This window comes from Mizuhopecten yessoensis, unplaced genomic scaffold (genome assembly GCF_002113885.1).
Source record: "Mizuhopecten yessoensis strain PY_sf001 unplaced genomic scaffold, ASM211388v2 scaffold8213, whole genome shotgun sequence".
Lineage (NCBI taxonomy): Eukaryota > Metazoa > Mollusca > Bivalvia > Pectinida > Pectinidae > Mizuhopecten > Mizuhopecten yessoensis.
Genome location: NW_018407435.1, coordinates 1,409,542 through 1,481,630, shown reverse-complemented (window position 1 = coordinate 1,481,630; position 72,089 = coordinate 1,409,542). Strand labels below are relative to the sequence as shown.

At 36.8% G+C, this 72,089-nt stretch overlaps 8 protein-coding genes across 9 annotated transcripts; 3 read left to right on the top strand and 5 right to left on the bottom strand.

The window, feature by feature from the left end:
* Window positions 1-4,977: 4,977 nt before the first annotated feature.
* LOC110455439 (fibroblast growth factor receptor 1-like) lies at window positions 4,978-13,783 on the bottom strand. Of its 2 annotated transcripts, none has more exons than XM_021505577.1 (7): window positions 13,685-13,783; window positions 12,051-12,280; window positions 11,528-11,678; window positions 9,627-9,754; window positions 8,869-9,050; window positions 7,750-7,891; window positions 4,978-7,523 (listed from the first exon to the last, which is right to left on the bottom strand). In XM_021505577.1, exons 2-7 carry the CDS (start codon window positions 12,145-12,147, stop codon window positions 7,318-7,320), a joined length of 906 nt encoding a protein of 301 aa, XP_021361252.1. In that variant the 5' UTR covers window positions 12,148-12,280; window positions 13,685-13,783; the 3' UTR covers window positions 4,978-7,317. The 2 variants fall into 2 exon arrangements, with proteins under 2 accessions (XP_021361252.1, XP_021361253.1); XM_021505578.1 differs by lacking the exon at window positions 13,685-13,783 and adding an exon at window positions 13,478-13,648.
* A 3,546-nt stretch (window positions 13,784-17,329) lies between these two features.
* On the bottom strand, window positions 17,330-21,139 carry LOC110455444. Its single transcript, XM_021505585.1, has 5 exons — window positions 21,024-21,139; window positions 18,780-19,265; window positions 18,442-18,545; window positions 18,087-18,129; window positions 17,330-17,588 (listed from the first exon to the last, which is right to left on the bottom strand). The coding sequence occupies exons 2-5, from the start codon at window positions 19,255-19,257 to the stop codon at window positions 17,446-17,448; spliced, it is 768 nt and encodes a 255-aa protein (XP_021361260.1). The 5' UTR covers window positions 19,258-19,265; window positions 21,024-21,139; the 3' UTR covers window positions 17,330-17,445.
* A 12,650-nt stretch (window positions 21,140-33,789) lies between these two features.
* LOC110455425 (E3 ubiquitin-protein ligase TRIM71-like) lies at window positions 33,790-37,730 on the top strand. Its single transcript, XM_021505556.1, has 2 exons — window positions 33,790-33,879; window positions 34,909-37,730. Exon 2 carries the CDS (start codon window positions 35,029-35,031, stop codon window positions 36,583-36,585), a length of 1,557 nt encoding a protein of 518 aa, XP_021361231.1. The 5' UTR covers window positions 33,790-33,879; window positions 34,909-35,028; the 3' UTR covers window positions 36,586-37,730.
* A 2,714-nt stretch (window positions 37,731-40,444) lies between these two features.
* Window positions 40,445-43,388, top strand: LOC110455427. Its single transcript, XM_021505558.1, has 2 exons — window positions 40,445-40,473; window positions 41,117-43,388. The coding sequence occupies exon 2, from the start codon at window positions 41,139-41,141 to the stop codon at window positions 42,702-42,704; it is 1,566 nt and encodes a 521-aa protein (XP_021361233.1). The 5' UTR covers window positions 40,445-40,473; window positions 41,117-41,138; the 3' UTR covers window positions 42,705-43,388.
* A 3,166-nt stretch (window positions 43,389-46,554) lies between these two features.
* On the bottom strand, window positions 46,555-48,054 carry LOC110455376 (zinc finger MYM-type protein 2-like). The gene has a single exon (XM_021505475.1). The coding sequence runs from the start codon at window positions 48,052-48,054 to the stop codon at window positions 46,555-46,557; it is 1,500 nt and encodes a 499-aa protein (XP_021361150.1).
* Window positions 48,055-49,929: 1,875 nt separating this feature from the next.
* On the top strand, window positions 49,930-51,489 carry LOC110455375. Its single transcript, XM_021505474.1, has one exon. The coding sequence runs from the start codon at window positions 49,930-49,932 to the stop codon at window positions 51,487-51,489; it is 1,560 nt and encodes a 519-aa protein (XP_021361149.1).
* Window positions 51,490-53,662: 2,173 nt separating this feature from the next.
* LOC110455395 (myeloperoxidase-like) lies at window positions 53,663-63,435 on the bottom strand. The gene is made up of 14 exons (XM_021505508.1): window positions 63,110-63,435; window positions 62,401-62,586; window positions 61,782-61,911; window positions 61,171-61,391; window positions 60,681-60,860; window positions 60,183-60,228; window positions 59,906-60,012; window positions 59,167-59,268; window positions 58,146-58,238; window positions 57,300-57,792; window positions 56,598-56,819; window positions 56,034-56,203; window positions 55,563-55,665; window positions 53,663-55,377 (listed from the first exon to the last, which is right to left on the bottom strand). Exons 2-14 carry the CDS (start codon window positions 62,564-62,566, stop codon window positions 55,275-55,277), a joined length of 2,136 nt encoding a protein of 711 aa, XP_021361183.1. The 5' UTR covers window positions 62,567-62,586; window positions 63,110-63,435; the 3' UTR covers window positions 53,663-55,274.
* Window positions 63,436-68,838: 5,403 nt separating this feature from the next.
* On the bottom strand, window positions 68,839-70,525 carry LOC110455433. The gene has a single exon (XM_021505567.1). The coding sequence runs from the start codon at window positions 70,495-70,497 to the stop codon at window positions 68,929-68,931; it is 1,569 nt and encodes a 522-aa protein (XP_021361242.1). The 5' UTR covers window positions 70,498-70,525; the 3' UTR covers window positions 68,839-68,928.
* Between the last annotated feature and the right edge of the window lie 1,564 nt (window positions 70,526-72,089).

The window sequence follows — 72,089 nt, the reverse complement described above, 5'->3', positions numbered from 1 at the left end:
CAGATCTTACACGAAATAAAAACAAAACAAAATACAAGGTGTTAACAAAATCTTCATTTATTTTGGCCTTCCAATAATACAGCATAAAAACAAAAACCACACACAAAAATTGTTCCAAAGAATATTTTGCGAATAAAGTCATGACATTTTCTTATCTCAGACCCTTGAGATACTTTATAACCCTGAGTTTCGTGTCTTGTAAATCTTCATGTTACTCAGTTCACATTTCGGTTATGTAAATTCATGTCATATCAATATCAATTTTACAATCGTAATTTTTACTGTACTATTTTGTAAGAAATTTACAGCACAATATGAATTGTAACACATTAGTTGGTCTAAAATTGTGTCTGCTGAAAGTATATTCTCACAACTCAATTTCTTTGTAAAAGGTTTTGTCAAAAATATTTTGTCATGTACGAGGGATTTATATTCATCTTCGATATCCAGGGGTTATGCTCACTTTTGCTCTGTACACCCCCGGAATATGTCATAGCAAAACTGAAGGCACGCGGCTAGCTATTTGATTGGTGTCAGGTAAAAACAACCTGACCAATCACTAGGCTGATACCTGTTTTTGAAGATTATAGAGGAGCAACGCCCGACTTAAAAGCCAGGAATATTTACTGTTACACGACCGGGAGATTCTTTTGATGTACATCAAAGGATCAAACTAGTCTTCTCGTCTCATCCACAAAGTGTCGCACACTGAGCCTTCGATTTTGCCATGACATGTTCCTGGGGTGTACAGAGCAAATGTGAGCATAACCCTGGACATCGAGGATGGAAGATTTTCAAAACCTGTAAAACAACTTCTGGATAGTAACAAAAGTTCATAGTACATGTAGCATCAGTAACAGAATGTACATTAGGATCAACATTAATGGTTAATTTCACACCATCGGCAGTGTATACAGTGTGTATGTGTGCATTGTACAGCTCACACCATCGGCAGTGTATACAGTGTGTATGTGTGCATTGTACAGCTCACACCATCGGCAGTGTATACAGTGTGTATGTGTGCATTGTACAGCTCACACCATCGGCAGTGTATACAGTGTGTATGCATGCATTGTACAGCTTACACCATCGGCAGTGTATACAGTGTGTATGTATGCATTGTACAGCTTACACCATCGGCAGTGTATAGAGTGTGGATGTGTGCATTGTACAGCTCACACCATCGGCAGAGTATACAGTGTGTATGCATGCATTGTACAGCTCGCACCATCGGCAGTGTATACAGTGTGTATGTATGCATTGTACAGCTTACACCATCGGCAGTGTATACAGAGTGTATGTGTGCATTGTACAGCTCACACCATCGGAAGTGAATACAGTGTGTATGCATGCATTGTACAGCTTACACCATCGGCAGTGTATAGAGTGTGGATGTGTGCATTGTACAGCTCACACCATCGGCAGAGTATACAGTGTGTATGCATGCATTGTACAGCTCGCACCATCGGCAGTGTATACAGTGTGTATGTATGCATTGTACAGCTTACACCATCGGCAGTGTATAGAGTGTGGATGTGTGCATTGTACAGCTCACACCATCGGAAGTGAATACAGTGTGTATGCATGCATTGTACAGCTCGCACCATCGGCAGTGTATACAGTGTGTATGTGTGCGTCGTACAGCTCACACCATCGGCAGTGTATACAGTGTGTATGTGTTCGTTGTACAGCTCACACCATCGGCAGTGTAAACAGTGTGTATGTGTGCGTTGTACAGCTGTCTGTATCACTCGCCATAAAGGAATATACAAGCCTAATAATATAACTGTACACAATAAATATAACAGGACACTCCGACAGATGATCCAACGCACAGAAAAGAACACTATAAAACCAGTAAAACGCTACAATTGAGCAAATCATCTATACATGCCTCAGTAAATAAAACATGCAGTATGGACAGCTACCTCAGAAGTTCTATCGTTCGACAAAGGAATGATCAAAATATCTGAAAATATTAACTAAAAAAATAACAAAACTTTCAAGTAATATACACAACTGAGTTAATAACTTTTCTATTCCATTTTGTCTGGAAAATAAATACAGATCTGTCTTTTTTAACAAAGTTGAAAATTCATATACCGGTAAAATGATTACTTGATTATTAAAAACTTTCAAAAATAACATAATTTAAACATATATTCATTCTGGGTTTAGTTGCCTATAGAGCCGGAGTTGTACCCTACTTCCGCAACATAAAGCGAGTTGAGGTCTTCCGACCGACCCAGAGAGGATCCGCATCATAAAGCGAGTTGAGGTCTTCCGACCGACCCGGAGAAGACACCAGTTTCTACCGGATTAATTTTCAGCAACATGAAAATTAAGGAAATATATGTAGTAACAACGGAGGATGTAGTAATAAATAGCAGAAGAAAAAAAAATGATTATACGGAGCGTTTTCCCCTGGCTACTTATCAGAAAAATCCTACATGTCATTGGAAAGAACTTTTACACACAATTTGCTCTGTGAAGTATATGACTTTCTTCACAGCAGGAATAATATGGACCGATTCCATCATGGCTATGTTAAGACATTCTTGGTAAAGAAAGAAAATAACAAAATTGAGCTTCTGACTTGACCTCACTACAACAATGCTAGAGGATTAATGTGGCATAATACTCTTGACAGTTGCTGTGTAACAGTCGGCAAAATCATATCGGATAGAAAAAAATCTGACCAGTGGCCTCCTATATTATAGGAGTAACCTTGACCTTCAACGTCTGACAAAAATGTAGCAAGCATTGTGATACTCCAATGATTGCTTTAACTGAAATTGGTGTCAAAACAAAAACTGAACCAATTTTTTATAAAATCAAGTGACTGATCTTTGACATTCACTGTCCCGAGTCTTATTTATGAGCTGGGTGAACATCTCTAAATTCATTCTTGACTAGAGACATTTTGAAAGAAACATATATATAGTCTATCTATTCTACTTATATTTATAATGGATTTGACAGCCAGGATCATAGATACATGAATTTGATATGTTAATAAGTTATACACAAGTAACGACTAACCTCTAGTCGTACCTCCCCCAACTGTAGCCTCAAATCTAACACACTCTTAAGCGTAAAACTATCGGGGATATATTCTATCGCAGCTTAAATAACATTACACATACAGAGTAAATCAGTAAACCAAATCACCATACAAAATCCACACTGAACCAGTCGTTCAAAGTCAATCACCAGCTTAGAAGATAAATTATTTAACACAACATAATCACAAATCAGGAATAAATCTATATGCATTACTAGGTAATTAAGCTCTGTATATGTGATCAACTGTCTGTCAGGCAGACAGTAACACTTAAAACTTGTTGACAAATTTGATCTGTCTACACAAACAAAACCCTACACACACCGATACACGATACGTTATTATTTGATATGTACTACACACAGGTACATGTATCACACACATACCTACAGGTACATGTACCACACACATACTTACAGGTACATGTACCACACACATACCTACAGATACATGTACCACACACATACCTACAGGAACATGTACCACACACATACCTTCAGGTACATGTACCACACACATACCTACATGTACATGTACAACACACATACCTACATGTACCACACACATCCATCTACCACACACACACACCTACAGGTACATGTACCACACGCATACCTACAGGTACGTGTACAACACACATACCTACATGTACCACACACATCCATCTACCACACACACACACCTACAGGTACATGTACCACACGCATACCTACAGGTACGTGTACAACACACATACCTACATGTACCACACACATCCATCTACCACACACACACACCTACAGGTACATGTACCACACGCATACCTACAGGTACGTGTACAACACACATACCTACATGTACCACACACATCCATCTACCACACACACACACCTACAGGTACATGTACCACACATATACCTACAGGTACATGTACCACACACATACTTACAGGTACATGTACCACACACATACCTACAGATACATGTACCACACACATACCTACAGGAACATGTACCACACACATACCTTCTGGTACGTGTACCACACACATACCTTCTGGTACATGTACAACACACATACCTTCTGGTACATGTACCAGAAGGTATGTGTGTGGTAGATGTATGTGTGTGGTACATGTAGGTATGTGTGTTGTACATGTACCTGTAGGTATGTGTGTGGCACATGTCCCTGTAGGTATGTGTGTGGTACATGTACCACACACATACCTTCTGGTACATGTACCAGAAGGTATGTGTGTTGTACATGTACCAGAAGGTATGTGTGTGGTACACGTACCAGAAGGTATGTGTGTGGTACATGTACCACACACATACCTACAGGTACATGTACCACACACATACCTACAGGTACATAGACTAAATAAATACTATGGTATATACTATGTAATGTTTACTCAAATGAACAAACATTATGACACGAGTACCAGACAACAATCACAACAAGTTTCTAAAATTCATGAAGTTTAAAAAAACAACTTGAATCACCCTTTTTTTTGTACACTTGAATCACCCTTTTTTTCTATATCCAACTGAGATCATTATGGTATCTCAAATCAACTGCTCTTTCTCCAGTTTTTTTGTACTGGTTCTCGTTGTTGAGATACACAATAACGTCTTCTTCAAGATGCGTTTACTGCATATAATTACTGTACACATACTGATTTTAGCACATTTAAATTTTAACTGATTATCACATTGATGGATTTCCACACCACAATATTTACATTTGCTCTTCATCCTTCTATTGCAATGCATTGAGAAGACAACTGTTGTTGTGAGACTATAACAACATTTGCTATTGAAACATCATTTATTTCTATTGTGACATCATCAATTTCATTGTTGTCAACACTTGATTTGCTGTTCAAAGTGTAACTACTCTATCAAAATGTAAATATAGATAATGAATATTTAAGCAAATATTGTTATGGTCCTATAACGCACATTTCTATTGCTGACAAACTTACATAAAGCTCTCAGGCTTTATTAAGCTGTCATCAATAGCAATGTGTGTTATAGGACCATAACAACATTTGCTAAAACATTATTTCTTAAATATATGCAATGCAAAACAATATACAGAAAATTAAATTCGTCCAATCATATTTGATTGTGGTAATTTGATTGTGATAATTTGAGTGTTTATTCCATACACTTTGATTCAAGTAAATATACCTGGGACTTTTTTAGACATATTACTGAAACAGGGATAATTATGAGTGATTTAAATATTTATGTGTGATTTAAATATTCATGCTTCATTTACTAGTGAATATATAAATATTCATGTATTTTATTTATGAGTAATTTAAACATTTATGTTTGCTTAATGAGTGATTAAGATATTATTGTTTCATTCACATGTTTTTTAAAAATTCACATTTAATGTGCTCTAATCTGTATTTTCATCCATTAAAGGAGGCTGAAATTGTTCTAATCTAGATTTTCTCTTTAACAATTGGTAATATTTTGCAACCTAAAGATGTAATGTAATGTTTGGAGTACTAACACACAGGGCAATATGTTTCATGGTCTTTTAAATCCTTGTTTGTAGGTTACCCATATGAAGATGGTGTCCACAGATATTGGGTCACTCAAGGGTAATTTCTAAGTGTCAGATCACTGAAATGTTGTAACCGGGACTTGGTAACATGACACTCAGCCGAATCACAATATACTGACAATGGGCCAGTCCTTACCACCAAGAGTTTGAAGCTGAACATCAGGCAAAGGGCAGTAAATAGTGACAAATTCAGTTTGTCTCGGTCTGGGGACAGAACCTATAACCTTGCTTGGCTGAGCTCCTTGCTTGTTAAGGCTCGTCACCAAGGCCAAAAACAAGGTGTATTAGGAAAAATAGTCTGTAAACTACTGAAATAAACCTTCCGTAACCCACTGTATGTTGTAAGGGGGCGCTAATGTGGGAACCCCCTGTAATTTTTTTTATTTTTTTTGGTGCCCTCTACTTGGGGACACGAAAGCAACCAAGATAAATCTGCTGCACCCAATGCAAAATCTAGGATCTTTTTATTTACATTGTACTCTTCCTTCTTAATCAAACTTTTGGTGCCCTCTACTTGGGTACACGAAAGCAACCAAGCAACCATAGTTTGATCAAGAAGGAAGAAAACAATGTAATTTAGAGTATGAAATGGAATGTTCAGTTTGAATACACAAGTGTGTGTTGTGAAATACATATGTGTACGACATGAGATACAAACGTAATATATGATGTTGGATACACACATTATGAAGGGAGATACATGTGTGTATGATATGATTTTCAAATACATTATGACTTGAGATACACAAGTCTGGGGTGTGAGATTCACAAGTCTGGGGTGTGAGATACACAAGTCTGTGATGTGAGATACACAAGTCTGGGGTGTGAGATTCACAAGTCTGTGATGTGAGATTCACAAGTCTGTGATGTGAGATTCACAAGTCTGTAATGTGAGATTCACAAGTCTAGGATATGAGATTCACAAGTTTATCTGGTACATGGTTATTTCCAAAATAACAGCTGATGACAAGTACTTATAAATTCAGTATTGAAAGAGTTTGTTCATTTGAAGAATTTTGAATCATATAATTAATTGTTGTACAACTTTACATAATATAAGAAACATGAGTCATTTTTTAGTTTTGGTACTCAAACTTCAAAATTAATAGTTTGCTCTTGACCTTCCTAGCAGCAAAAAATATCCTCATGGAAATTAATTTACCAGTTTTATTGTTATCATTAAAACACATTGATGTATTACCCTGTCGGGCTAGAATAAGCCAGTCTAAGATGTTTTACAAATTACAATATGCAAGAATTGTCTTAATAGGAGCTAACATCTAGCCTTATGGCACACGGCTAAATACATCCATGCATGTGTGTTTTAGGCATGCAAGTGTTCATCTTCACTGAAAGTGTGAATCACTTGGCTTGACCTGCCAACAACACATCTATTTTGCCTAAGCTATAGAACCTTTTAAAAATCATTTAGAAAACTGCTCTTTAAGGTTTTCTCTTTTGAATTGTACATGTATAGTACTAAAGGCATTTACTTGTTATATAACTTTACTTAACTATATAACATATTTTGTATTATTTTATATTTGAAAGGTTTTTTTGGTCATGTACATAGGGTTTTGAAATAGAAACTTCCGGTAAAACAGGTTAAGAAAAGTTAGATTTTGTAGGTGGGACAGTTGACGGCAATCATTAATTTCAAAACTTTTCATTTAAGCCAAACAGACAGAGCACTACGTCACCAAATCATGTGTACTATCGGATGATTTCTCCACGGTAAAGTATGTCACGCCCTGATGGGATAGTCTTGTTGATTTCCATTTGCAATAAATAAGAATTCCGGCAGCCACAATGCCGACAAGTGTCACTACAGGTATGACGACATACACAGCCAGCATGGTGTTCTTTTGAAGTCCTGGATATATTATAGATGTCTCCACTGCAACAGAAAGTGACGTTTTTTTAACGTGACGCAATTTTTCTTTTAAAGCAACTCAAGTAAAACAAAGGTAACAGTTTATCTGACGTGAAGTTCAATTTTTCACAATTCCATCGTCTCACAGTAAAGGGAATATAAGACGATAGCAAATATACCTGATTGTGACTGTTGTAAACTTACCTGGTTCAGGTGTGTCCACCACTAAGTGTGACAGTCAAAAACTTACCTGGCTCAGATGTAACCCACAGCCAGGTGTGACAGTGTTCCACTCCCACGCTAATTATGATACAGGTGTATAAGCCTTCATTCTCTTTAGTAAGGTTTGACAGGTGCAGGACAGGTGATTCATCAGTGTTCGACACACTCGTCTACAAGATAGCGAGATAATATCGTGGAAACAGAATGACGGTTATTACATGTCAGTATCGACTTAAGTGACCTAGTTCACAGTTACCTGTTCATTTCTTGTAGGATTTACACTTCGTCAAAAAAATACATGGATAATTTGCCATTATTTTTACGCATGCAAGGGCGAGTCTAGTAACAATAAGCAGTACAGATTCCGTACCATAATTAGGATACAGAAAGAGTTAATGTGGGAGGAAATCAAAGTACCCAGAGAAAACCCACATGGTCTGGCAGGTGATCCCATACCTCTTCAGGTCTGATCAGGGAATCAAACCCTGTCCACCTTGATGGAAGGCCAGTGCCTTATCTCCTGCGCAACCCGACCACCCATCCTCGATATTCAGGGGTTACGCTCACTTTCGCTCTCTACACCCCTGGAATATGTCATAGCAAAATCGAAGGTTCAATATGTGCAGCAATATGTGGATGAGACAAGAATACCAGTTTGGTCCTTTGATGTACATCAAAAGAATCTCACGGTCTCGTAACGGTAAAAAATGACAGGTTTTGAAGTCGGGCGTCGCTCCTTTGTAATCTTCAAAGAACAAGTATCAGCCTAGTGATTGGTCAGTTGTTTTTACCCGATACCAATCAAATAGCTAGCCACGTGCCTTCATTTTCGCTATGACATATTACAGGGGTGTAGAGAGCAAAAGTAAGCGATACCCCTGGATATCGAGGATGCCAGACAACCCTGCTTGACCTGTGGAGTTTTCTCTGGGTACTGTGGTTTCCTCCCATATTGAGACACCCTCTTCACTCTCTTATGGGCAGCAAGAATGATTAGTATAATTTTATGATAACTTGCTTCATAGCTGTCAAATAAAGAAAGTTGAATAAATATTATGGGACAAAAGAAACACTTTCAGTTGCCCCAAAAGACGTACCAAAATACAGACAGAAGGACAATACGATTTCCAGTGTCATCAGTACTTACCTGTATAATGGTGTCGTTGGTGACAGATTGATTGAGAGAGTCACGCTTGACCCACGAAACATGCTCTGGAGTGTCCTGGTCAAGTATGAGGCTACATTCCAGTCTGACGGACTGTCCCAGTGTGGCGGACATGTTGGAGGGGACAATGGTCATTTGCTGATCTGCCTTTCGTGCTTTGTCCTCTATAATACAGAGTTGAGTGAGAAATACTTAGAATGGAAATTTTAGAAGGCAAAACCTATAATCCTTGTGCAGTTCTTTCCAATTTTTTGTTTGTGTACCTTTTTACACAATTCTTGAATATTAAAAACTTTCCAGATATAAAAAAATTCAGTAGATTAAAATTACAGATACATGCAAAATTACACGCTTTTATCCTTGTATATTGACCGAATTATCAGAGGTTGAAAAATGTCATTAAACAGCAGTGATACAGCCTAACACCTTGAAACAACTGGCCTGAAGAGTTTTCTAAATGAGACAAGAACAGTCTCCTAATAAATAAGGTAAGAAGAGAACATGGTTTTCTGGTATCCCAAGATTTACAACTGAATGTTAGTGTCAAACTACCCGTAAAAGTATTTTAGTTGCTTTTGTGGGTATTTTTGATCCACAAGTTAATGTACTCATGAAATGGTGCATTTTTTGTGATAACCACAGAATTTGAGGCCCACAAAGATATCTGATTTTACAGTACATTGTACTTGGTATAGAACATTCAGAGTATAAATATAACTTCTACTGTAAAATGAACTTACTTGGTCGAACATTCAGCGTAAATATAACTTCTTTGCTGCCGTACTGGTTTATGCCGCGACAGGAGTACTCGCCGGAGTCGTTCAAGTGTAGCTGAGATATGACCAGCATTGTACGTGTGATGTTATACCTGGAATCAAAGGTATGCATTAGTGTGTGGAATCAGAACATGTTTGCACGTGAAATAGAAGAGGAAAAACGCAAGGCCAGACCAGACTTTGAGCTCAGGACCCTCCAAACTCTAGATGGACGCTCTACCAATTGAGTTACTTGGTCGCTGATGATCAACCCAGTCTAGTTCCGCTACATTCTTCCCTCCTTTTTCTAAGCCTTCGCCCCCAAACACACACAACTATTTACAACCCAGGTTCGGGTATCCCCTTGCTGCTCTCAATCGCCTCCAACTGCATTTCAAGATTTAGCTGGCACATTTTTCGAATTCTTATATTCAACTGAGCCGATTTTAACCAAACTAAGTACAAATATTCCACTCATGGCCGTAAACATGTGGTGATGTGTTTTGGTAAGACTGAAAGTACTAGGTTTGCAATATCTCAGCAGAGGAGATTGTCTGTCTTACCAAACATACCCCGATACAGATTTTGGTGTAAATGATGTTAATAAACTAACCAATGTTTGGCAAGCCAGCTACACAGTAAGTGGGAATACTCTACAACTGTAAATAACTGGCAGAACGGCAACACACCTTTTACAACTTGATTTCTTTCTATACTGAACTTTCATTTATTTTACTATCTTCAAACAAGTTTTGTCATCTTGTAAAAATCACTTTTATTGGTCCCAATTTGACATGATATGGGATGGGGTTACCTGCCCAGCCACAAGGTTTTTCTCCAGGTACTCCAGTTTCCTTCCATACCATGTCTGAGGTATCATAAGGGAACAACTGATTTGTGAGAAGAATATTCACAGTGGGTTTGGCACACCATGCATAGAGTAAACAGTTTCTGGATAAAATTGTAGCGGAACTAGACTGTGTGCTTTTTTCCTCTCATGTTACAGTGGTACCTGTGACCAACACTTGTTTCAAGCACTGGGTGTATGCTTGGCAAGGGGATACTCGAACAAGGGTTGTAAATACGGTGATGTCTGCGGGGGTGAAGACTAAGACAAGAGGCACAGAGGGCCTGTATCGCTCACCTGAATATTAAGCAGTCATAGCAAAATATTCTCATTAAATATTATATTGCACTACAAATATTTCCCTCGCAAACTTTGTCAGCTTCATCTGTTGAAACTGCCAGCCAAATATAATTATAAGATTTTATGCTTTTTGATTCTTCTTCAGAAGTTGCTGGACATATTTTTTTTCCTGTTAGCTCTTTCCCAAAAAGCTACCAGCCAAATCTTATGAATCCATTCCTTTTGGTTCTTCATTCCTTTTGGTTCTTAAGAACAAATCCTTTAAAATGTTGTTGATCTCTGTGACCTTTAAAGTAGGTTGAGGTCATTTTCATTCGCAAACTTTGATGAGCTCTTTCCCAGGAAGCCACCAGCCAAATATTATAACTTTATGCCTTTTGATTATTCAGAAGAAGTGGTTTGATGTTTTTGACATATTTGACACCTGTGACATTGAAAGTAGGTCAAAGTAATTTTCATTCTCAAACTTTGTCAGGCTCTATCTCAGAAAGCCAACAGTCAAATATGAAGATTCTATACCCTTTAGTTCTTTGGATAAAGCCTTCGGACTGGTGAGCTAAAAAAGGGAGAGAGGAATATAGCGGAACTAGACTGGGTCGATCGTCGGTGACCAGGTAGCTCAATTGGTAGATTGTCAATCCAGATTTCGGAGGGTCTTGGGTTCAAACTTCAGTCTGGCCGTGCATTTTTCCATCTCCGTTTACAAAACATTTGTAGGGGTCAACCACTGTATCCTTACCTTGGATTGTGATGTGGCCACATTTGGCGTCCACTTTTGTACCAATACTGTATGGGGCGGGGCCTCGAAGTCATGTCACAGCTAATCTTCATTGTCTCCCCCTCCTTGTAGTCAAGGTCAGTGATGGGCATATTGATCAGCCTCGGTGGGCCTGTTGACATGACAAACATGATACATTATTACTCGGCATAAGTTACTAGATTTACATTGGCAAGTTCAACACTAGGCGAAAATTACACTTGGTAGTTGACTAAATCTTTAAAAGTTCATATAGAATGTTATATATACATTAATACATTTACTAAGCAACTAAACTCACACTTGAATTTAGTAACAATGAAATCTTGGATATATACAATAAAGTCAAATGCAGATCAAGCATGCTAATTGTAAGTCATTTCAGTAAATAGACTTTTATGTTATGTTTCCCAGGTGTTCAGTCCCTAGGGGTGGGGCTAGACCTCAGGATCAATTCAACTATTATAAATAAGTTATTCTCTTCCCCCAGGTACGCTAATTATACCTTTGGGTTCCAACGATGCACCTGCAGGAACGACTAATACATAGTTCATGAACTTCACCAGAATGAACAGCACTGTGCCATAGCTCACAGGTTTCATCCTCTTCAGGGTCAAAGGTTGTCCAAGGGACCGATCTGGTTTTTTCTTCTTCTTTTTCCTTTTTCTTTTCCGTCTTTTCCTTAGGTTAAATTTCCTTGCCAAGTTCTTATATGATGTCCATCATATCATTCATCTGTAGAGATTAAGACAAAATCCTGTTAATGATAAAATAAACAAGATCCCAGAGGGATATCTTGGCAGCCCGCATTGAAACATCAATGGAATGTTAAAATTGCTGGTATGTTCTTTATTTCTCCGTTATCTTCTCGAACAAGCACATGTATAGGTACCAAGAGGATCATGCAAAATAAAATATAATCTTATAAAATGAAAATTAAATTTGTTGCAAAGAAGTGAGTGCATGAGAATGCCATGAAGCAGAATTGGAATCGGTCAATCGCTGGCGATTATAGGTTAAGCTCAGTTCTAAATGAGTGACCAAGGAGGTTTTTGCATGCCTATAGCAATTCGCTCAAAGACTTTATAAACATTTCTAAATGATGACCGAGTCCAGTTCCGCTGCAGATGCACAGATTTCTTTTTGTTGAGATTTAGCTGCCAGTCATTAAAATGTAATTTCTAATACAGAAACCAGGACTTTTAACATGGCGAGGTACTTTTGACAAGCGCCAAGTAAACTATCAACACAGTCGTGTTAAAAAAGCAACCGACCAGCGGCCTCTGATGTTATAGGAATTCTCTACATTGGACTCAAAATTGAACAATTGTACAAATCATATTTAGATGATTATTTGATCATTGATTGTCACCTATCATCAAATCAATTCAATTTTATTTGGTAAAATGTACAACAAGTTATAACAATTTATCTATCACAATATATAATTATTGTATTGTAATCAGGTATAAAATAAATTTGCATAAAAAATAAATGAGTGCAGTAACAGTGATTGCAGAAATTGTGATAGATATAACCGATCTCTCTGACGCCTCTAAATAATGTTCAGTATATTGAACGTTTTAGAGTATCCTGTAGTTGAATAAAACAATAAAGTAAGTATATCCCATTCACATATTTAATAAATTATCATATTTTGTTTTTTAAGAGTATCGCTTAGTGATCAGGTGATAACAACTATTTAAAACAACTGGAGTATGTTGTCTTCAGCGAAAAAAACATTTTCGACCTAGCATCATTTGTGGATTCACAACCGGATCCATAATTAATAACGTTTTTTTGACCTTGAAAATATGATCACTGACATCGAATATTCACCAATAAGATCGATTGATTGGTCCAAGTTAAGCTCTGAATATGACTTTATGACAAATCCGTGTAATTTTGAGAAATATATTCTTACACTCTTACCGGGTAACCATCAGTTAAAATTACACAAGGTAGATCTAAACGGAATTCTCAGCAAAATACACGTGGACTCGTAGCATTGTTTTATCAAGACACTGGACTTCAAGATGCATTATCAGCGTAAATATCTATTGATATAATTGGTCTCGTGCTATGACTTTTCTTACTTTTCCCGTAAAATGCTAATATATTACACTACCCTCCATTTACCTTATTATCACGCGTGTTGTCGCCGGTTCGGTTAGTTCGGTTGTCGATAGTCTCGTTCAATCAGACTCTTGTTGTGTGATCGTCGAACATAGAATTACAAGTGATTAAGCGTCTTGTTGACCGAGACTAGGTTGTCGGCGGTACTTCTAATTACAGCCCGAGAACGCCCAGCCCGATAAAACCCAGAACAGTCCGGTAGTGATCATGATATATTGACCACCCGGGCGTCTATCTCAAATATACCCAATAGCAACTATATATTTTGTATAGACTGTAACAATTTAAATGCAATTGTAACAGAGGTCATTACTTTTTCAATGCCTCCACTAGGATGCTATAAGGACAGCTAAGAATATGCCTGCACTACCAGGAGTCTTCAATTCTTCATTATCGCAAAGAAAACACAAAACAAAAATGTAATTGGATATATGCGATACGGGCACATTCCAAGTAGTGAAATCTGTTCCCGATTGTAATCCCATGATGCAACACATCTCGTCCCTCAGTGTAGACACCTTTCTATCCACGGGCACTGGTCGCCAATTCTCACTTATCAAGCGCCATATATCCTTCCATCACCTATAATATAGCCAATATACATATAAATACGATAGTTCTGTTTTTTTAAGTTTTATTTTGTTTAACGTCCAATCAACATCTAAGGTCATTTAAGAACTAGCCTCCGTGTGTGTGATGTAACGTGTGCATGTGTGTATGTGTGTTGGAGACAGAGTATGTTGGGGTATTTTGCCCCTTTGTGATAGCGCGGATCTAATGCTGACTTTATAGTGCTATCTCGCTGAGATACTACCATGCCGAAGGCACCCAGCATATCATTTCTCCCGGACACATTGTACTGACAACGGATGAACCAGCTGTTGCCATTCCCTTAAATGCCGTACTATACGTCAAGCAGGGAACAATAACGTCCCGACCAGGAGACGAACCCACCGACCTGCCTTAACACTGAAGCAAAAAGTGAGGTATTGCCAAGCAAGGCGCTAGGAAATGAAAGGTAGTTAGAAGTAGAGAGAAATATAAATATCTCAAACATTGCAATGGGTACAGCAGATTTATGTTGATCGCTTTTGTGTATATATAAACTTTATTTATTTTACAACAATTATGAAACAAGTTATTTCAACTTATATTAATCACTCTTGTTGGCCCTCATTGTGGAAAGAAACCGGAGTACCCGGAGAATACCCACATGGTCGGGCAGGTGACCCCATACCTTTTCATGTCCGATCGGGGAATCGAACCCCGGCAGCCTTGGTGAAAGGCAAGTGCGCTATCAACTGCACCACCCGACCACCCCCAAGTAGAGGGCACAGAAGCAAATCCTAAATTCTGCAGTAGGTTCCCACATGTTATCGCTCTAACGATACATGCAGTGGGTAACAGCAGGTGTATTCTTTTATCGATCCCAGATACCAGATGTCCTACCAGATACGTTACTTAAAGAAACACCCATCATACATCCATTTATAATCGGTTACTACAAGGTTAAACTATCCTTGTAGACATACGTATTGATTAAAGCATATAAAGCCATATACATTAATTCCGTAAGCATGTAACAAGTATCCTGTATTCATATGACACTCGATATTCGTAGTTTTCCGTTAAAATTTCAACAGATACGTGATCTGTATCTGTCTGATAAAACTCTACTCGTTGCTATGAGATTTTTTTTATAGTTTACGCGATAAAACTGAAACATAACGTTGTTGTACAATGTGTAAATTTAAAATGAATACTGAGCGAATTAAATTTTGCTGACGTAAACAGTTCTCTCAACCAGATACGTTATTAGTTCTAAAATCTTATTTTCTATCCTGATCTAGATCTGATATTAGTTACTCAGCTACAATATGCGGACGTTGATATCACGTGATTAGTGTAACTAAAAGTATCTGATAGGTTAGTTATGGTCATTTAATTTGATTTAATATATTTTCAAATATTTTTTTGGATATGTAAAATGAATCATTTGAAGTTATCCAGTACATCAACCACTTAATGTCTAAAATATATACATCATCAGAAATTTCTACACAACTATTCAGATGTGTTTTTCTTTGTTCCAATTCTGATGTCTGTCCGTCTGTTTCTTAATCAGAGTGTCTATCAGTGTGTCTGTCTGTCTGTCTTTTATATTGCGCTCATCCTAGAGTCTCATGGCAACGCGATTCCCGTTTAAATTTCCTTTATCTTAAATAATATACATCTGCTTAAACAACAGCAAGTTACATATAAACCTGATTGATTTTATTTTATTTCAAATTATTATTAATCACTACAGTACCAGTCGAACAATGATAAGATAACCCATCAAAAGTTAGCATAATAATTATAGAAATATAGAAAAATAAATGTACAATGAAATAGAAAATAAGATTTGTCGTTTATTGTGGTTGGGTTGCCTTGAAGATCAGGGCACAGAAGATCGACGAGACCCCACACCTCCTGGAGTCTCAGTGTGTACCAGTTATCTGGAGGATCGGTAGTAATCCACGCTGGTACAGTCGATCAATACCTTCCAAGACCATCTTGATTTCCAATCTGATCTGAAAGCACTAGAGAAGTGGGCCGAGCACTGGGGCATTTCCTTCAACACCAAGAAATGCTACATACTCAGAATGGCCAGAAGTAGAACACCAAGTACCTACAGATAACAACTCAAAAACACCGTACTGGAAGAAGTGACAGAAAACCAATACCTAGGAGTAATCATGAGCAGCTCGCTCAGATTGGACTCCCATATCAACAGAACTATTGGGAAAGCAAACTCCACACTAGAATTCCTAAGAAGAAATTTGAGGAAATGTCCATCAACCTTCAAGTTAACAGCATACCGATCTCCAATAAGACTACTCCTGGAGTACAGTGCCACAATTTGGAACCCATACCAAAAGAAACACACAACCTCACTGGAAAAGACCCAACGCAGAGCTGCGAGATTTATCTGTGCCGACTATAAAAGAGACAGCAGTGTTACATCTATGCTGAATGAACTGTGAATCACACCACTCGAGGAACGCAGACGTGAGCAGAGACTAGTTCTCTTTTATAAGATCATTGAGGGGCTAGTGGCTATACCTGTGGACCAACATCTACATCCAAACACAAATACACGAATGCGCACTAAAAACAGTCTGAACTTTAAACAGCAAGCTACCAACACAGAACTATATAGGAACTCATTCTTTCCACGAACAACCAGATACTGGAATTCCCTACCCAACAACACTGTGTGCGCTGAAACCCTGGAATCTTTTAAACAAAGACTAAATCCCAATAGACTATAAATGCACTCCTTCAACATAGAAGTTTAAACTCAAGATGATACAGACCAAATAAGTTTAAACACTTAAAAGCTGTACGTTATAACAGCAAACATACTGGCAATGGTGCAAACAAAAGTTCAGAAAAGAAATGACCTCGACCTATATTCCAGGTCACAGGGTTGAAGTATGTTAAAACACTGGTGAAGTAAAATACACAAAGTTATAATATGCAGCTTGCATGCATTAAATACTAAATGACATAAAGGCAAATGCTGTGGTTGACCCCACATTGACCTCTCAAATTTAAATAAAAAATCACAGATATCAACATCATTCAACTTTTATTCTATTTGTTTATATAAATATTACTTAATCATATTGAAGTCACATCATGTTCCGACTTTCCGGCCCATTGTTTAAAAAGGATCTTTCTTTCTTTATAATGTTCATGACTTGTTTTTCTTGATGTATTCAGTCAAATAGGCCTAATGGCTCAACTTTGGCTGTTTGTCTGACGAAGCAGCACAGGAGATTTCTACGTATCCAGTCTCTCTTGTTGTGGGCCTTGCAAGGACTCTTCTTCTTTCCACCGACTGAGCTGTTGGTGCTGCCACCTATTGGACAATTAAAATGAGTCACATTATATAACCACTATGATAAGATGTTTTATAAAAGAAGTGAGAACAAAAATGACTGATTGATCTGATATTTTTTTTTATAAAGTTTAATTCCGTACAGTAACATTAGACTAGGAATGTTGAAGCAACGTAATCGCATAACCACAAGAGCCTTTCCTACAATCAGAGAGAATGCTGAAAAACAGTCAAAAGGCACCGGGAAAAAGGTTCGGTCCGGAGCCTGATTTGCCTCAAACAACTTCTTTTTTTCTTTTTCCTAGCGGCTAAACTCAATTGCTTGGAAAACCACTCGGGCCTTTCCCCAGTGTTCCTCTTTTTGTTCCTTTCGGAACACTTCTAGTGGTTTGACCATTGACTTTAATGAAGCGGAATGGCTTGAGTATTTTTCTGATTCATTTTGATTGTGGTTTTTTTTGTATTATCTACTGAAAGACCAGATCTGAACGAATTTTTCCGAATGAATACTATTCTCACCAGCTGTAGCAGCATTAAATTCCTTGGCCTCTTTCTTGTCTCTCTAAAATAAAACGTTACATAAATTATATCAAACTAGTACGTACTTTCCATGGTGTATTGATATTCTGTATTACTTCAATTGATTTTAAAGTAATTATTATATCAACCAGGCATTGACAACATCGTTCAAAGTCACTTATTTCTCGTGTAATTGAACAACCCTTTCTATGAAATTACATGTAGTGGTGATATTGTTTGATGTTTATTCAGAAATCATATACATTTTAGTTTTGAGTTTTTGTTAGAATGGTAAGACATTGATCAATAATCTAATAAAAAATGTTCATCGATAGAAGTCGGACAGTAACCTTACCTTGATTATTCTGTCCAACAATCGTCCCAGTACATTCTTCTTGTGAGAGCCCTGTCTCATCTGCGCATGCGTTGTAGTCGCACTGAGTCCTGTCGGCTTGTCGTCTTTAAGAATTAGGACCGAAAAGAAAACCAATTCGAACATTTAATATTTGATTAAAACTTAAAAGGCAATACTATGTTTATAATGGTATGAACAAACTCGATTTAAACGATTTCTAAATAACATTAATAATAAATGAAATACAGTTTTTTGACAACGTCTTTGAAAGAACATGACATGTCATTCCTTCGCACTTTATGAAATATTTAAGTACTTAAAGCTAAAGAGGTAAATACCTTTGACGGGGTTAGAGGTGAAAATATGAGGCTGGTTATCGTTTCCTCCAGCACTTTGTTTGATTCGCTCGTCTTTAATCTCAAGAGGCTTGCTTCCTGTTGTGCTAGATGTTACTTCCGGTGTTGCAGTAACCAAGGTTTTGTTAAGTCCAAACATTCCCTCCATCTTATTGTCAGTTGGTGAACTTTGCCCTTCGCGTATTGCAGTGATTGACCGTCCAATGGTCAGTCCTACAATGCTGTCTACTGCATTATCCAATTGTCCACCCAATCCCTCCATCCTATCATCAGTTGGTGAACTTTGACCTTCGCGGATGGCGTTGATTGACCGTCCAATGGTCAGCCCTACAATGTCATCTACCCCCTGGTCAAGACCTTCATCCATTTCCATTTTTTCGGTTTTTATTTTATCAACAGCTTTCTCTATTACATCTTTCAACAAAAGCTGTGCAATCTCTCGCAGTTGTTCATCTTCCATTGTAAATTCTGAAACATTTGTGAGTGTGATTAAAAATATTTCAGGTGTATTATTGATACAATAGCCTCTAAAAAGATGCATAGGTGTATCTGAACGTAAGGATAATTGAGATAGCTATTAAAGAAATAAACAATAATAATATTTATTCGAGTTTCCTATATACCGCTTTATCACAACCTAGTTCGTAGGTCGTCTCAAGGCGGTTCACAAATTGTTATCCGTGGTTATAGGGCCTTTACAACCAGTCAATATCTTTCTCAACTCCCTGGGGAGCATGTAGCCGGAGCTGCCATTTCGGCGCTAACAGTTTGCATTCAACATTTCTAGCACTGCTCAACTACATACTCATTTACAGCTGAGTAGAATGAAACAAGCTCAAATATACAATACGGTGCCGTGACGTGACTCGGACCCGCGGTAGCGACTGCGTTTAGTCACCTAGCTCTCCCTCGGCAGGTAATAAGGGGACGTAACCGCGTATTTCAGGTCAGAAAGCTAGATATGCTTATAGTCCTTATCATATGGGATGTATCAGTTACAGATATCTTTATTACAATTACTGTAGAGATGTTTTCAATTGGTTCAAAGATATTTTTTATATTTTTTATTAGAGATATATCACTATCAATGAAATATATATGTTACGTCTATCTTAATTAAAGATAAATATGAAATGCTTTTGCGAATTATGGTGTTACATGTTAAGTTGTCCTGACCTGCAATATGTTCACAATGTAACCTTGTTACGTCGATGGATAAACAGGAAATATATCGGAACATTAGAGACGTTCCGAGTGTTTGGAAATAAACAACAGTTACATAAACAACGGCTTTGATTGTTTGCTATCTGTCTGAGATCGTGATTAGAAAGGCCGGGTCCCGTATTCATTCTCAAGCATGGATATTGTACCAAGCTGACTGTTTTGTGAATTGCGTAAATCTTGTAACACGGTTACACGTTAACTGTTAACATTAGAAACAGCATTCGGATTTTCGTCCTCCTAACATTTTTTACAAATTATCAACAGAATCTTAAATGCTTGTACTTTTACATGTCATTCAGGGCGTTAGACTTCCAATTTCGGTGAGTAATTTAATTTATTTCTTATTGCATTGATTTTTTATAAATTAGTCACAGAAACAAGAAATTTTATTTCGGCACAGAATCCGAGTTTGAGCATGAGAACGGTTTCATGGATACAGGGCCTGTCAAAGATCCGACAATGAGATGAAGTTTTTTTGTTTTTGTTTTTGTAATTTAATGATAACCCAATATGGAACATCCATCCACTCCAAATAAATCAGTGGATAGATGAAATGGATTACAAACTAAACATGAAATAATCCCAATGGTGTATTTTGTTAAGTTCAATCCTCTTTTTCCAGACTGACGAATTATTTTGCAATATTATCACAATATGTTAAAAGATTCCAGAAACAAGTAAACCGTTTTTGTCAAACCTGATGGTGTGATTCAAGGAGTTCATCTCACTCCTGTGGTATTATGTAGCAATGCGGCAGGGGCCATTAAGTCCAATTATGTTGTGAACAATTTTAACAATTTCTATCTAACGTGCGAGCTTTGAAAAAACCCCAATGGAACGTGAAGTCAATTTTCATTATCTCCACTTTATACATGCATGATTGATGAGTTAAACAGTAACTCCGCTTTAGACAGGTATGATTAATGAGTACTCATATGCTTTCCTTTGAATCAAAACAACTATATTCATGTAGAAAAATGAAAATACTGAAATCGTACGTACCTTAAATAATGTTCTGGACCTGATTTGAATGCTATCTGAATAATAACCTTCTTCGCACGTCTAGTTATAAACTGTAGCTTCCTTCGTCGCTAGCAACAGTGACAATGACGACAGGAAATCTCGCGTGACGATATCGCCTATTGTGACGTCATAGAAAGAAGTATTAATAGCGCGCGATCAACAGTTTCTTTACGCGGAAACTTGTAACAGTATATTTTACTGGGAAAAGTGAAGCAGCTGATGTAGCTTTTTTTTGGAAAAATGGTTTCCAACTTCATACTGGCCTGCTGTAGGCAGCATGCCAATGTGTGCGCGAAAGAGGGATGATATCCCTTCCGACAAGAAGGGGAAAGGGAGAAGGGTCCGTGAACCAGGGACCGTGACGTAGCAAATCATTTTTAGGAGTCTATGCTTACAGAGGGTCGAGCGTCCGAGGCGCGTAGCGCTGCAGGAGGGGAGGGTATGGGAGGGACTATAGCTGGGAAACAAATACTACCAGGCCCTAGAAGCAACCTCCCGCGTTCTGGGAACTCATTTTAGTCATATTATTAACAAGTAATAAAAATCCGATTATTTATATGAATATTAATCAACCTTGTACTTCACGCAGTAGTTTTGATTTATATAAACCTTGAGATTTGTCCATTTGTATTGACATAGCATAACAACACTATTTCATCAGACTAAAATTTTCAAGAATATTGTTTTTATTTCATTCCTTTTTATGATTGATACGGACTGTCCATATAAATCATTAAAAAAGAAATCAATAAAAACATATGTTTAAGAAAAAAAATCTTGCAAATTTCAGTGTATGCTTTAGCATACAATCATCATACATGTATGCTTCCCCACTGGTTGCGCTCAATGAAGAATACCAGCGCTTCAAAATATCTTCTGTTGAATTTCGCTTTGCTGTGTGCTGTTGGCGCCAATATTTTTAATAAGGCGTCTTCGCAGGGTTTTTTCAATGTGTCTAGAACACAGGACGCGTGTTGACGTTGGGAACTTATGGCGAACTGCTTTCAGTATAGATTTTTCCTCATCTGACCTTATTACAAGAGAGTCTCCACTAATCTCCGTTTCGTTAACATCAGTGTCAAGCAGCGACCTTATATGAGCGACAAATCTGAAATATGACAGTAAGGAGCCGTTCCAGTGTAAAAATATGGGGTCCTAACATGATTGGTTGTGTTTGTGTTCCTATATACTAATATAGTTACATAGCACGCTGAAAGGTTGAGGGTCCTGTCGATCCCGAGTTTTTAATTCTACACCTGTTTCAGGTTATGCGGGACATCTCCAGAATCTTCTAAAACCACATCTTGATACACCGATCGAGATGTCGGAGTCTTAATGGCTCACTGCATCGATGTTCTCTTGCTCCGTCACATTTACATTCTCGTATTGTGAAACCTCTTCCGTCACCAATGTATTCCACTAAACAAACAGGTCCTGATTCTAACCACGAAATGCTCTTCTTATAATCACTCGACCTCTTTAGCTGTGTATGATATCTCTTTAACCTTTTCAAGCATATTTCGTTTGTCTGCATCTGTAGAATTTCACAGGTTTTTACAAACGTGTTTTTGGTATAGTTGGTAACAATATGAATGAAATGATCAAGAAATGGTGTAAAAATCTTAAATGTTAGCGAGTTATCACTATTTGAAATGAACGATATCGCAACAAAGCAATGGAGAAGATTTTTTTTTTAATTTGTATTACAAATACCGCTCGGGCTGTTGAACAAAAGCAAGTTATCCAAATAACGTTGATTATGAAGAATACAAAACTAAAGGGCGTAATAGCGGACGTAAAAACGTCAAAATCAAATCTTCAAATAAGTGGTTAGAATCATTGTATTGCGAAGATATTTCTCCTACTCTGTGTGTGCCAAGCTTACTTTATTGATGGGGTATGATGGGTATTGTTCCTTTGTAGTTTACCAATATGCATGTGTTTGTGTGGGTGTAATTGTAATAGCCATTGACATATCCTCTTCTTGCTCGGCGATTTTAAATATTGCGATGTCTTTAATTTGATGTCATCTGCAATCAGGAACATAGTTAGACGAGTTTACCATGCCCAGAAGATCGTTTTCAAAGATTATAAACAGTATTGGTCCAAGAACTGATCCTTGTTGAATTCCTGAAGATACTTGATTCCGGTCAGACTGCTCCCCGTTAGCTACACTGTACCACTCTAGTGTTCTGTTTTGCAATAATCTGTTGATTCAAAGTAACATATGATTTTTTATTAATTCTGTCAAGAGAACGAAATGACGGACCCACTTCCGTTCGGGGTGCGTGCGCATATTTCAGTTTTGCATGCTTCCGCTATATAATGTCGTTATTGTAAATAGAAAGTAGAATCTCTTGACACTCACCTGTGGGTTACATAAAGTCTTCTGATACTCTTCTCCAAATAACAATCCATACTTTAAATAGTTGCTGAAAACAAAATGTTAATCTACGGTGCATTCTACGAGTGTTGTGGTGGTGAAATTCGTGCACTAAGTTTGAGCGTTTTAGCAACTCGGATTGAGGTCTGATGAGGAGTGTTACGCGTCACGTGTGAAACACATGATTTGAGAAAGCACATGTGAAGACTGTCAAGCATTGACGCTATCTGTAGAAAGAAGAAGTAAATATATATACCTATAAACCGTATGAGTGATAAAGTTTAACCTCTATTTTGATGTTTCAAACGGGAACGTAATATGACATATCGTGCTTTGGTTGATAACGGTAATGAGACGAGACGATATGTGAACTGCGTATGCTTATCAAACAATTCTGTAACACAGCATGATATTTCTGGTGTATTTATTGATGAAAATGTAACAATTTAAGAACATGACACAACTGCCGCTGCTGTTTGACAAGAATTCGCGCCGTGTCAAAATAGTATCCAATCCGGTGTAAGGGAAATAACTATTACGTTGGTAAAGTCGCATTGAGAAATATAGTTCAAATATATTCCAAGAACATTTTGTGAGATTTTGTATATTCAATGACAGTAAATAAAGTCACTACAAATATTAATAATAATTATTATTATGAATAAAAAATAAATAAAGTAAAGGAGTACACTGTCTCTTTTCTCCATGCATCAATTAATTATCCTTCATTTCACAAGCACACAATGCACCTATTCTTTATTACCCATTCACCGATTGCCTTTCTGCACGTAAATGCTCATGTCACATCATTGGAGAATGCTAATTAATGAAAATAGCAACAAAGCATCACACTTAAAGAGGGTGAAGAAAGAGAAGAGGGAGAAATGTTATTAAGGCATCATACCAAAGGCAACATCATCACTTGACCTGATTTTCAATTAGCAGAATACAGAACACATATCTGAGTTATTATTGTAGATATTGATGGTCAGTGTGTTACTGAAGCATTTTTTTAAGTGGTGAGCATCTTTAATGTCACACTGACATAATTCTAGTTCAGAATTTGTATGATTAACAGCATTTTTTTGTCAAATGCCTTTTTATAATCTAAATATATACAGTCCGTCGATAAACCCACATGCAGCGCTTTTGTCCATTTACCAACCATTTCCAACGTCTATAGTGTTGTAATCTCCCAGAGAGGAAACCAAATTGTCTTGGTGTTAACCTGTTGTTCATTCTCATACAAATGCAATTAACAATATGGTCCCTTACAGGTGTCTCCATTGTTTTAAAAAAAGACTAATGTTGGACTCACCTGCCTTCAGTTACTTGCCTCTTATTTGTCTCCCTTTTCGTATATGGCAGTTATCTGAGCTTTCATCCAATCATCAACGATTTCTCAGCTCCTTGAGATTTGTCTTTCTTTAACTCATGGTAACCTGCGATTTAGTTATTTCCAAGTAAGTTATATCAAGTATAAATCGTTTTCTTCCATTGTTGGGATATCACCTTCTTCTTCTTTTATACTTTCAAAGGATTTATTAAAAATATTCGCCTTTTCATTACCGTTGCTTGTTTTGGGGGATGTTTTGATTATTTGATCATTATGAAGATCTCAAACACATACCTCCGTTTTTGATTTTGGTTTTATACAGCTCGAAATCGCATTCGGGTTTTCTTTAGCTTTTATGGAGTGTTCCCTTTCAAAGTTCTTAGCTTCCGTGTGGCCCTCTTTTATTTGGTTCCTTACCCTTTTATATTCTTTTGGAGTTTCAGGTTTCTTACTAGGGTTATTTCCCCTTTTTTGCAAGTGAGTGTTTCTTTTTTAATGAGTTCCAGAGTTGTCATCCCTACTGCTTTCCTGTAGGCATTGATGATTTTTGTAGGTATGTGACTTGCCTGTATATCATATTCAACGCTGCAGGTCGGGGATTGGGAATAGAATGCACTTATTGTTGTTACCCACTACATGTGTATCGTAAGTGGCGACCTATGTAGAAACCCCTGCAGAATGGGGATTTGCTAAAAGACCAAAATAAATCTGCTGCACTCATTGCAATATTTGGGATTTTCATATTTCTTTCTATTTTTAACTACTTTTCCGAGCGCCTTGCTTGGCAACACCTCGCTTTTGGCTTTGATGTTGAACGTTCGCCCAGGTGAGGAAGACAATGGGTTCTGTCCTAAGGACGGGGCATTATGGCAAGCCAAGTTGTCATTTATTTATGGAGCAATGTTGATCCAGTACTTAACCAAATTATATAAGATATCTCATATATTATATAAGATATCTTATAAAAGATATAAGATATCTCATAAACTTTTCTTTATAAGATATCTTATATCTTTTATAAGATATCTTATATAATATATAAGATATCTTATATCTTTTATAAGATATCTTATATACTATATAAGATATCTTATATCTTTTATAAGATATCTCAATTAATTTTCTTTATAAGATATCTTATATATTATATAAGATATCTCATAAAAGATATAAGATATCTTATAAAGAAAAGTTTATGAGATATCTTATAAAGAACGAGACTCTCGCGAGACCGACAAAGAAGAAATGTTTGAAAATGACTGCTCCCGTTGTACTTAGATCACGAGTCCGATAAACGGGAGCTGTGTAAAACTAGCTTATTTTTCAACAGGAAGTATAACTAACACCAATATAGAATTTTAGTTGATATATTCAAATATTAATTATTATATTTACGCATACATTTTAAAATATTAGTGTTAGGAATCACACATTAATATATTCTAAAATGGCTGGAATAATCCAGAGTTATAAACTTTTCCGAAAGAAACTCGAGTGTTCTAAAGAGCCATTGAGAACTTAGAAAATGTCTGTGAAGTTGCTACATGTTTATTTATTCAAATGACAATTTAGTTTCGTTGGCCTAAAATCCAAAGGTTTAGATATAGTTCTTATTAGTGAGAATCACTGTCATTTATTAATCTGTTGTACGTCATTTTCAACCAGAATGAGACAAATGAAAGTAGTTTGCTGAGGATTTATATTGTGAAGGTGTAATGATGCCAAACTCGGTAAGAGCGCAGAAATATTGTCATAATCAGTCACCACATACTCAAATATAAAGTGAGATTTTAAAATTCATCTTGATTTATGTTATTTTTCGTACACAGCCTCGTTGAAGAATTCTAGTTTGGTTTGATTTGGGGAGGGGGGAGGGGTTTGGTTTATATTATTAATGAGGTCTTGTCTTATAGTTGATGTCAGAAAGCTAAGCTGAGTTAGTTGATTCAACATTTATCATTCACATCACTTGTCTTCTTTGTTGTAAGCAAAATTTATTGATTTCTGCTGATTTTCCTGTGTTATAAATTCATGGTTTAAAGTTTGTGTTCATGTATTTTGTGAGTTAACAGGTAAAGGACATGTACATCTGTTCAGTGTTCTTCCAAACCAATCAAATTAGTTAACCTACCCTCAGTGAGTCGCCCACCCCAAGTAGCTTGTTTAGATTTTGTCCCATTTTTCAAAGACTGTCCTATATGTTAATTTAGACCTGGTGGTATAGAATCTTGCAATCTACCAGATATAAGCAAATCTAAAATACACGAAGAATATTTATAATGAAATACAATTTATTATACCCAGGACATTAACTGCTTATTTTTACATTTGATCTAACTTGACCTCTCTAGGTTAATTTTAAGTCCAAGAAAAAATTCATAATAAAATATATTTATACTATATATGTGTACATATCACTATAGCAAGGTTATTTTATTATATTAAATTAATCTCATCATCTTTATTTATGAAAAGTGACTGGCACTAGATCATAAACTTAGGGAACTTAGATATAATTTCAAAAATGAAGAATGTCTTGTATTTCAGTTCCTTTTCCAAATTAATTTTATCACTCAGGGGAGCATATGGTACAAATAGGACTTTTCCCCCAAAGTTTGAAGCAGATTCCAAGAGAAATATTCAGTTTACTGATACATGTGCTTAACATTTGGGTTCAAGACTCAAAAACTTGTGGATAAGTATTGTATAACTCTTTTTAATAATAACATCTAGGATAGATATTTCAGCCCAAAAACATTTTTTTTTTTGATACAGAACAAATTCTGTTTGAGAATCAACTGTTTTGAACAGTTTTTTTTTTAAATATATAGCACCGACACTCAATCCATATTGATATGAAATATTTGAAATTTGAATATTTCTATAGTGCATAATTCCATAACCTTAAGTCTATAGGGACATGTCAAATACTACCAGGTACTCGTTTATATATACAATGGAAGATATTATATATAATGAATGGGCATCACAGTATATATATATATTTTGCAGCACACTTAATAAGCATGTGACATGTCCCTGTAACCCACATCTAATTATAGGTAAGTAGTGGGATTATTAGTGGAAGCCAATATCAACACATCCAACTAATACAGTACTTTAAAACAAGAGCCCCATGGGCCTAACAGGTCACCTGAGTTGTAATGCAATTGTTATTTGTTGTTGTGATATGTCAAAAATAAAAATTACATATATATATATGTATAGCAGGGAATTTTGCCCCTCACCAGGGAGGAATTAGTACCCAAGGGGTTGTGAAATTCACATTTTGATTAAGCACATCAGGATATTTCCATCCATGAGAAGGTTTTTTAACATATCTGGATCTGGAAGTAGACAATTATTGTTTGAGCTATTTTGGCCCCTTTTGGCTCCGCCCCTCAGGCCCTTAGCGTCCACATGATCACATCATGTAAATGTATCCCCTCCCCAAGAGTAAAAGGGCGACAATTGAAAAAAAAAACCTTAAGATATACACCTCATATACATCAGATATACACCTTCTAAACATCAGGTATATACCTTCTATACATCATGTATACACCTCCTATAGGTCAGGTATACACCTTCCATGCATCAGGTATATATACCTTCTATACATCATGTATACACCTCCTATAGGTCAGGTATACACCTTCCATGCATCAGGTATATATACCTTCTATACATCAGGTATACACCTCCTATAGGTCAGGTATATATATACACCTTCCATGCATCAGGTATATATATACCTTCTATACATCAGATTACACCTATACATCAAGTACATCTTGTATGCATGCACATATACATGAGGTATATGTAAGGTCCATATTCTCTGTAGGTAAGGTACCTCATCTTTATAATAGTTGTCTGATATTGGTTCATATTGATTGCATGCACAGGAAATATAACATGTTTGCTTGTGCTGGAGTTTCCCATTTATGTTCCCTTATTGTGGCCTCTCAAGAACAAGAAGCACAGGCACATTATTAATAGCTCACCTGGAATAATATTTTTCATTAAAAGTTGTTGATTACCTCTTACCATACAGGAAATATCAGCTTGGGGATCTCAACAATTTCCATGTTATGACTGAAGGAGTAAGTCCTCAGGGATGGGGTGGGCTCCATTAGGGACTATCTTGGTATCATGAGTGTTTTTCCTCTGCATGCCCAGCAGCATTTGGATGGGATCTTTACTGATTTCATGTAAAATTTGGGGACTATAAGCCCCTTGTGGCAGGGCAGGACCCTGGCGCCAATCATGTAAGCATGGATGTATTCAGATGGTTACATGGTGGGGGATCTTAATTATCTTTACACCCAAACTTCCTCTATTGGCACCCAAATGCTCTGGCCCAGTGACTGATTTGCCTCTGTTTTTTTCAGACCTGAGATATGCTACAATTACAGGTTTTTGAAGATGAAATGTCTTATTTTCCTCTTTACCGGAAATATACCATGTATATACTTTGTATCATGTACATTGTATCTTCTGGAAAATGAGTCAATACACTATATATAATAGAGATGATAAATACAGGTACCTTATGCAATGAGGCTGTATTATAGAGGATACCCTTACTAAATAAATAAGGACTTTTTATGTACCCTGTATACCACTCTCTATATACCATTCTTTATATACTCTGTAAACCACTTCTTATTTACCCTGTTTACTAGTTTGTATAATCTGTATACAAATCATTATATAACCTTCTCAATATTTCTTTATAAAGATATCTTTGTTGTGTTTTATAATAAACAAGAGGCACTGAGTTAGGACAAGTCTTTCTAACAAAAGTGTATCCAAGTTTTGATGCTCAGCAATATATTATATATATATATATTACTACATCCAGGTATAACACATGTAGTTACTACTACTGACAGGTATTACACATGTATATATTATCACAGATAGGTATTACACATGTAGTTACTACTACAGACAGGTATTACACATGTATATATTATCACAGATAGGTATTACACATGTAATTACAACTACAGACAGGTACTACACATGCATATACTATCACAGATAGGTATTACACATAAATACTACTACAGACAGGTATTAAACATGTACTACTACATACATGTATTACACATGAATATACTATCACAGACAGGTATTGCACATGTATTTACTACCACAGACAGATCATACACATGCATTTACTATCACAGACAGGTATTACACATGTATATACTATCACAGACAGGTAATACACATGTAATTACTACTATAGACAGTTATTACACATGCATATATTATCACAGACAGGTATTACACATGTATATACTATCACAGACAGGTATTACACATGTAATTACTACTACAGACATGCTGTAAGTGTTACCATGTATCTGGCTTGTGTGAAATGCCTTTTAGGTCACAAAATACAATTGTATCTCTACAAAATATATCTTATAAGTGATCAATATCTCAAAGACTTTAAAGAACATGCACCTGATGATGAAATATCACTTATCTGTATACATATGTATCAAATAATGAAATATTACTTCTTGTCTGTAATAGTATAAGTAAATACAAGTTTATAACCAGTTTGAAACAATGAATTAATGTTCCTTACATTACAGTATATTGATAGAACATAGAATTACAAATACATAAGTATGTTCTTTAATGTCTGTGATAGTTAAAACAATTTTATCTGAAACAATATAATTAAAGATACATAGCCTGTCTGTGATAATAAATACAGGTGTATGACCAGTCTGAAACAGTAAATAAAAAAAAATGTCCCCATGTCTATCTATATGTTATACTCCACAGAGACCAAAATGGCTTTAATGCGGTCTGTGATAAGCAGCCGAAACAATTAATAAATGTTCCTAATATGTTTAATGTCAATTACCTGTCTGTGAATTTGTACGGGTAATATTACAATTTTATCAAATTTCTTTAAAAACATTTAGAGGAAATCCGTGAAGAAAATCAAGATAAAACATTTTAATGAATAAATTGTAAGTAATACATGCAGTAGGATCGTTTTCCTTCAGTTATGAAATACATAGGAACATCCATTTCTCCACCACTTACCCCCCATCTACTTTATAAAGCTTAACCTTTTAAAATAATGTTAATACCGCTATAACCAGACCTATTTGGTGGCATTAAACTCCTACTTTCACTTTCACATACTTCATTTCCGGTTAAGAGATACGTACGAAACTAAGGCTTTCGATTTAATGCTTTACCGAGCGCTGTGGAGGAGGGTTTATTATCTCAAATTCAAATCTCGTTCTTTATAAGATATCTTATAACCGAATTATATAAGATATCTCATTTAATTTTGTTTATAAGATATCTTATATATTATATAAGATATCTTCTAAAAGATATAAGATATCTCATTTAATTTTCTTTATAAGATATCTTATATCTTTTATGAGATATCTTATATAATATATAAGATATCTTATATCTTTTATGAGATATCTTATAAAGAAAGGTATATAAGATATCTTATAAAATATATAAGATATCTCATTTATTATATAAGATATCTTATAAAGTATATAAGATATCTTATAAAGTATATAAGATATCTCATAAAGTATATAAGATATCTTATATAATTAAATAAGATATCTTATATAATTTGGTTATGTACTGGATCAACATTGCTCCATGCATAAATGACAACTTGGCTTGCCATAGGGCATACAAAATTTCTGAAAAATTGTAGTTATTCCCTGCTGAACGTTCAGCATTTAATCGCATACGGGAAAATGGGTCTCCCATCTCTAAGACAACAAATCCGGATTTTTTGACCGACATGTGCAGTCCGATGTAAACAAGATGGCGATGACCAACAGGAGTCAGGTCGCTGGTACACGCACAAAATTGAAGTAAAAGAAGATGCAATCACATTTTCTCATTTTTGTTGATTAGTTTAGTTTTTTTAACATAAAATATGACAAAAGGTGATTTGATAAGGTCTTAAAATACTAAAAGGGATGAGAATAATAGCTGTCGCACGACCGTATGGCTCGGGGTGCATGCTTCTGGGAGAGACTTGGCACATTTCAAATTCTTCTCGCAGAAAAAAAAGCTGCTGCATACAGGAAAACAATATTGAATCAACAGTAAATATTGACATTGGGACTTCCTGAAAGTGAAATATCGCAGATTTTACAAACGAGGATTTTTGACCACTTTTTTAAATGTGGTATCAATTTGGGTACGGTATCGATTTGGGTATCGATTTGGGTACGGTATCGATTTGGGTACACTGACGTTAGGGTAAAAGCAACAACTTGGTCACCCGTTGTCAGTATAATGCGACCGGGCGGAATGTTGTGATGGGTGCCTTCGGCATAGTTATCCGTAGGAAAAAGCCCATTTATAAAGTCGGCATCAGATCCACGCTATCACAAGGAGGTAAATGCACCAACTTACCCTGTCTCCAGCTACATACACACATGTACGCATACACAACAAGTGGAGGCACAGCCTTAAAATAAACTTTCTTTATTTTACAACAATTATGAAACAAGTAATTTCAACTTACATTATTCACTCTTGTTGGCCCGGATGTTAGCGCGCGGGTTTTTTTTTATTATGGGAACCGGAGTACCCGGAGAAAACCCACGTAGTCGGGCAGGTGACCCAATACCTTTTCACGTCCGATCGGGGAATCGAACCCCGGTCGCCTTGGTGAAAGGCAGGTGCGCTATCCACTGCACCACCCTACCACTACGTCGTTAAATGACCTTAGCTAATGATAGGACGTTAAACCCTATACGACCAACCTACACACAACTTACACTCCTCTGACGGCCACGTAAGGTGCTTTCGACCACCAATACCTTTACTTAATCTTAAGAATATACTTCGGTGACCCCTAACGTCTTACTGTATGTAAATGTCAAAATTGTGATGCTAAATATTTTGTGGTATCTTAATATTTAAGTCTGTGAGTAAAATGAGACTTTCCTACATATATGTTTTCAAAGATGTGGCCAGATTGTAGATACCATGATCTTTGGAGAAAGTGAAGCAAGACTCGGCTATCTTAGTATAGTCTTTATAAACACATGGTTGTAAGGAGTTGAGGGATGGCGAAACGAAACCCAATTACTAACTGGTTAGTGGGACACTTAACAGCTCCACTTCCTTTGGTTTCGTTTTCTATTTATTTATCATGTACTTGTTATTACGACCCATACCGTTGTACAAGCTACAAATGTCACTTTCGGCCGGTGTGGTCTTTTGTGGCTTTCTTTCTTTAAGCCAATTTATTTTTTCTCTCTTAAGTTCCGTGATGTTATAATGTTACCGTTGCATGGCGACGGAATGGTCAGTCTAACAATGCAGTCGTGTTATGTTCGCTAATCAATGATATATATTGATCTCTTTGGCCGGACTAGATTGTGCAAACACTTCTATAAAATGGAATATTGCATCATGTAGAAGTTCTGTGATTGGCATGAGATTAATATGTTAATAACCTACATAAATCCCCTTTATGAAACGCAGACGATCGATTTTGATTAAAACGGTCACGAATGAAAATGCCACATTTGCACATAATATGCAATTGGTATTCGCTATTTAACTATACATGGAAACAAACATGATATGCATGTATTGTTACGACTGCATCTTACCGAATATAGCGTCATACCTATCGATCCTACGCGACTAGATCACGTGACACTATACCTAAATATAGAATACGATTTAAGAGGTAAATTAAACGGCAGATGGTCGTATTAATGAGATAAATATACAACAGTTCACTTTTAATTATAGGTTAGATTAAGAAGTCATTTTAACCCATTATTTAAATTACTAAAGCATGTTGCGAAACAAAATAAATTGCCGACACGTGTCCGGTGTCGAAATACCAGGGAAGCATGATTATCAATGGGATTTGTAGTAGTCAGCGCTCTACCCGTGCAAAGACAGGTTGCAAGTGGACACGTTGATTGGACGGTATCGTTGTCTGTTTCACAGGAAGCTGACGTCATCAGAAGCCATATGTTACAACGGCCTCCATGCTGGTGCTTCTCTGGGTAGCTCACATAAGTTGCTTTTGTACCGCAACATATTTTCGGGATATACCTCGACAGGTAATGTTTCTTTTGCATGACGGCTTTATTATCATTTTTGAGTGTAGACATCGGTTTTTGTATCAGAATGTCTTCCGTCTACGTGTATCTGAATTTGAATGATAGGGCGAATTATGTTTTTACATTGTCAGCATAACCAGCATGTCGGGCCGATCAATACAGCAATACAGACACGAACATAAAGCTATGGGTATTGTTTGAAGGTTGTTGTGTAATCATCTGCGTTATAAGTGAAAGGTACATCAGACGGAATATTTATATATATATTTACATCAGGGGCTGACTTTACTTTCCCCTTCAATGTCTTACAAAATTGAAACTGAAATTAAACATGAACCATATCTCGCTGATGCTCTCCCATTTCCACCCCAGTTATACAAATGTTTTGTAGAAAATGTGATCATTACTGTTTTAAAATCATTGCTATTGTTATAATTCGAACTTGTATGTATTCGGAAGGGGAAGTTGCTTAGTTAAAAACAAGTCCCATCAATTCTTTTTATGATATGCAATAAACACGATTTAAACATTACATTAAGATTGCTATTTAAGAAATATCTATCTATCGAAAGATATTCATGTTATCAGGTTACACAGTATTGAACTCTGTTTACTTTGCCGTTTAAGCGGGTTATACATTGATCAATATGTACCCCAATGAATGAATGAATACGTGCTTATAGGAGGAAGCATTTCTGTTGAATAGGGCTACGTCATTGAGGCAGACAGACTGGTCAGTCTTCTTTTAAACAAAGCGGTTGAGAGGTAAAGCTTTAGGGACCTGCAACTGGTTGCATGTATGGACAGTCTTTGTCAAGGCTAACATGAACAACATGATTCTCGACACACATGAACCTTGTATTATAAATAGTTCTTAGACGGCCAAGTCTGTTGTCGTTTTATCGATATAGACAAACAAGTGAGCTACGTGCAATGATACAGTTCGGTGATTATTATCTTTCCAGCAGTTTATGTCTGCGTGAAATATTCAGGTTAAAAAGGTCAAAATATTGTTTGTTTCTTTTTCAGAGTTTTGTCCTGTACGAGTGTTGGAATTCAGGAACTAAACGGAATATGTATAGACAGTCGGTAAGAACAGGTCGCATTTCTTAAATAAAAAATAGTGTTAAAGGAATTGAGCAAGGCATCATGGCTGCTGCAGTTCAATCAGCCGTTCGCAAAAAAGGACAAAGTTCGTGCGTTCATCATAATGGGAAGACTGTAGAATTCTTATGTGAAAAGTGCAATGAACTCGCGTGTAAAAAATGTGTTGCTTCTTGCCACAGAGGCCATGAGTTAACTGAGCTGGATGATATAGCCGAACAGCAGAAAATAATAATGATCAGTTTTATTGACGAAGTTGAAAATAACAAACTGCCAAATATCAAAGAAAACATTTGTTCGGTAGATAAACAAATAGAGAGTACCTCTGAGTACTTCGATACGCTTGGAGCAAAGGTTCAAGAACAAGGGGTCAAAATGAAGCACGAAATTGACGTTATGATCGCCGAATCTTTGTCTCTCTATCAAAAACTGAAGGAAGACAACATCCGGCTACTCACCGACTACAAGCAATGTCTTGAAGACGGTCACGAAGGACTCAAAGAACAGCTACACGAATGCAAGACACAGCTTCAAGACGCGTCTGTTATTGAACTTCATGACGCCGGACATGCATTCCGAACCATAGCTTTGAACTTACCCGATATCCCTAATTTACATACCGCAGTCTTTGAAGCACCGACACACTATCGCTGTTACCTAGAACAAGCGTTAGGGACCATCACAACGAATGCCCTGTCGGAATGTCAAAGAGAGTCAATCCCGCAGCTACCGTCACCGAAGAGAGAGTCAACAACTGCAACGCCAGTGTCGGGGGCGACAGCTTTAAATAGACCGGCCGTGACGTACACGTTCCTACCCCAAACCAGTATCATGGGGAAATTTCAGACGAATCGAATAGGCAATAAGATATGTCCCACCGGCAGTGACGAAATTTGGATTTCCTACTCTGACGTTCTCGAGCTGTTAAACAAGAAAGGTGTGATGAGGAGGCAGTTCAAGTTCACCGTGAGAATCACAGATATCAGCATATCACCCAGAACAAGGAACATTTGGGTGTGCTCTGACGCCGATTCAAGCATCATGGAGTGTACACAGGGGGCACCCAGTCTGCGTTTCCACTGCAAGAACAAGCCCATATGCCTGTGTGTTACCATAGGGAATCAAATATTGGTGGGGATGTCGCAAAGGGTGACCAAATTCTCCCAGCAAGGAAAATCTCTCCTCCGCACACAAACGCAGTCGTCGGGACGATCATTGGTTCGTTTGCCACAGAAAATAGCAGAATGTCGGCTGACACAGAACGTGGCTGTGGTTGAAAGGCAGAGCTATGACGCGAATTGTAAATCGCAAGTTCTTGTCATGGACAAAGAGTTTGGAGAGTTGTTCCGGTACAGAGGAGATGGTCAACAAGCAGCAGGGGCTGTATTTGACCCCTGGGATGTGACCTTTGACAATGCTGGAAATCTTCTCATTGCTGACTGTAACAATCACAGTGTCCTTCTCGTCAGTTCTGTTGGGGAGTTCATCAGGACGGTGTTCACGGACGAGCGGAGTACACAGGCAATCTGTCTGAACAAAAACCATGTCCTATGGGCGGTGTTTGGTGACGTAGTCAAACGTCTACAGTACTATAGTGCGTGATTGTGATTCGCATATTGCCTCTCCGACAATTGTTCAGGTGTTTGGTCTGCATAGTTATACTGTTATACAAAATGAAAAGAACTAACTATATGTGCGCTGTTTAACTTAAAAGTCATTCTGTAGTTTTAGTAACGGGTATCGCAGGTACCGATTGCCAAAAAACCGCTGTAAACGTTTTAGATTCAGTTCCATCTTTATATGACTAAAGATGTTGCGCAGACGTTAAACTGCGTACGAACAAAAACAAATATGAATTTTGTTTCAAAAACAAACAAAAAGGACATAACTTGTAGGACACACCACGTGTGGCATGTCAATAAAGAATATGTGGAACAGAGGTAAGATATATTAATAGAGCAGTAAGGAAAAGGTTCTTAACGTTGCAATATAGAGCATCTTTAAGATATCTGTCGTACTTGTGGTATTTCATTTTTTTTCGGACAACTAGTCCTTTATTTTCACCCAATTGTTTGGTTAAGTTTACCACAATCTTTGAAGACTCTGAGCATTCTTATAAATAGCGAAATCATAAAACTTCATTTTTGCTCTATCATCTCAAATTAGTTCGAACATCATCAGAAAAACCCCACTTCATGGAGTTATGCTAATCTATGACTTCCAGTTGCCATATCACAAATTTTCGAATTCATTCCTATGTTCATTGTTTGGAATTTGACGTGTAACGTTTCATGGGTCATATTGTTCTGAGTGTACATATACATTGATAGGGAGTATTGGACAAGGAAAACAGTATGAATCCACGAAGCGTAATCATACAACTTCTGTTGATCCATGTTCGGACAATTTTTATAACGATTTGATCATTTTTTATTCAATTTTTACAACGATTTGATCATTGCTGTAATTTTTAACTTAAAGAACGTGAATACTCTTCGATTATGTCATACCTTATATATCTATGCTGTTTAAGACCGATATAAAATGTGTCGGATGTTTGGTGTTACCTACCTACCAATTCTAAAATGAATTATTTTCCTGTCAGCATATAGTTATAAGCTGCTTCCAATTTTGGTGCAAAAGCTTAACGCTGAATATGTTTACTCTGTTTAGCAACATGTAGTCATAACTGTGTTTATTTGAGTTTTTTGTTATGTGAATAATAACAAATTGTAATTAAAAACTTCATAATCTGTTTTAATGTATGGATTGATACATATTTTGTAATCATGTATATATATATATATATATATTATCTTATCTCACATGTCAAATTTAAGCCATGTATGTTTTAGCAAATGTTGTTTGACCCTATAACACACATTGCTATTGATGACAAACTTAATAAAGCCCGGGTCTAAAATAGGACTTTAACATTATTTCCTAAAATATTCATTATTTATATTTACTTTATGATACAATAGTTACGCTTTATTCAGTTGTTTCGAACTGTTCTTTAAACAGCAAATTAAGTCTTGACAACAATGAAATTGATGACGTCACAATAGAGATTGATGACGTTAGAAGAGCAAATGCTGTTAAAGTCTCATAATAACAGTTGCCTTCTCAATGCATTGCAATGGAAGGATGAAGAGCAAATGTAAATATAATGAAATGTAATCATTATAGTGACAATATCCTGAACAGATAACTTTTACAACGACCGATATCTATATTGGTGTTGATACCAGGACGGGGTCAAAGTGACATGCGCCATGGGTCGATCATTTGCATTGCCTCCACTTCCAGTGAACAGCCCACTGTACAGAACCGAGTCATCTAATCATTCTATAGCATGTCAAACATAAATGATATATCCCTGTAAAGCAATGTCTGATGTGATAGCTTCAAGCTGAATGTGCTTTTTTTCCCCACAAATTTTAACGTATATTAAATTATCAAAGAAATCATTTGGTTATTTATGTTTTTATTGCGGTATCTGAAGGAGTTTATTTTCTAATGATCTTTACAATTAATCAACGCCTAGAAGAACACAAATAATTTCAGGGAATGAAACATGCATATTAGATCTCTGATATATATTTCGCATACATTTCTGACTAAGAAGTCGATAGCAACGTCAGTGACGTTGGCTTATTGTACATTGAATATAAACAGACGTGAACATGATATACTACTGACAAAGAAGCAGTAAAGATGCCTTAAGAAGAAACGCTTGATACCACCATTGTGGTTGTTCGTATCTACAATAGCTTGTCTTCCCCTTCCTTCCGTTTTGGATATATAACAGTAGCGCAATTGGGCAAGGGCACATCTGTTGACCAATTATCTGAATCTGACAGTATGACTATTTTGGGTCCAACCCCAATCTAGTCACGCCACGCTGAAGTTTTATTCTCAGAACACTGTTTTTGTTTCGTTTCATCTCTGCTGTTTTGTTCATAAAATCCCGCAATGTATCGTTTTAGAAGTGATTTTCCAAAGCCATAGTCAGCCCAGAAAAATCAGTTTCCGATGCATAGTTACTGTTTTTGGCAGTGGTAAGGGGTCCTTAATATCAACCCCCGGTGAAGCCCTTAAAAGTAGTGTTATATTCGTTACCGATGGACCTTCCGCCTGTATATAGCTGACATGTCCTTGAACATTTCCAAAGACACGAAACAGTATTCCAATGTCGCTGTGCTATTTGACGCCACGTTTTCATTTATCACTATAAGTTTTTAATTTACTTGTTACAGGTTGTTACAGCGTGTATACCTAGCATACATCAACCAATCACATTCTCTGTATGAGTGATGCGTCAGATTTAATGACAATAAGCGTTTCAAAATCTTTTTATAAATTCAACCTGTACATGGCTTGCTGTCCGAAAAGCATGTGCGTAGATGTTGACACTTGTACCAGAACCGATTCAAAGTTAGGGTTGCCGAAACTGATATTTCAGGATACATGCGAATATTGGGCCGACACTCGCCGATGTTAGGTGAGGTCCCGATCAGGCCCAAGACAAGATCATCAGATCACAAAAGAACGCTTTATAATCAGCATACGATGTTAAGAAGAAACGAAGAATTATATCCGTTCCAGTTTTACATGCTGTATACCGAGATATTTTCGCCCAGTAAAACTTTCGCCCTTCGCCCATGAAACCAATTTTCACCCAGTGTTAATTCCTCCCTTCATATTGAGTTACTATGTTGCTAACTTAAATTCACAGTATTAATAAATTCGCCATCAATACGGAGGGCGGAAAGGCAACAGATAATTTACATCGACAATTTCCCGGTATGCAGTAATGCAGTTTAGCTCCGAATATCGCGATTTCCATGATATTTATAGATTTCTGACATCTGCAATGTTTTTATCGCGATTATTTGGTAAGGTATTCTCGTACAAGCAGGGTTATTCCTTTTTGCACGCAGGTCATATTGGCCAATTGGTCTTTATATTACCGGACCAGCCTATCTGGCACTTTTCATTTTGAATAGCAATATAAAATATTACTGTCGGGTATCAATATTTTCCAATCACATAGATATCTGTTTGTTGTATGAGCATTTGATGCATATATCAATATCATTTACAAAAAAAAAAAAAATCTTGAAGAAATCGTGTTCCGGATGGCTCGTCGAAGTAGAATGTGGTCGAAGCGTGGTGGATCGGCCCATCCAGTCCCACCCAGGGTTGCCGGGATAAAATATACTGTAATACAAGTTTGCATTCTATGTTGTATTTAGAGCAATTTGATAAACAATAAAGATATAGTAATAACATCATTATAGGATGCGAGGCATAGACTATCCTACATAGTACACGTGGCTGGGGTCCATCCTTATAATAAAGGCTTTATTTATATGTACTTGTTGTAACCTGACAAAGGGATTGGTCGAGAACGTTTAGGTTCTTAACGGAAGTAAGCGTTGTACAAAGTCACGTGATATAGCAGTAAAGAAGCAAGAACTTCACCTGGTAAGTCGTGTTTCTTTCGCATCATATTCTACCGGAAATGTATTGGGACAGCTAATGTTCTTTTGAGAATCTAATTTTCATTTGTAGGTCAAGAACGTTCTTTGTTTAACTGTATATCTTCTCTTTATATATAGCTGAATACCTGAGGTTGAATTTCCTCGATGAAAAACCCACAATCAATGTTTTATGTAATATACATATCAGGTCAATCTGCCCTTTAAATGACTTTGACAATAGCAAGGACGTAAAACACTATGTAAACAAACAATGCTCGTATGGGTATGATCTGTTTACTCTGTCAACAACGTTATCTTGTCCGAAGCATATCTGCACTCATATGATGTAACAACAGTCATTTTATAGCGTTATCTTTGTTTTTCAATCGTTTGTGTTGAAACCAAATGAAGTCTATAAATATATGTTTTATCATATGCAAGGGGTGTCCATGAACAAAATGCGTTAATATTCTTATGGTTTGTGAACTAATTCAGATGATTGGAATGAGAAAAAAAAAGTGTTTTACCCAATTCGAAAACCTCTTGAGTTGAATGTCCTTATCCTACAACCCGGGGCATGAAATAATCTGATAATCTTATTCGAATTGGCTGTGCAGTTACCAAAATATTGTTGTTGTTTTTTTCAGCGGAAATCTTTTCAAATCGATCATGGCTACTGCAGGTCAAACTGCTGCTCGCAAGAAAGGACAGATCACGTGCATGTATCATACAGGCAATAACTTAGAATTCGTTTGTGAAAATTGCAGCGAACTCGCCTGTATGAAATGTGTTGCTACTCGACATAGGGCGCATGCGTTGACCGAACTTGGTGATATCGTAAACCAAAAGAAATCAAAAATGGTCAAGTTTATCGACGAACTTGAAAATAATAAACTGCAAAACATTACAGAAAAGATAGGGGCAATTGAACAGCAAATAGAGAATACTTCGGAGTACTTTGATAAGCTAGGAACAACAGTTCAAGAACATGGGGAGGAACTAAAACAGGAAATTGACGGTATGATCGCCGAATCTGTGTCACATTGTCAAAAACGGAGAGAGGATAACATCCGGCTACTCACCGACTACAAGCAATGTCTGAAAGACAGCCACAAAGGACTCGATAAAGAGATACACGAATGCAAGACACAGCTTCAAGAGGCGTCTGATATTGAACTATATGACGCTGAGCATGTGTTCGAAAGTTTCCCTCTGGAATTACCCGATTACCCAAATTTGAATACCACTTCATTTGAACCACCTTCACACTATCGCTGTTACCTGGAGCAAGCATTAGGAACGTTGGTCACAAATGACCGATCTGATGGTCAGACAGAGTCGACAGTACAGCTTCAGCCATCTACCCAGGCGTCAACATCGGAACGATCGATGTCAAAAGCGAGAACTACCAGAAGATCGGTCGTGAAGTACAAGCTTCTGCCCCAAACCGTCACTCTTGGTAAACTTTATACAAAAAGAATTGGCAATAGGATATGTCCAGTTGACAATGACGAAATTTGGATTTCATACTGGGACGTTCTCGAGCTGTTGAACAAAAAAGGTACGGTTCGGAGGCAGTTCAAGTTCACCGTGAGAATCACAGATATCAGCATATCACCCAGAACAAGGAACATTTGGGTGTGCTCTGACGCCGATTCAAGCATCATGGAGTGTACACAGTGGGCGCCAAGTGTCAGCTTCTACTGCAATAGCAAGCCTCTATGTCTGTGTGTTACCATAGAGAATCATATCTTGGTGGGGATGTCAGAAAAAGTGGTCAGATTCTCACAACATGGTAAACCGCTCATGAGCACGAAAACGTCAAAGCCTCGGCAATCATTGGTTCGTTTGCCACAGAAAATAGCAGAATGTCGGCTGACACAGAACGTTGCTGTGGTTGAAAGGCAGAGCCATGAAGAGAATATAGAAATGCAAGTTATTGTCATTGACAAAAACTTCGAAGAGTTGTTCCGATTTAAAGGAGACATGCTGGAATACCAACCGGAATCAAAAGCTGAATTTGATCCTTGGGATGTGACCTTTGACAATGTTGGGAACCTTCTCATTGCTGACTGTAACAATCACAGTGTCCTTCTCGTCAGTTCTGTTGGGGAGTTCATCAGGACGGTGTTCACGGACGAGCGGAATACCCAGGCAATCTGTCTGAACAAAAACCATGTCTTATGGGCGGTGTTCGGTGACGTAGTCAAACGTCTACAGTACCTTAGTGCGTGATTTGAACAGGCTATTCTTCGATATGTTGTAAAATAGACGTTTGAGTTTTACCAAAATAAATAAAAAGAATTTAAAAAAGGCCAGTCCGGAGCCTGATTGGCATCTATACACTGTAGTATCATAGAGGACGATTAGGTTTCGGACAGGTCCTTTTTTTATTTTATTTTTATATATGTCATGACTAAACTCTAGTGCATGTAAGTGTAATAAACAATAAGGACGAATGTAGAATCCGAGATGGAGGCGTTCGGTTAGAATACTTACAGACACCTCGTGCAGTCTCCAAATTACAATAAACACTGATGATTTTTGTGGAGTTTATAAAGTTGAACGTTTTTTAAATTAAGATGATTAAATTGCTCTTGTGGTTATAATTGAAGTGTTTATAAGATACGAACATATGTATTAGAATAAGATACGAACATGTGTTTTAAGAACATTGCATTTAACATGCATTTAAAATAGGATAGGTGTTGTGTATTAGAAATTGTAAGAGGATGTGATCAAAAATGCAGTTTTGTTTATCCGGATGTTTAACAGTTACGATTGTATGTATTAAAATGAGACACGAAAATGTGAACCTTATTTTTGCGATCTCCAATTTTCGCAGTTATCCTGAATAGGGATGTTCTCTGAGTGCCAACATATTAACCAACAATAGGCAGGTGTTGTTTATAAGACAATCGGAAGTTTTTTTTTATTTTTTATTTTTTTATTATATTTTCAAAGTTTTATGACATAAACATATATATAAATATACATACAATGTACATGGGCGTCTATAATCGCCTTTAAATAATGTACATACTGTTCAAATTTTCTATCAATTATCAGTATTCGTCTTACATATATATTAACAAATAAGTATAAATTCACATTTTGATATACAAAAATAAACTTCCGGATATTCTTGTCCGTACTCTATACTAATTAAAATTGTATTATAATCCAGGGTCTGATTTCCGGTTAGAGTCACGATGGTGAACAGACAATCGGAAGTTAATTATATACTGTTTCATAAAACCTGCGTTTCACCTGTGAATACCTGATATTTACCTGTGTTTCACTTTCTCAGACTTTACTATATTTTACTGCTGTTACTGTCCCACAGCATCTAGCGGATTTCGGGTCCTGGTACAAAGTCCAATGGTAAGAATGGGTTAGTTCACTAGCAATACTTGAGTTGTAATTTTCGCGAGAAAAGTATTACCGCGAACGCCACGAAAATTCGACCTGGCGAGAATGATTACATTTACAGCACTATATATCAAAAGAGTTTTGAGATTATGAGTTCTGATTTTCTCATTTAAGGATACATGTCAGAAATTCTCATAAAATGAAAAATGATAAAAGTTCCTTTCATATTCGACTACCCAGAATGCATGTATGTGTTCGTGAAAAAGTATTTTCTGGTCATTGCGAAGTTTGCAAATTCGCTATTTTGACTTATGACTTTTTTTTAATATTTTGTCTTTTAACAACACAACGGAATGTTATGAAGTCAAATGGTTACGTCACAATGTATGTTTTTGCATGAGGTAATACTCTAAACATATTACACGAAATTTATCACATACCTGTTGAATCTTGTTATAGTAATACATGCAATTTTCAGACTATGAAATTCAACGTTCTGTATTGCACATGTGCAATACGGAATGTTGTATTTACCTACTAGCCGGAACTACCTTTTTATGGGAATTCCCTTGTCATGGCAAACTAAAAAGTTCCTGGTATTTGCAAAAAAATATCAAAGTTTATAAAATCTTTGTATCGATCTCTACCAAATACGGAAGGTATGTGATAAAAGCAAGACTACACACTTGTGTTTTTCTAACGAATCAGAAAGCACTCATTTATTGCGCGGACGTATCCGTGCACTCGTGAATATATTCGTTCGCGCAATAAACTCGTGCTTTCTGATTCGCTAGAAAAAACACATGTGTGTGGTCTTGCATATGTATTTTATGTATGACATTGTAGGCACGTGATAGAATTTTAATTGCTTTTTTACCTAAAAGTTTTTTTTAATTACTTCGGTTTGGAAAATATGTCATAAATGCGCAAACATCTCAACTTCTTATAATATTAATTAATATCAATCAACTACAGACATTTTTATAAAGTGAATTGAATCAATTTACATAATAAACAACAGATGATTTCCGATGGGCAAAATGATAAAAATATAATAAATGTCGCCCTAGTTCCGAATATTTCGACATCCTGGCCTTCTTCAATGGCAAAAGTAAACTACAGTAATAACATAAAAATAATAAGAATGATAAGAAGGAGAATTCTAGAGAAGTTAAACAAAGATTAAACCACGTGTCTCCGTTAGGGCTATGTTACCACCCCGCTTCCGTATGCCCGTTGTTAGCAGTTCCGAGAATCGATAGCATGTATTATGTCATTATCAACAGTCGTGCAGGGGCGTATCAGTCGAGAAGGGGCGTATCAGTCGTTGTTTACACCGTAGCAGTATGACAAAGTCCAGGGTCAAAGTCACGCTTGTATGTATACTCAGCTCTGTTTCTTGAAAAGGAATACTTAATGCTATCAGGTAAGATTTGATTGATCGTGTTCACATTCAACAAATATACTGACTGAATTACACACTTCATGTCAGACATCTTTGTGTGTGTTATGTATGTACATATATATGATAATGCTTTCAGGTATTTAGCATACCAATGTATTCTGAAATATTTTGAAATTACATGAAATGTTAGTACATGTAGCTATCATAGATAGATGTATGACTGGGATATTATGTGTGTAAGAGAAATTGGTGTTTATTTCAGCATAAAAACTGATTTTTCTGCACATAATCATACGTTGTGGTATGTTAACTTAAAACGAAAGTAGAACGGCTAATCTATCTCATATTTATAACGAAGACATGAAACTGGCAAAAACATTATATTATCATTTCGTAGCGAAAATGACTACGTGAAATCTAGTAGTCATCTTCTGAAAGATATTATTAGGGCAATTACAAATGTGGATTTCCCTCGAAATGAAAATAGCAGTAATAATATGAAATTAGAAAGTAGAGAAATCCTACTTCGTGTTTAGTGGAAATCCCCAATTAGGTTTTCTTGCATTACATTATATATATTGTTAATTGATGATTTTGTAACCTGCTTTATTGCATATACCTGGACTAGAAAAATAATGCTTACATCTTCGTCTTTATTCAGGATTTAACTTACTAAAATTAAAATGAATAGATTATCAGCCTATTAAACGTGAACATTATTCATTTAGACACCAAAAAACGGTCTAGATTTCTACTGTAAAGGTATGTCATATAACTGCTAATTCCGGTGTTTAGGTAAAATATATAGAGGATCTAGCACTCGTGTTCATGTTATATTGAATTTATTGAACGAGTATATTAATTTCATATGAAACGAGCCTTTGGCGAGTTTCATATGAAATTAATATACGAGTTCAATAAATTCAATATAACATGAACACGAGTGTTAGATTCTATTTATTATATAATTCGAGAAACCTACCTACATAAGTGGTTTCAATACTAACGTCTCTATATGCAATGACGACGAGAAAGGACGCATCACATATACTAATTTGAGAGCATGTTCCGCTAACAAAAGTAGTCCGCAGAATTTTATCAGAATAATAAATGGCCAACAGTTTTACTTTTAACGATCATTTTAATTGTGATAACAATTGAAATAATAAAAGTTTACAAAATATGACTTCTTTTTTTTCGCTTCGGAAAAAAACTGTTTTTTTTCATCGGTGACGTCATGAACAGTGTAAGAGCGCGCGCACTGTGAAGGTCGTCGGAAACCGAAAACACATGTGTTGGATATTAGGCCTACTGAGAATCACTGTCACTTTCTATAACACGGGCGCGTTTTTTCAGAGGAGGTCCTTGGTAAACATGAACTTGTATGTTTCCTCCTGTGACAGCACCTGAAAAGATACTTTGGAAACCGCCCTGGACCCTGACAACAGAGGAAGTTGACTGGTTACACGCCATTGATTGTTGTGTCAGTGATGTTGTGTTGCATCCGGTCTCAGGTGCTGTTGGATTTCCGTGCAGTATTTTGGAGATTTCTTTGTGTTGATTCGTGTTGATGTGTGAATAATTATTAATAGAAGAAATGTTTCGGTGACCAGAAATTTGCATTATATGGTTAGCGGGGATGTTATTATCGTTCAATTTCTGGACAAGATATTTCCTCGCACTGTGATTTGACAAGTGTTTGTCAGTTTGGATTCCTGCTCCCTTTATGGCACGTTGCATCATGGATTTTAGCTTGTTGATACCAACGGGTTGGCGCTTGAACCAAGTCTCATGACTTCCAGGTGAGCTTTTTGTTGTAGTAGCTATATAAAATGGATCTGATCCTTTACAGTAAGTCGTAGGTCTCATATCTGCATAGCATTTGTAAACATGAACAGGACACCTTTCGGGATTTTCAGTGTTTGCCCACAATTTTGGTTTTACTTTGCGTACATCACGGGTGTTCTCCCCTGTCCTGGTTTTTGTTTGTCTTTCCGTAAACTCTAGATATTCATGTCCGTCAGTGTGGTTTTGTAGTGTAACGTCCCCCCAGCACATATCGCGATGCTCCGCTGATCCCCGTAAACCAAAATGTACTGTATTGAAAAACCAAAGTGTCTGTAAAATAGCGTCAGGGTTTTGAGTTCCAAATTGACCTTTTCTCCACAAAACGTCGATCTCCTCGTCGCTGATAGCATCACTACGGTTGTCAAGGTTACCTTTTCCATCGCGTTTTAACTGTTTTTGTTTACTTTTCAACACTTCTCTAACCTGGGCAAACAGGGGACTAGTAATAATAGCATGACCATAATTAAATCGGCGTAGCTGGCGATCAAAGCTTGACATCATAGATCTGAGACTGTTTGGTTCATATTCAGAACCGTCCACTTTTCGGACACTCATGAAAAATTGGGAAAGCAACGGAGATAATTCGGGAGGGGGTATGTTTTGAATACTTCGGGATTCGTTGATTTCTGGAGTTTCGAAAAAGGCTTTCAATACTTTCATGTCATTCCACGTTTTCAGTAGAGTGTTCTTATTTGATTGTTGTTCAATGAATGACCCAATTTCCGTTTGTTGGACCGGAACAAACCTTTGAGTTTGGTTGGGTGTCGTCTGCTTTTGTGGTAGCGAGGACGACTGAGTCATAGTCTGGGGTATTGGCTCTAACCGATCACCTGGCAAGTCAATCTCAATATCACTTCCCTCGATTAAAACTGTTGCAAATCCCATTGGAACAAGTTCTTGTACTGTGCCCCTACCTTTGCCGCCAATTCGAACAGAATCCCCAATGTTTACGTCAGCCATGTTGTAGTAAGCCTATACTATAGTAGTAGTAGTAGTAGTAGTAGTAGTGCGTAGGAATACGACCTAGTTCCCGAGGTGTCGCGCGCTCATTTGCATCTTTATTGCACACGTTCAATATCAATTTTATTGCACCCCTTTATTGCACTGCAGAAGCCTTATATTATATAATAAAAAATTATAAACACAACATAAAATCTCGCGAAAAGGATTTAGAAATAATGAAGTCAGTTTTTTTTAAATATATATATGTTTTTCCATGTTAAATATCCTTGGACTTCTATATTAACTATCTTACATATTTACAATAAGTCAACATAACCTCGAAGCTCGTTATTTTTCACTTGTATTTGTACAGCGGCTTATTTCTCATTAAATACTGCTTAAAATAAGTCACGTAGGTCAAATAAGATCTTATCAGTATCTTAACCAAAAAGCAGTGATGTATAAAAAGGTTTCATTATCATGAATTCAAGTATTCACGAACAAGATATCAAGGATAGATCTGTTCTTGAAAAGAAATACACGTTAAGAAATTCACCAGCAGTTCATCCAACTTTTGACGTCATAACGTCTCTGAGAAATACAAAGTAGGAAGCAGCTATTGGACCAATCAGAAAGCCGAACAAACCAAACATTTAATGCGCCAAAGAGACATTTTGTCCAATAGAAACCAATCACCAGTAATAACGATCAAAATAATGAAAATTAATGTTTAACGTGTTCCCAAACATCTGTAGGATACAGTGCAACGCGCAACGTTCCTATGACATCCTTTATACCTTTACAAACATAAAGATAATATATAGATTAACTAGTATTTTATGAAATGAGTGCTAGAATAGGTTTCAGCTACGTGGCTACCATCAACTGAATCAGCCCAACTTGTTGCATATATGGACACTAGAAATACGGGAAAAGAGGCACCTTTTTTGAAAACGTTGTTTGCATCATTTGGCAATTTTGTCAATATCGGACTTTTCAATGGTACTTAAAATTAAGGTTAAAAAATGAAAATAAAAAACAACAATGTCTAAAGTGTTCCAAAACATATGCAGAATGAAGGAAAAAATGAAATATGCTTTTAACTATGACGTAACATTTAAACATCGCCAATACATTTAATTGAAGGGAAATCGCAAAATATTCATTCTGACGGCTTAATATTTATGAAAATGGGCTAAAAATGGCGGTGTGATAAAATACATAACCATTTCAACTGAGTGAGTCTTTTCGTATTTTGAGTACCCCCCACCCCCCTTGATATAGCTATGGGTATAACTGAAGCGCAGTTTGGCCAGGACCGTTCCCTTGATCAGGTAGCACAGTCGGTTAGAGCGATAGCATAATAAGGCCGGGGTTCGAGTCCCGCCTAGCCCCGCTGAATATTTTGTCATTTCGTCTTTATTACTTTTCATAAAAGTCCCCCGAGGTACGTTTTTTTTTCGAAATGTTTTTTCAAAACTATACTATTAGTCATGCCGAAAAACCCCTCACTTTTCAATGTTAAATTACATTTTTTGGCCGTGGTACGGAGCCCATCTAGATGTAAAATTGGGAGAGGGTGATTTCCAATGTTTTGGTCTTTAGCATCACCGATGAGTCTAAAAGGACGAAACAGCTGTATGATGCAGTGTCATTCATTTTTGGCTTACAGTAACTATTACCAAATTTTAAATGCTCAATCACATATGTGTGTATACGTTCATCTTTCAGATTTGATTTTGGCATGGTTTTCTTTTCCTTTATTTTCAGAAGTTTGCCATGAACAACAGTTGAACATTCAGGAACAAACCGAATGACAATGAACGCAAACAGGAGCTAAACAAATTAACTTTCTACAATTGTCCAAAACGAAAGAACATTTACAAAACCATTATGGCCGCTTCAGTTCAAGTACCTGTTCGCAAGAAAGGACAGAGCACGTGCATTCATCATAAAGGGAAAATCGTAGAGTTCTTGTGTGATAATTGCAGTGAACTTGCGTGTATGAAATGTGTTGCTACTCGTCACAAGGGACACGAGTTGACTGAGGTAAATGATATAGCCGAAAAGCAGAAATTAGAAATGATCGAATTTATCGATGAAGTTGAAAATACCAAACTGCCCAATATCAAAGAAGAAATTTGCTCAATAGAAAAACAAATGGCGGAAACTTCGACGTACTTTGACACGCTCAAGACAAAGGTTCAAGAACAAGGGATCAAGCTGAAGCAGGAAGTTGACGTTTTGATCGCTGAATCTTTGTCGCAGTATCGAAATATAAAGGAAGACAACATCCGCCTAATGACAGACTACAAGAAACGTCTAGAAGACAGTCACGAGGGACTCATTAAACAACTTCACGACTGCAAAACACAGCTTCAAGACACATCTGTACTTGCATTATATGACACTGGACAGACATTCCGAAGCCTCGCTTTGAACCTACCTGAAAGCCCTAGTTTGAATACTGCAGTCTTTGAAGCACCGACAAACTACCGCTGTTATCTAGAACAAGCGTTAGGGACTCTTGTCCCCAACGACCCGTCGTCTACCGATGAAGCAGAGTCTAAAGCGCAGCTACCACCACCAGTGCAGGAGCCAACGTCTGCACGACCAAAGTCAGGGGCGTCAGCTATAAAGCGACCTGCCTCGAAGTACACGCTCCTATCCCAAACCAATATCATGGGCAAATTTCACACAAAACGAATAGGCAATAAGATATGTCCCAACGGTAGCGACGAAATTTGGATTTCATATGCGGACATTCTGGAACTGCTCAACAAGAAAGGTATTGTACGGAGGCAGTTCAAGTTCACCGTGAGAATCACAGATATCAGCATATCACCCAGAACAAGGAACATTTGGGTGTGCTCTGACGCCGATTCAAGCATCATGGAGTATACACAGGGGACGCCCAATCTGCGATTCCACTGCAAGAACAAGCCCATATGCCTGTGTGTTACCATAGGGAATCAAATCCTGGTAGGAATGTCGCAAAGGGTGACCAAATTCTCCCAGCAAGGAAAAAATCTCCTTAGTACGAAAACGCAGACACCTGGACAATCCATGGTTCGTTTGCCACAGAAAATAGCAGAATGTCGGCTGACACAGAACGTGGCTGTGGTAGAAAGGCAGAGCTATGACGATAATAGTAAATTGCAAGTTCTTGTCATGGACAAAGAGTTTGGAGAGTTGTTCCGATACAAAGGAGATGGCCAACCAGCAGCAGGAGCTGTATTTGACCCCTGGGATGTGACCTTTGACATTGCTGGTAATCTTCTCATTGCCGACTGTAACAATCACAGCGTCCTTCTCGTCAGTTCTGGTGGGGAGTTCATCAGGACGGTGTTCACTGACGAGCTAAGTGCACAGGCAATTGGCCTGGACAAGAACCATGTCCTCTGGGCGGTGAATGGTGACGAAGTCAAACGTCTACAGTATTACAGTGCGTGATGTAAATTGATTTTCTCTCCTAGTACTTATCAGGTGGATCTTTTTCGTCACTGTATTAGTACTGCAAAGTGCGATGAATGCTGTGTCACTGGAAATCTTAAGACAATGACGGAAAACTTTTATATTGTTATCATATGGACAAAACCAGATATTGTTTAAGAAAAACAGCAATAGAATACCGAAGCGTAAAAAATACATAATTCAAACGCAATATCGATAAAACTCTGAACAAAGGATAGATATATATGGAGACCCTTGAAAAGGTTTTCAAGAAGTGTATTACGATAATTATTAAATAGACATTGTTTACATTGTCTAAAAAACGTCAGAGACAGAAGAAAGTTTGTGAAAAACTTATAAAACTATGATTAGAGGCTGTCTTCCGTTTCGTTTCTTGATGTTATTGAATACCTGTTTAACATTGCTATTAAGATATTTTCTTGTATTTTATTTCCAATAGCCTCATAAAACATTATTGTAGTATTTGAATCATGCTTGATCAACAAATCCTTATTTCCATATATTTTTCTTTTTAGATTTACAATCATCATACTTAAATGATTATATTATGTAGCGTAAGAATGTTTTTAGTTTTTAATTCTGAGGGCATCAAGATACGAGGGTTATCAAACACTCAGTCCCTTACTCAATACATGTTTAATTTATGAAATCGAACTGATTTTTAAAACTATTCTGTGCATTTTGTTTCTAATGCTTTTTTTTAATTTTATTTATATTTCTTTTCATTTTTAAGTGACGAAGGTGTCAGAATGAGTTTTGTTCTCACACGTAAACATTCCATTGGGTGTGCTATACAAAGATGTATAAACTATTTACCGACATAAAGAAAATGTTTAGACATAATTAGCAACCATCGAACTATCAGGGTATTTATTACATTGTATTACATTGTTTCGACTTTAGCAATCATTAGTTCTGAGACTGGGGCATTACAATTATTCGGTATTGGACCCCCTTGTTATGACCTTGGCATTGAAGACAATCATCTGGGAATGAAAGGTGATCGAGTTGTTATTAAATGTAATGTTTATGACAGACCATATGTAAAAATTGATTTAGTAATTATTGTATCGCGTACAACTGCATTGATGAATTCCGAATTTCAAGTGGTGCTATTGGTTAATGTTGATTATCTATTGAAAATGTTCTTTAACTAATTTCATTATCCAAAAGTTACAGTTTTTATATATCACATTCATAACTCTAACCCTAACCCTTACCTGTGTGACCTGTCGGGTGAAAGTGACTATAATTGGTTTGCCCCTTTCCGCTTATATTCACAATTTTCTTAACTCTTAAAAAGTGGGGGAAACGAGAATACCGCGAGGAGACACAAGTTAAGTGAATCTATGTCGATCCTTACGTACTTATTGTGGCTTTTGACCCATTGTCATGACTGACATTAGGGTTTCTGATGTTGGAGTGGCAAGAGATATATAAATGATATGTTTGTAGAGTGTAAAGAAAAAATAGTGTGGTCCAGACAGTTATTACAATGTTTGCGACCCTCGCAGTGGATTTTGACTTGAAGCACGAAATACAAACCATTGTCATAGCAAACATTTTTAAGTGATATATTTTTCACCCTAGTAATTCGTCGACTTTGATTTGTGAACTTTTGGTTTGACATTGAGAGAAATAATGCAGTGATTGTTTGTGTTGATTTGGAGCGTGATGCTCGGTGTGGACAATACAACTGCAGTGTCAGCAAATGAGCAACGACACGCAATTTCATATACAATGAGAAACATGTATATTTAACTTCAGCTATGATCACACAAGCCAACAACAAATTCGGAATCTAATATTATATATTTTCTTATGCATTCTGTAATAGAAGACGATTTAAAAAGTTCATTTAGAAATGTGTGAATTGGTGTTTGGGGTAGTAGTAATACGTAATAGTTTGTAAATGAGTAATCTTACAATAAGCATATTGTCTGTGCAAAGATTTAATTTGCGTAAGATAAAGTTATGTTTCATATATTAGCTTTAGGCTGACATGTCTGTGCAACAGTAGATACCAATATTATTTATTGAGCAGTATCAATTAAAAATAGGAAATTACTGTGTCTTTTATTTCTTCGTATTATTATTGGAAAGTTTTGTCGGTGATGACAGAGTGGTAATGCAAAAAAAAAAAAAATGCATTCACGTGATTAAATCTGTTGTCGATCTCATCTGTCACATAATACATTGTAAAAATATGATATAATAACCCTATCAGGTAAGTTTTATAACTTCCGACATTGATATTGATCGCTATACCAGACAGATAAGGCCAGGACGGGGTCAAAGTGTCAGGCGCTTTGGGTCGATCATTCACTTTGTCGTTACTTCCAATAAAAAAAAAACTCAGGTGAGAGCGACCGCTAGAAGCGGACGTCAGTACAGGAAACACTCGCCCATACTATTTACACCATGTACAAAATATATAAGATATTCCTTTAAGGTATCTTGATAAAATTTAATTTTGATACTTCTGTAAGAATATTTTTTTTAAATGTTCATATAAATGTAAAGATTCTCTGGACGAACACTATTTAAAGAGAAACTTCTGATTAGTCAATATTATACATAACGTCATGTTACTGCTCTCTAAGGGAAACATTTAAACACAAAATGCATCGAGGTATTCCAGGTATCCAATTACTGAATGCGATCCAATAAGATAAGTGCCCTTTAACATATACATGTAGTTTTAAAGTGGTCAAAAGTGTCAACCTATAGGGGTAAATAATGCATCAAGAAACACGACACAACTTCCGCTCAATCTTCCCATCACACTGTCCGTCAATATGTGGTAAATTATCTAAATGTATATATTGCAGTCACACCTTGACCAGACGGAGCGGGGTATTCTTGCTGTATGTGTCAGATCTTGACAAATGCGATGCGTCATACATCCTGCACTACTTGCAGAGCGGAAAAGCAAGGTCAAAGGCTTGTCATTGTTGTGTTGATAACCGCTGACCAAGCTGCAATGTAAAGACGTATGTTGATTATAAGTCCATGAGAAGGAGCGTCACGTTAGCAGCCGAGGGCTTTCCACCCTGTTAACATCTTGCATGTCATTTAGCAATTATAAACGGGGAGTGAATGACATTTGAATTGAGCCTTTGTAATTCCATACCACAATCACTTTAACCAGTAATCGATTCTCAACCTTTACTCAGAGGGTTTCCAGCAAGCAATCCTCATGTATACAAATGTACCTCGTCCTCTTAGTGAGCGATTCCATATTATAGAAAGACCACATAAACATGATGTGTTTTGTGGTAGAACATTTTTTCAATAGTCAATGCAGATTGAAATAACTGCACTTGACAGGATCCAGCAAATATCATCCAAACAACATTCTTTGAATTTGTATTAGGAAGTAGAAGGTCAGATTCCATAACAAGAATTCCACTTAGTTTTGCATTTCAAATTCATCTTTTTTTGCACATCACCAATTTACACAGTTCACGATGAAACCAACCCTTGGCATTTCATTCGATCGTTATGGATTTATGTCGATATGTCAACAAGAAGCAGTAAGCGTCCTCTAGCATAGATTCGGCTTCTACACGAATCACAGTAGTACCGACACAGTCAGGAGTGCTTCCTATCAGCCCTCTGTACGTCAATCCGGTTGTACAAAACTTCTCCTCTCAAAAGTTAAACATTTGTTGATATACTATGCATTCTTAAACATCCCACATAGATTAGAATTTCGACAGATGCCAAACATTAACAGAATTATGTCTTTAGCAAATAGTCGTCTACTTCCCGTCGGATGGTGAATCCCCGTATCTGTAGTCCTGCCAGGCGCGGATGTCAAGGTCCGGAAGAGAGTGACATGGCACCAGGTGTGATGACTTAACCCTGAAAGTATTGCATAATGTTATGATATGATATTATCAGTTCGAACATATATTTTATCGTATCTGTTGCACCTTTTACATCACAACAATTTGAAACGTTGCATTTGCAAGTGTATGGCGGTACCAAATCTGGTACCTGTAACATCAATTCGAACAAAACTTAATGAATGACATTAATCAACTTACTTGCTATTTGGAAGTAGGAACACATTTTTCTGTAACGGTGTAATATTGAAATTCTCACAAAGAATTTTCGATAGCCTCATTCTTCGTATCGACCGCAGCTGTCCTGTGAATAGAAGGAAACCAGATTTGAGCATCATTTGTAGGTGGAGTTGGTCTCATGAGCTCACACCTTTAGTTTTTGATGTTTTATTTGTCGTCATTTATGATTATAGGGAACACCCTCAGAGAGCACTTACAGAACAAATACGCAAATAAGTCTTTCTCAATTACAAACACTACAATAGTGTTTCAACCGATCACATATAAGATTCAATGCATTGCGGCAGAACACTATTTTAATAGTATATTAAGGATAAAATGACGGCACTAGACAAGATCTAGCAAACCTCAACCAAACCACATTGAGATATAGGTCAGATTCCATGACAACAAACATTTCTAAATCCTTGTACGAGGCTCGACTTGACTTACTCTCTGTGAAACCTGTGATGGGATGTGCTCGCTCGTACCAGAACCGGTCTCCCTGCTTGAGCTCCTGAAACTGGTAACCTAGGATACAGGCGAATGTTGGTCCGACACTGGCCCCTTTCAAATGGCGTTCTGATATAGCCCCGGGAAAGACGTCGATGTCGTCCGGATCACTGTCAAAGTATAGAAACTGGTACAGCGGACGGAGTCGAGGAGATTTAACCAACGATGCTTGACGATTCGTCGTTCAATGAATTCGTAAATATCTCAATGTAATACCGAATAAACATTAGACAAAAATATTCTAGAATATTGATCGCCCTTCAAGTTTGTTTTATGATAACACATTTCGCCGTTCCCAAATACTTGTAATCTTGCTTTACGAACATGAACATGGAGTCTGTTTCCGGCGATTACTTTCTCAAGTATCACTTTTCTATTCAAGAAGCATCCGAAATTACAACGAGAAAACATTCTACTAGAATGATATATGGTTATCATCAAGGCGATGATGGATTATCATTATCTGTAAGCTTTTAAAATTATTATACAAAAATAGTCGTGTACCGGTAGGCCCGCTGTAGTAGTCTGGCTGAGGCTATCGTGTGGTGGATAAGTCCGTCGGGTTCCACCCCGAAGTGCCTAGCCGGGGCTAGGCCACACCATTTCCGCCAAGCATTGTACGGTGGTACGCCGTGGTCACGCCCTCTCTGAATATTGATAGCCGCCAGATCAAGGCTGACGTTGTTCCTTAAGAATAACTGATCCCGTACGCCCCGGACAAACACCCTGTTAACGGAACAAGTAGTACACATTACTTTGACCACGGAATTAGATCTAAGTCCGTGCTTTGACATTACAGAGCTAAGGCTTCGTTCGATGTGTAGCATGGAAGTACGTATACATGTTGTTAAGTGCACAAAGACAAATGGATCATTACTCTGGTATGTTGCATAATTAAAGGACATGCTCAGCAGAACAGGTATTGGGTCATCTGCACGTTTCTCGTAGTAATTCTCAAAAATGTAAAACATTTTATGACGGTATTCCTTGTGTAGCAAATGATATTGATACGAAACAGTATCTTTGAGTTCACATGTGCTATAGTAATGAAAGGTGGTTGAGGTTTTAGAAAAAAGATTTCCAGCAACTCCCTTGATTCGATTCTCGAATGGGATTTCTCTGCATCTGCACGCTCCAGACTGTGAATGGAGCAGGAACTCATGCTCTTACAAATAATGAGTTATTCTTGTCAAAAAAAAAGTTTACCTGTTTGTTTCCGGTTGTGAGTCTTTAACGAGCCACCTCAGTACGTCTTCCGTTCCTTGTCCATTCTTGAATTGTGCGAAGAAGGGTCTGTGATACGTAGTCTCGATCCGGAAGTCATGCCGGTAAGATTCTCTTGGTCCCAAAAACGTTTGAATTGAAGGAATTTGTGAATGACCGAATCTAAACGCTGCCACAGCAAAGACATTTGCTATTCCGGCATTGATCGACGTATTGTATATGTTTGCCTTGTATTCAGTTGTGGGAAGAATCTTGTAGTATTCCATAATCCGTTTGCCGAGGATTAACGGCAGATACTCGTAATAAGTAATATGCTGTAATAGGGCTGACATTATTTGGCGAGTTTCTTGAAAAATCCGCTCGTCGTCCCAGAACCGATTCAGAACGCCGAGCATGGCGGCTATCCGGTTGTGTTCTCTCATGAACAAAGTGTGTATTGATCCTAATGAAGGCACGACATTGGGGCGGTCATCCCCTGGAGAAAAATAGAAAAAACAAAACATATTCTCTGAATGGATAATAGTAGGTTATCAACTGTGCACATTTCAACGTGGAACGATGGCAACAATACACTTTTTACGAGGACAAATGTCATTTTGCTGAACGACGCATAAAGAATATGTTATATTGACTTGCATTACTATTTAACATGTTATACTGTTGTTGTAATTGTTTAAATATCATACTTACAAAAAAAGTTTCGTCAGTAAGTTTACCCGTGTGTTTACAAGAATAACAAAATATTATTTGTATCAATAGAAAAAATAAATATTGCTGTATTTGATCAGTGACATTTTTACACTAAGAATTAATGATTCGACACGTTACCAGCAGTCATACACACGTCAGCTGGGGTTCTCTGTATACAGTTGTCTCTGCCGCTAGGTGGCAGCAGTCGGTTGTCTCCCTCCTTTAACATTCCTTGTTGATACACCAGAAAAACAATTAAAATAGAACAAAATCCAGACCACAACGTCAACATACAAGGAACGGGAAATGAAATCATCAAAAACAAAAGGAAAGACCTTACACTCCCTCCAATAAACAAATGGAAATACCTTACACCCCTCCAATAAACAAAAGTAAAGACCTTACACCCCTCCCAAAAACAAAAGAAAAGACCTTACACTCCCTCCAATAACCAAAAGGAAAGACCTTACACACCCTCCAGTAAACAAAAGGAAAGACCTTAAACCCCTCCAATAAACAAAAGGAAAGCCCTTACCCCCCTCAAATAAACAAAAGGAAAAACCTTACACCCCCTCAAATAACCAAAAGGAAAGACCTTACAGCCCCTCAAATAACCAAAAGGAAAGACCTTACACACCCTCCAGTAAACAAAAGGAAAGACCTTACGCCCCTCCAATAAACAAAAGAAAAGACCTTACACTCCCTCCAATAAAAAAATGGAAAGACCTTACACCCCTCAAATGAACAAAAGGAAAGACCTTACACCCCTCCAATAAACAAAAGGAAAGACCTTACACTCCCTCCAATAAACAAAAGGAAAGACCTTACACCCCTCCAATAAACAAAAGGAAAGACCTTACACCCCTCAAATAAACAAAAGGAAAGACCTTACACCACCTCCAACAAACAAAAGGAAAGACCTTACACCCCCTCAAATAACCAAAAGGAAAGACCTTACACACCCTCCAGTAAACAAAAGGAAAGACCTTACAACCCCTCCAATAAACAAACAAATAAATGTAAATATAAATGTAGCGAAAGAAGGTACCATTAATACCTTGTTTGACATGCATAAACAAGTTTTGCCTTTTTAATCTCGTAAAGGGGTCTGGCAATGTTTTCATTACATGATGGGAACGATTAGGCGTGCAAACGATACCTCTATTATAAGCTCTCAAGAAGGCCTCTTCCTCCCGAGAAGAACCGTAGACAGCAGACGCGTCTATGTATGACGTCACCTTGTTCATTTGTTCCCGTGCACCTGTAACGACCAAAACATGATTATACCGTTCTGTACAGCTTTGCACATAATGATGATAATAACTGCGGGTCGCTTCTTTATCCATGGCACTTTAGGAAAGAGGAACATACCATACACATACACAGGTGAGTGCACCTATAAAAGCTGGTAATAGATACGGTATGCCAACTATGTATAAATATATTACACTGCATACATCTGTCTCGTCCTTCTAGGACCCATCGGGGATACAAGGAGCCAAGCCGTCGGAAATCCTAATAGGTCTACACTGCTGTTGGAACCTTTCGGGTGGTGCGTGTAACCCCTTTATTTATAAATTGGAAAAATTTGAGGTGTAGCCTACTGGTTAATTTAAAATCAAATTATTTGTTATGTGCGTATAACTATCAACCATAAGACTTTAATAACAACTTCCGTAGTTTAATTATATTAATCTGAGATATTAAAATGAACCCACACAATACAAGCAGTTCAACGTGTGATTGGGTGTGTACTACTGCTAACATTATCAGGTTCTCAAACGACCTATTCTTATTAAAGTGCATTCCAGTCCCACTAATGGATTTAGTCCTTGTCATCTTCGTAAATGTCGTACACTTAGTCAGGTCCTTTGCTCATATACACGCCATGTACTAACCTATAGCACAGTCAGGTCCCACTGCTGGTGCGGACCTTACCATGTTCATACATTTCCCTTCAAAATGGTCGTCGTTAGGGGGGATATCGACAGGAAAACAACCTTCACTGAAAATAAGATTTCAACATGCTATTTTAAGATTAGAATACGGGCTTACAAATAAAATTATTCCAATTCAAAAACTGTTTAACTTCTTTTCGAAAACCATAAAATAATTTATAGGGTCAATGCCCCAACTGCCGTTCGACGTTTTCGTTTAGTAGAAAAGTGCACTCACAAGGAAGAATCAGCCTCGCAACACTCGTATGATGAACCATTATCTTCTACAAGTAAAACACAGAGAAGTCAAAAATAAGGAACCCTCATACATAAGAAAAATAGTTGAAATGCTTGGTCTATGACTAATTGTTAATCAGGCAGCTCGATTTATCAGTACAAAAGTACGACTCGTCTTGATGTGGTCATCTGTCCATCAAAATGTTTGCATAACATCGAAACATATACAGGAAGTGTAAAAGAAGAAATATAAGGCGTATCGAGGTGGTAACTATAACGAGGTGCATCATATAAAAGTTCCCGTGTAATTGTATATTGTATCCAAGCATTGACAGTTCCCATTGCCCTTTCTCAGATTAAGCTAGAGATAATTTCCTGTACGTTAATAAGTAGATCATTGAAGAAGCAGTATGTTGAGGGTTTTATAAAAAATGATATAACTCGGTTCTTAGTAGACCTACGTTTATGTGATTTCCGTTGCAGACATGTTTATACTTACTTTTGAGCACAGGCGTACCGACGATGTCGTGGTCAAGGAATTGTCCCCATTGCATGACCATAGCTGAGAGATGACAGTCCTGGCGAACGAACCCTTTGGAGCTATGGACGATGTTACTGATCATCCGGGCACTGGGGAGGGGTATCCCGTCCCTTCCCACAAGACGTGGGGAATTTATACCTGTAACACAAGGAGATATCAGGGGGTATTTTACTGTCGCTTATATCACTAAATACCTGCGCGATGCATTTCTTTATTGGCAGATTCAATTGTCCAATCTGCATGTACAATAAACTGATATGTTAGTAGTAAGTATACCGTTTTGTTACATTTAACAATCAATAAATCATGTTTGAGCTATATTGTTGATCGAATGTAATGAAGGAAAAAAGACAGGATGAAATAGGTCTTGATAAGCGTGGATTTTTCTTGTATTTTTCCTTTCTTTTGCATTAACATACATTAAATAAATCAGTATAGTAGTTCTTACCGTCATTGTAGACTGGACGGAGGTAGCGTGTTTGTTGAGTTCCCGCCATACCCCACGTGGGCTGGAACGGATTGTTACATGAGCCATCTATGGTTCGGTACCGACTGAGTGCATTACACGTAAGGTTAGCACTCAGGTCCTGACAGTCGTGGCCAAACTCAGTCCTGAGGGCTTCCTGCCATCCAGGCTTTTCTAGCAACTCATAAACAGTACTTCCGGTACTTAACAGAAAGTAAAAAAAAACGAATTACCATTACTGAAATTATTTCATTGTATATTTGGAATCAACAGAAAGGTGGGGTCCAATTTTGGCCAACGGAACTATTTTGTTCTCCATATTTTGCAATAACGTTGCCAGACTGCAGACAGTATTGAATATGATGGTCTCAGCTCCCTAGGGTCTGATTTTGCCGAATTGAGACAATGCCGACCATATGAGAACTTAAGCATAGGAATTGACCCCACCTTTTTGACAACAAACTGTTGCAATACATATTTTGTACTTATTCGAAATTACGACACATTTGATATTATTGGTGTTCATTTTTCTACGATGCTTAAAACTGAATTGACAATATTTCTATATTCTGAGTGTGACTAGGTCAGGGTACCTGGTACATATCTGTTTGATGGTCCCTAGCGACAGACCAGCTAGACGGGTTTGCTTCCTCACCATCATCTCTCGGCTCGGTAGCACGAACTGCTCGTGGAAATTTGGACGGATGGCTGACGGCCGCGTGGCTACAAACAGTTAATACAGCCAATAATGTTAAAATTTTCGCATAAGACACGATGTTATAGGTTCAAAAATTGTATTTAACTAAATGTCTTCTGGATTAATTAGTTTCAAATTTAACGATATGAAAGTAAAAAATAAGTGAACACAAAAGGGCAGAGTAAAAGAAGAGTAGTAACTCATCGGACGTTGGTTGTTTGGGGCCTACACTACTTAAAAATATAATGTACGATACATTCTACATTTCCGTTTCACAAAATGGTATTATATTTCTATATATTTCACTTGAAATCAATTCTGCTTTATGGGTTAAGGCTGAACGCTTGATATCATGTTTAATCATTGTAAAATTGCAGTCCATCATTTTGTTCAAGTTAGGACACGATTGGTTCCGAACAGTGCACTAGACGACTGATTATGACAAAGTCATGATGATAACAAAGATATATTGAATATGCGTTAATGGTGGATCTGGCGTTTGTCGATGTATTTACTTAGAGATTTCACTGGCAGTCTTGTCATTTCCTGCTTGTGTGTGTGGTATATCGTTTGGACCTTTTGACGTATCTGTCCCGGGTCGCTGGATAGCATAAATAATGTGTGACCTTTGACATCGACAGCTAACAGGAAAGAGGCTAGGATCAACAGACGGTAATCCATTAAATATGATAATTCTAGACCTGAAAATAAAATAAATTTAAAATCATAAATATTTCCATCTAAAATGGGTTAAAAATGGTAATTGGTTGTCCAACCGATATAAGTGGTAGTTCTAGTGCGAGAATAATATACCAACAAAAAACCCATTAATAATGGAAACTTTTCAAGACTGATCCAAGACTTTTGTAAATACCAGCGTTTTCTTTCCTTATTTTATACATTTGCTTTAAATGGTAATATTACATAATGTTTATATAAAGTTATGACTGTGTTGTGCATTTCCTTTCTCCAGTGTATTTGTTTGAAGGTAAACTACCGTTATTTCGCTAGTAAGGTTATCTTACCCAATTAATATACGTTAAGTTTACCATGGTGACAAATATATATATAAAAATAATTAAAAATGGTTATATTTTGAAAAATGAAGCTATTAAAATGTGAAATACATTGTCTAATTCTTTTGTTAATATTGTAAAATAAATCAAATGCAATATAATATTATAAAACAGTCAAATAAAATTGACCATATTAATTATGACGTACCTGTAACAATCTACTCATCTTCCATATGTACCTATCCGGGCACTGTCGTCCTTAGAATTCGCGTTGAATAACGTAGAACAACATTAGACGGTATATAATCAACAATATATATCACACATCACCACCAAATGGTTAAAAAATATTCCATGTTTACTAAACGAATGTATAACATCACAATCATCACTTTAATCATGTATTTTGTTTCCGGGAAAAAAAGTCATGGAAAAAATATTCCGTACTTTTCTCATCTAACGGCGTTATATGATCCTCTTACTATGCATTTATTAACCGTTTTTACGTCCCAAAACTGCACATCGCGATCCGAGTTCTTCCTGACGATAGACTGATCTTAACGCTAGCTTCGGGCCACTAGATGTTATCGTCACTCTTTATGTCATAAGACACGTCAGGAAAACAATGCACGTACTTGTTTAATCAATTACCACACCACAGACTAGTAGACCATACGACCTTTTCACCTGTCAAAAGGTGAGACAAAATATTCTCCTACACCTGTTTTGGACGATACTACATACACTATGTAGCTATTGTACAACGGCCATAGGGCGTACGTACCTGTCATGTAACTTAACAAATAAACAAATAGCAAACACGCAATTACATGCACATAAAATAACATATTTCTTTGCCCATTCATTAATATATATATATATATATATATATTTAATATTGAATAGATCCAAGATGTATGATACATACTGGGTTTCATACATATGATAAATTAAAAAAATAACGATAAAATATAGAAATCCTAATTATGGCAATTCAGTGAAATACAGTTATTGCGAAAATGGACGTTTAATTAATCAGTTTCGGGAATGATTATTTACGGCCCATGTTAAGGTAATGTGGCTGTCTGTTTGTGATAAAAAATATTTTTTTTATTAAAAATGGTAATTTGAAACATTTAATAATTAAAATTATATGACTCACTAATGTGTGTAACGAAATAGGTCAATAAATAGGCAATTAGTTATAAAGATTGAAACCATGTGTTTAAAACAAAAGCTCCTAAAGCATAGTTTTTATGGGAGAAATTCAAACTCGTTTTACCAGATTTTTTTATGTCTTGAAAAAACATCTGATCAGAGCTATAATTATAACAAATTAACGTATTGCGTCAGTATTACTTTAATGTTATAAGTCATCTAAATATCACCTCTTGTTTTTACTAAATGTATTAATATCTACGAAAGTATATAAATTATAATATTTGATCTGATATAACGTTGTTTACATTCAATGCCTTTTTCTGTTTGCATTGTGGTAATTGTTGTCTTAGTTATTGACAAAAAATGACGTTTGATAGAAAACACCTCATTTTCAGTTGATGGATTTGTTTGGTCAAAGTAATCACAGATAAACAATTATAAGTACAGAATTGATGCGCCTGTTTGTGTCACTTTGTTAAGGCTCAACAAACCCCCCTTAATAGTATAGTCACTAGAAAGTTCAATCCTCGGATAAGTATTATTTAAAGACTCTCATTAAAGATCAGAGTTCGTGTAATTTTGATATACAAGTGTTGAACTTGTACATTAGTTATTAAAATAGTACTCAACGACGTTAACTTCGCCTGAAAGCAGGCATTATGTCGATGTCTTTATAAAGATAGTTCACCAAACTTAATGTCTTATTACTGACTTCATTAACGTCGCTTTCTACCATTTTAATAGCTTAACTGCAAGTATAAATTACATAACGAAATTTCGATGTTTAATCGGGTCTTTAAATATGACTTATCAGGGGTTACAATTTCTTTTGACAATGCCATCATGTAGGGGGCTGGTTATTTGTTACGAAACAGCATATTTTAAATTACATTTAAGCGATGTTATGCATTCTATTCCATGTTCGATTACAGCAAAAAGACCACCAGACCTAATAATGACCTACAACGATGTATATAGTGTTTTGTAATGTAGGACACCCGGTGTACTGGAGTTATTGCTGTTAAGAATAACAGTAGATACGCTAAGTTAAGACGGTGGTCATAATTAAGGTGTTATTACCCATCAAATCGTGAAGGTTGTGCGTGCACGTTGCTCATGGTTTATCCATTATTTCTGGTTTAATTAACACAATTTGAAAATAGATATTAACAGAAATATATAACATTATGATGTAAGATATAAATTACTAGGCTTTGAATTATCTTATTGATTTCTACTGAAAGCCTACCTTACATTTATTCAAGGAGCAATGTCGAAATACAGACCTGACATTGCTCCTTGGATAAATGTTAAGTTGGCTTGCCATAGAATTCCCCACATACAGCTTAACGACAGAATGTTATTGACACCTGGATGGTCTCTATGGGTATATATTACCGCCCAGACTGCATTTATATTGTAAACAGAAAGGAAAAGTGGGGTCAGTACTTGTTCTGTATTATCACCTACGGTTAGAAGGAGACTTTCTTGTAAAACACTTAAATAGAGTGACATGGAACCCTAACAAAATGGCGTATAAATGCCGTAAAATATGCTTAGAAACAAACGATGTATTAAACACACACCTTTTAAACTTAAGTGAAAAACATCTCAAATTCGGCACAAAATAGAAAAGAAAAAAATCATTTTTTTTTATTTGAAATTTAGAAGTACTTCTTTAAATTTATAATTTCATAATCGAGGGTTTTATGCTCCTCCCCGTCAACAGTATGTAAGATCTATTTGAACTAACACCGTTTTTGGCATACTGTATCTATTATCACATTTTGAAGGCGCAATTACCCCTGTGTGTGTGTTACATTAATCTGTATAGATCAATGGCTGAGGTGAGATTTTATTCTCCGATATACTTCAGATATATTTTACATGAGAAAGATCATTTTCATTAATTTTAAATCTGGTAAAATGGCTTGCCTAACATGTGAATACAGAAAATCATTTATTTACGACAAGCGAAGGAAAATCCCTCATGACAGTTTACTTTCAGATTTAAAAAAAAACCAATTCCAACAAATACTATTTGATTGCATTGAACAAGAATAAACGCCTCACAAGATTTTTTCTCTGCAAATTGAAAATTGTGATGCATTCGTTCTTGTACAAGATATTGAATAATGTAAACTTTTGTTGTCTTAATACAAAATGTACTGAAGGTGTGTTTTTGGTATTTTTATTACCTCTGAGACACTCAATATCTTTTGACCAAGATCACAGTTATTATTTGGCACAATGGGTAACTTTTGTCTCATTCCGATTGTGTGTGATAACTGTAAGGTATCAGGTTAGGATGATGTGCCTCACATCCATACAGAATTGGTATCACTTTACACACTTCCGATATTCCTTAAAATATCAGGGTGTTTTCTGATTTCCCATCCACACTACTTTTTAACAAAAAGATTGTGGAGGTAATGGGTGATGAACTAAACTAATCTACTGGAATTAAGACCAATATAATCAGTGTTCGGTGGAACTGTTGATGCAAGGAGCAGACATCCAAATAAAAGTATAACTAGAGATACGAAGTAAGGAATACGCATAGAGGAAGCACGTAGGTAAAACCTTATTTTCTCGATGGAGAAAAACACAAGTGTGTGGTCTTGCATATGTTTTCTCCGTCTTTTATTTGTACACAGATATTTTCTATAATGATGTCACGTAACAAGGTAAAGCTCTACTGAGTTGTTATACCATGATGAGGAAATATTTTTTTTAATATTTCTTAATATGTAGTGTTATAAGGGGCTCATTTCTACATGTTTCTGAATACTTTAGACTGATATTTTTATTCTTTTGACTTATGGTACCAATGAAACGAAATGGCCGTTTTTTCTAACGAATCAAAAAGCACGAGTTTATTGCGCGGACGAATATATATTCAAGAGTGAGTGGAGCACACGAGTGAATATATGCGTCCGCGCAATAAATTCGTGCTTTCTGATTCATTAGAAAAACACAAGTGTGGTGTCTTGCTTTTATCACATACCTTCCTTATTTGGTTGAGATCGATACAAAGATTTTATAAACTTTGATATTTTTTGCAAATACCGGGAACTTCAGTTCGCCATGACAAGGGGATTCCCATAAAAAGTAGTTCCGGCTAGTAGGTAAATACAACATTCCGTATTGCACATGTGCAATACAGAACGTTGTATTTCATGGTCTGAAAATTGCTTGTATTACTATAACAAGATTCAACAGGTATGTGATTAAAGTAAGTATTATTTTCTCATTCATTTAATAATTTTGTAAATTAACATTTCGGGCTATAGCGTTTTATAAAGCATTAGAGCCATTTTTGTCTCTGTGGAGTATAACATATAGATAAATAGATAAAGCGTTTTGAAATCTGGATTAACTTTTCCCTGAGAAAATAAAAATATTTTGATAAAACGTGTCGTCGAAATGTCTCCGTACAATTGAGAAAGGGTTTTTCAGTGCAATTTGAAACAATTATACGAATGAAACTAACAATAAAATTACAGAACGTAATAAACATACTCCCTGTAAAACTCTCAACTGCTTTGTAGGTAAATGTGAAGGTAGAAAGGCCACACATCATATAGAAATAAACCATGTCTTGAATCCGACATTGAAAAAAACAAATTGGACCAATCTTTCAATTCAAACTTAGAGAATGGATCCCGCATTTTACGGGATCACTAATCTTCAAGTGGGCGAAACTAAAATCATAGGAGATTATTGGATGCAACTGAACTAAATCTTTTGAAGTAGGAATAAAAAGGACGAGACTCAAATTATCTGGTACATTACTTTAATAACACTCAGTCAAATTAACATAAACCATCTAAAAGAATAATACGGAAAAAATCAACGGAAGGGAAGAAAACAGAACAAATGCTTGACCTTTGGCTTCCGATTTTGATGTTTATCTTAAGTTTGTAGTGATATATTGAGATGAGTTTTTAATGATGGATCATATCTATGGAAAGTTTCATATATATATTACTACCTTCGTGAAAACGTTAGTTCCTGAAAAGAAAATGTTAAATAGAGAAAGAGTATGTGACGGAATGGACAAAGTTATTTTCCTGTAAAATTAGGGGATACTAAAGTGCCTGCGAAACCATGATTATAGCTCGAAATCGATAAAAGTAGGGGGAGGATATGGACAAAGTACAGATTAACACGAGACCCTTGATAAAATACACGAGCGAATAAGACCTGGGTGTTCTTGAAGGGTTCGTTTCGTCTGCTTCATCGATAACATCCGCTTTGCACATCTAGGTCAAATTCTAGAAAAGTTACGTTCTCAGCAAGAGGACCGCGTTAGTGAAAATTACATCACCCGTCATTCTAATAAGCATGGTAAAACTTTATTCATTTAATATATGATTTTCCGTAAATTACCAATAGAGTATTTCAAATCGTGTGGTGAAATCTTACAGACTTATTCAAAGAAACAGGAAAAGAAATGAATCTACCTAAATACAATAAATTGTTTAGCTATATAAATTAAAATAAATATACAACATTTGATATAGCGCCCTACCTAGCTAACATAAGTCACTCTAAAGCGCTTTACAGTACATAGATATACAATTTTATACAATCAATACAATACGCATAGATATACATTAATCAATACAATATTGAGGAATTCGTAGGAGCTGCCTTATCAGGCGCTAACTACTAGTCCTATGCCACCTGGTAATATCTCCCTATGTGTGTATGCCTGCGTGTGTGTTGGAGTTGTATTGTGTTCTGTTTGTAGTGGGACTGTACTTCCAACGGTATCATTTATAGTGCCACCTCACTTGAATGCTACAGCACAGATATCGCAACATCCACCCCAGACCATTTTAAACTCAACCTGGGGAAGATTCACTTCCTATTGACAAGGGGTTGACATTTTGAAGCAGGTACCAACCACGGTTCAAATCGTTTCGTCATGTACAGTGTAATAATAGCAGCATTGTCCTTCATCAAATCAACGGCAAGAATTTCTCCAGGATTTCGCCCAATCATATCCATGGTGAGAGTGCTACTCTGTAAGACGGTTTGTGAATGGTGTGTGATGTGCTTGGTTTCATTGAAAACTATCACCTGTCGAGATTGGCTAAGTCTGCGGCACACATCAGCTCCTGTGGTCGAGGAGACCATGACGTATTGGAGAGTAGATTCTGTATGATGATGTACTTGGCTGGCAGCTTCAACATATATATTTCTATATGTATTAAATTCATTATCTTCCTCAGTTGTGTTAGTTCCATCACCCGTTTGATTTTCCTTACCAATGAAGAGACCGAGAGTAACTATCTCGGATAATTCTCGCAGCGACCGACTCGGGATTGAACGAAAGAAATCACGTGGGAGGAATACCGACACGCCTACCTTCCGTTCACCAGCATACGTGATCAACAAGTTCACAGTTTGATTGACATGCTTTGTGAATTGTTCAGAGAAAAGAAACAAACCGAACTTTTCCGACTCTGTGGGGTCTACACACTGTGACAACACGGTGCCTAGTCCCTTGGGGATGCTGGGCGGGTTAACGGTGTCAAAATCGGAGTATGTCAGAGCTGAGTTATCCCAAAAAGAAATCTGCTTATTGAATTTCCCAAGTTCGTCGCGATAAGCGGCAATGGTTTCGTTATCTTCAGAAGTCGTGTAAAATTTGTCAATCCACTCGATGGCGTTTTTTGAACCGATATTTTTCACAATTACCTTTTCGAACTTACTATCAAGCTTGAGTATGACGTAGTCGTCTTGGTGCAGATTAGTCAGTATCCAGCTTGGAAGGTCGACGGTGTCAATCATGTCTCGCTGTTCAACCATGCTCGCGAACCCGTTGTTGGTGGATTCCACGGTTGTGTTTTCTTCAGAGACGATCGACGGCGTATAAAGCGTATGTCTCTTGTATGTTTGATAAAACAAGCTGTATGACTCGTCTGGTAAGAATGTGTACAGGTCGTACTTGTGAGCGTCGGGATAGGTATTGAGGAACAAGTCTAAAGTCACCGGAAATGTTCCACCACAATTCACAAAAACCTTCCTTGGAACATAGTCACGAAATTGAACACTCATGTCTTTCTTTATTTCCACCCCGTCTCTTTCCTTCGGCGGCGAGTGGAACCCATTCTCCGTATGTGGCATCTTTTGTTTAGAGGGAGCCACTTTCGGTGCTCCATGAGTTGATTTAAGTATATGTGTATCATCTATATGTACTGTTCGTTTACTCCCGTCTCGTTTGACATACTGCTCAGGGTCAGTGATCACGTGTTTAGCAGTAACGAAGGAATGATATATGAAATGTCCGCACAGAAATCCGATCGCCAAGACAGTGACCACGCCCACAACACGACCTAGCACCCGGCAGGGGCGGGTACCAGAAACGACGGAGACTCTACGTGACAACTGCCTCTTCAGTCCCATGTCCGTTTTATATACCATCTTCAGAACACCGGTGTACTTAGGGCCGGATATCTCGAATGCAATCCATTGGGAACAGCCGTCTGGTTATCTCAAAGGTCATAACGAACCATATCTCAAGATTCCTAACACCACACACATAAAACCCGAAGTTAAACTCCGATAACAAACAGTGGGAAACGCCATATCTAGTTTGATACATTATTTTAACTTTCAATTGTTCCTCCACTTTTGTCGAATTTAAGTACATTGAAGCATAGAACTATGGTCAGGACTGGCGCTTCATATCGAGTTTGTCATTTACAGTTGGCATTCATATTGGTTATGAATGACAACTGGAAGCAGTTCAAGAATAATTTACCTCCTTTAGAGTATTTCTTTCTCGTGGAAAATATAATTTGTCCATAAAAGTACACAATATTATTGTATGTATTGGGCGTGCTTGTTCGATGAACAGAACAACCATCTCCCACGGAGAATCATATCATAATGACGTCAACAATCCGACAATGGCATTCATAGCAGCTATGACTGCCACCTTCAAATGGAAGGTTTAGGCTGTAGCATTGCCACGCGATGATAAATATATGGCATTACATGTTTGTGCTTACGATCCTGTACGATCCAGCCTAACACTCCTCATAGAGCGCCTCTGGAGTATCGAGGAAGATGTTTGTAAAACTCAGCAATATGGCGATTGCTAGCAATCCATCATTTTTTTTTTGTAATGGTTTTATTTTCCCAAGTTTTTCATTACATATACATATACATAAACAGGATATTAATACATTCTCACACATACACACACCTCGCATTATCATAATTATTATCATTGTCATCATAATATAACTATCATCATCAACATCAAAATCATCATCATCATTCCACGTCATCATCGTCATCATCATCTTTCATATATAATTATTCAATCATCATCATTGCCATCATCATCATGCATCATCATACAATCATCATTCCATATGTACCTTCATCAACGTATTATCATCCTCATCATCATCATCATCAGTGTCATCATCAGTGTCATTATCATCATCATCATACAATCATCACCATCATCATACATTCATCATCATAATCCATAATCTTCGATCATTATTCCATATGTATCTTCATCAACAAATAATTATCATCATCATCATACAATCATCACCATCATCATACAATCATCACCATTCATCATCATCATCCATAATCTTCAATCATCATTCCATATGTATCTTCATCCACATATTATTATCATCATCATCATCATCATCACTAATTCATAATGATAACATCATCATTTCAGATTTACAAACATTTTACAATCACCCACTTAGTTGTTGTATGCATCAATTCACATGTACATACACAGCTTCAAAGTGATATATTTCATGCCCCGAATCAAATTTCCAATAGAAAATATTTGAATTACAAAACAAAAAAATGCAATTAAGGAGGAGGTATATCAGAGCTTGAGAGAAGCATACTGCAAAAATGAATGTAAATGCGCAAACAACATCTTATCATTTCATCCCATTATCTGTAGCAACATTTCCCACTTTCTCCATCCGTTTCAAAATTTATCTTTGGCCACATCCCCCTTATAAGTT

What these genes read in the sequence shown, in the direction of transcription:
- LOC110455395 (XM_021505508.1), bottom strand. Translation starts at nt 62,566, where the DNA reads ATGGATTACCGTCTGTTGATCCTAGCCTCTTTCCTGTTAGCTGTCGAT. An exon ending in CTTGAGAGCTTATAATAGAG is followed by an intron (nt 58,239 to 59,166) that starts GTATCGTTTGCA and finishes TGTATCAACAAG; the next exon opens with GAATGTTAAAGGAGGGAGAC. An exon ending in TTCCTACTTCCAAATAGCAA is followed by an intron (nt 55,378 to 55,562) that starts GTAAGTTGATTA and finishes CAATACTTTCAG; the next exon opens with GGTTAAGTCATCACACCTGG.
- LOC110455375 (XM_021505474.1), top strand. Translation starts at nt 49,930, where the DNA reads ATGGCCGCTTCAGTTCAAGTACCTGTTCGCAAGAAAGGACAGAGCACG.
- LOC110455427 (XM_021505558.1), top strand. Translation starts at nt 41,139, where the DNA reads ATGGCTACTGCAGGTCAAACTGCTGCTCGCAAGAAAGGACAGATCACG.
- LOC110455444 (XM_021505585.1), bottom strand. Translation starts at nt 19,257, where the DNA reads ATGGAAGATGAACAACTGCGAGAGATTGCACAGCTTTTGTTGAAAGAT. An exon ending in CACCTCTAACCCCGTCAAAG is followed by an intron (nt 18,546 to 18,779) that starts GTATTTACCTCT and finishes TAATTCTTAAAG; the next exon opens with ACGACAAGCCGACAGGACTC. An exon ending in TGTTGGACAGAATAATCAAG is followed by an intron (nt 18,130 to 18,441) that starts GTAAGGTTACTG and finishes GTTTTATTTTAG; the next exon opens with AGAGACAAGAAAGAGGCCAA.
- LOC110455433 (XM_021505567.1), bottom strand. Translation starts at nt 70,497, where the DNA reads ATGGTATATAAAACGGACATGGGACTGAAGAGGCAGTTGTCACGTAGA.
- LOC110455439 (XM_021505577.1), bottom strand. Translation starts at nt 12,147, where the DNA reads ATGAAACCTGTGAGCTATGGCACAGTGCTGTTCATTCTGGTGAAGTTC. An exon ending in TGGCCACATCACAATCCAAG is followed by an intron (nt 9,755 to 11,527) that starts GTAAGGATACAG and finishes CTTTGATTCCAG; the next exon opens with GTATAACATCACACGTACAA. An exon ending in CCAACGACACCATTATACAG is followed by an intron (nt 7,892 to 8,868) that starts GTAAGTACTGAT and finishes GCTATCTTGTAG; the next exon opens with ACGAGTGTGTCGAACACTGA.
- LOC110455425 (XM_021505556.1), top strand. Translation starts at nt 35,029, where the DNA reads ATGGCTGCTGCAGTTCAATCAGCCGTTCGCAAAAAAGGACAAAGTTCG.
- LOC110455376 (XM_021505475.1), bottom strand. Translation starts at nt 48,054, where the DNA reads ATGGCTGACGTAAACATTGGGGATTCTGTTCGAATTGGCGGCAAAGGT.